Source organism: Heptranchias perlo, chromosome 16, assembly GCF_035084215.1.
Source record: "Heptranchias perlo isolate sHepPer1 chromosome 16, sHepPer1.hap1, whole genome shotgun sequence".
NCBI lineage: Eukaryota > Metazoa > Chordata > Chondrichthyes > Hexanchiformes > Hexanchidae > Heptranchias > Heptranchias perlo.
This window is the reverse complement of record NC_090340.1, coordinates 8,804,067-8,876,155: the sequence shown is the minus strand read 5'-3', so window position 1 is coordinate 8,876,155 and position 72,089 is coordinate 8,804,067. Positions and strand designations below refer to the sequence as shown.

The following is a 72,089-nucleotide window of genomic DNA, read 5'->3' as shown; positions in this document are numbered from 1 at the left end:
TCTTCCTGCAGTCTACAGCTTTCCTCCTCACTATCAACCACACGACCAATTTTTGTATCATCTGCAAACTCCTTGATCAAGCCCCCCACATTCAAGTCCAAATCATTAATATATACCACAAAAAGCAAGGGACATAGTACTGAGCCTTGCGGAACTCCACTGCAAACAGCCTTCCAGTCACAAAAACACCCATCAACCATTACCCTTTGCTTCCTGCCATTGAGCCAATTTTGGATCCAATTAGTCACTTTCCCTTGGATCCCATGGGCTTTTACTTTTTTGACCAGTCTGCCATGTCTGTCAAAAGCCTTGCTAAAATCCATGTATACTACATCAAATACGTTACCCTCATCTACCCTCCTTGTTACCTCCTCAAAAAATTCAATCAAGTTAGTCAGACACGACCTTCCCTTAACAAATCCATGTTGACTATCCTTGATTAATCCGTGCTTTTCTAAATGACGGTTTATGCTGTCTCTCAGAATTGATTCCACTAATTTGCCCAACACTGAGGTTAGACTGACTGGCATGTAATTACTCGGTCTATCCTTTTCACCCTTTTTAAACAACGGTACAATGTTAGCAGTCCTCCAATCCTCCGGCACTACGCCTGTAGCCAGGGAGGATTGAAAAATGATCGTCAGAGCCTCTGCTATTTCCTCCCTTCCTTCTCTTAACAGCCTGGGATATATTAAATCTATTTATTTATCTACTTTCAAAGATGCTAAATCCCTTAATACTTCCTCTCTCACTATGTTTATCCAATCCAATATTTCACACTCCTCCTCCTTAACTATAATCTCTGCATCGTCCCCCTCTTTTGTGAAGGCAGACGTAAAGCATTCATTAAGAACCATTCCCACATCTTCCGCCTCCACACATAGGTTACCTTTTTGATCTCTAATAGGCCCTACTCTTTCCTTAATTATCCTCTTGCACTTTATAAAACATTTTTGGGTTTTCCTTAATTTTACTTGCCAGTACTTTCTCATGCCTTCTCTTTGCTTTCCGAATTCCCTTTTTAATTTCACCCCTGCACTTTCTATACTCCTCTGGGCTTTCTGCAGGGGGCTCTAGATTTGGCAGTCCCCTTTTCTTTGTGGAAACATGTTTACTCTGAACCCTTTGAATCTCCCCCTTGAATGCCTCCCACTGCTCTGACACTGATTTACCTTCAATTAGCTGTTTCTAATCCATTTTTGCTAAATCACTTCTCAGCTTAGTAAAATTGACCTTTCCCAATTGAGAACTTTTACTCCTGTTCTTTTTCTGTCCTTTTCCATAACTATGCTCAATCTAACTGAATTATGATCACTACCACCAAAATGCTCTCCCACTGATACTCCTTCCACCTGCCCAGCTTCATTCCCTAAAATTAAATCCAGAACTGCCCCCCGTCCTGTTGGCTTGCTACGTACTGGCTAAAAAAGTTCCCCTGAATGCAGTTTAAGAATTGTATCCCAGTTAGTATTGTGGTAGTTGAAATCCTCTACTATTACTGCCCTATTGTTTTCGCACTTCTCAGAAATTTGCCTACATATTTGCTCCTCTATCTCCCTCTGACAGTTTGGGGCTCTATAATACACTCCCAGAAGTGTGACTGCCCCTTTTTTGTTCTTTAGCTCAACCTATATTGCCTCATTTGATGATCCTTCAAACATATCATCCCTCCTCACAGCCGTAATTATTTCTTTAACCAATATTGCCACCCCCCTCCTTTTTTATCCCCTCTCTATCTTGACTGGAAATCCCGTAACCAGGAACGTTGAGCTGCCATTCCTGCCCCTCTTTAAGCCATGTTTCAGTAATAGCTAAGATATCGTGCTTCCATGTGTCAACTGTGCCCTTAGCTCATCTGCCTTATTCACTATACTCTTTGCATTATTTATTAGTGGATTTATTATTAGTGATTATCTTACATTTATGGCCCCTAGTTCTAGTCTCCCCCGCAAGTGGAAACATTTTCTCGATCCACCCTATCAAACCCTTTCATAATCTTAAAAATTTCTATCAGGTCACCTCTCAGTCTTCTTTTTTCTAGAGAAAAGAGAACCAGCCTGCTCAATCTTTCCTGATAGGTATAACCTCTCAGTTCTGGTATCATCCTTTTTTGTGCCTTCTCCAGTATTTTGTAGCAGTGCTCCTCTATTTGGTGTCGTCTGCAAATTTTGAAATTGTACTTCCGATTCCAGAGTCCAAATTTTTTTTTTATTCGTTCATGGGATGTGGGCGTCGCTGGTGAGCCCAGCATTTATTGCCCATCCCTAATTGCCCTTGAGAAGGTGGTGGTGAGCCGCTTTCTTGAACCACTGCAATCCGTGTGGTGAAGGTTCTCCCACTGTGCTATTAGGAAGGGAGTTCCAGGATTTTGACCCAGCGACGATGAAGGAACAGCGATATATTTCCAAGTCGGGGTGGTGTGTGACTTGGAGGGGAACGTGCAGGTGGTGTTGTTCCCATGTGCCTGCTGCCCTTGTCCTTCTGGGTGTTAGAGGTCGCGGGTTTGGGAGGTGCTGTCGAAGATGCCTTGGCGTGATGCTGCAGTGCATCCTGTGGATGGTACACACTGCAGACACAGTGCGCCAGTGGTGAAGGGAGTGAATGTTTAGGGTGGTGGATGGGGTGCCAATCAAGCGGGCTGCTTTGTCCTGGATGGTGTCGAGCTTCTTGAGTGTTGTTGGAGCTGCACTCATCCAGGCAAGTGGAGAGTATTCCATCACACTCCTGACTTGTGTCTTGTAGATGGTGGAAAGGCTTTGGGGAGTCAGGAGGTGAGTCACTCGCCACAGAATACCCAGCCTCTGACCTGCTCTTGTAGCCACAGTATTTATGTGGCTGGTCCAGTTAAGTTTCTGGTCAATGGTGACCCCCAGGATGTTGATGGTGGGGGATTCGGCGATGGTAATGCCGTTGAATGTGAAGGGGAGGTGGTTAGACTCTCTCTTGTTGGAGATGGTCATTGCCTGGCACTTGTCTGGCGCGAATGTTGCTTGCCACTTATCAGCCCAAGCCTGGATGTCGTCCAGGTCTTGCAGCATGCGGGCATGCATTGCTTCATTATTTGAGGGGTTGTGAATGGAACTGAACACTGTGCAATCATCAGCGAACATCCCCATTTCTGACCTTATGATGGAGGGAAGGTCATTGATGAAGCAGCTGAAGATGGTTGGGCCTCAGACACTGCCCTGAGGAACTCCTGCAGTAATGTCCTGGGGCTGAGATGATTGGCCTTCAACAACCACTTCCATCTTCCTTTGTGCTAGGTATGACTCCAGCCACTGGAGAGTTTTCCCCCTGATTCCCATTGATTTCAGTTTTACTAGGGCTCCTTGGTGCCACACTCAATCAAATGCTGCCTTGATGTCAAGGGCAGTCACTGTCACCTCATCTCTGGAATTCAGCTCTTTGTCCATGTTTGGACCAACGCTGTAATGAGGTCTGGAGCCGAGTGGTCCTGGCGGAACCCAAACTGAGCATCGGTGAGCAGGTTATTGGTGAGTAAGTGCCGCTTGATAGCACTGTCGACGACACCTTCCATCACTTTGCTGATGATTGAGAGGAGACTGATGGGGCGGTAATTGGCTGGATTGGATTTGTCCTGCTTTTTGTGGACAGGACATACCTGGGCAATTTTCCACATTGTCGGGTTGATGCCAGTGTTGTAGCTGTACTGGAACAGTTTGGCTAGAGGCGCAGCTAGTTCTGGAGCACAAGTCTTCAGCACTACAGCCGGGATGTTGTCAGGGCCCATAGCCTTTGTGGTATCTAGTGCACTCAGCCGTTTCTTGATATCACGTGGAGTGAATCGAATTGGCTGAAGACTGGCGGGGATTTCGGGAGGAGACCGAGATGGATCATCCAGTTAGCACTTCTGGCTGAAGATGGTTGCAAACGCTTCAGCCTTGTCTTTTGCACTCACTCGCCATCGTTGAGGATGGGGATGTTTACAGAGCCTCCTCCTCCCGTTAGTTGTTTAATTGTCCACCACCATTCACGACTGGATGTGGCAGGACTGCAGAGCTTTGATCTGATCCATTGGTTGTGGAATCGCTTAGCTCTGTCTATAGCATGTTGCTTCCGCTGTTTAGCATGCAGTCCTGAGTTGTAGCTTCACCAGGTTGGCACCTCATTTTTAGGTACGCCTGGTGCTGCTCCTGGCATGCTCTTCTACACTCCTCATTGAACCAGGGTTGATCCCCTGGCTTATTGGTAATGGTAGAGTGAGGAATATGCCGGGCCATGAGGTTACAGATTGTGGTGGAATACAATTGTGCTGCTGCTGCTGACCCACAGCGCCTCATGGATGCCCAGTTTTGAGCTGATAGATCTGTTCTGAATCTATCCCATTTAGCACGGTGATAGTGCCACACAACACATTGGATGGTGTCCTCAGTGCGAAGAGGGACTTCATCTCCACGAGGACTGTGCGGTGGTCACTCCTACCAATACTGTCATGGACAGATACATCTGCGACAGGTAGATTGGTGAGGACGAGGTCAAGTAGGTTTTTCCCTTGTGTTGGTTCGTTCACCACCTGCCGCAGGCCCAGTCTGGCAGCTATGTCCTTCAGGACTCGGCCAGCTTGATCAGTAGTGGTGCTACCGAGTCACTCTTGGTGATGGACATTGAAATCCCCCACCCAGAGTACATTCTGTGCCCTTGCTACCCTCAGTGCTTCCTCCAAGTGGTGCTCAACATGGAGGAGGACTGATTCATCAGCTAAGGGAGGGCGGTAGGTGGTAATCAGCAGGAGTTTTCCTTGCCCATGTTTGACATGATGCCAAGAGATTTCATGGGGTCCAGAGTCAATGTTGAGGACTCCCAGGGCCACTTGCTCCTGACTGTATATCACTGTACTGCCACCTCTGGTTGGTCTGTCCCGCCAGTGGGACAGGACAGACCCAGGGATCGTGATGGAGGAGTCTGGGACGTTGGCTGAAAGGTATGATTCTGTGAGTGTGGCGATGTCAGTCTGTTGCTTGACTCGTCTGTGGGACAGCTCTCCCAATTTTGGCACGAAGTGCCCAGATGTTAGTGAGGAGTTAGTTCTGGAGCACAAGTCTTCAGCAGTCCAGCCGGGATGTTGGCGGGGGCCCATAGCCTTTGCTGTATCCAGTGCACTCAGCCGTTTTTTGATATCACGTGGAGTGAATCAAATTGGCTCTTCCCTAACTTCTTTTAATATTCCCGGATGCAATCCATATGAACCAGGGGTTTTATCCTCTGTAAGTTTGATTAATTTATCAATTATCTCCCCCCCCCTTTCTATCTTAAATGTCTTTATGTCTTTTTTGATCTCCTCTTCTAATGTCATACCCACCTTGTTAGTCTCCCTGGTAAATACTGAAGCAAAGTAACTATTCAATATTTCTGCCATTATTTGTGAGTTTATCGTGTGTATGCCTTCGTGGCTCTATTGCTATCCTGATTTTTCTTTTGGTATTCTTGTGTTTGTAGACTACTTTACTATTTCTTTTTATATTCCTTGATAATTTAATTTTGAAGATTCTCCTTGCCTTCCTAATTGATTTTTTAATATTCTCTCATAACCTTTTCGTATTGCCTTTTGTCATCCTCTCCTTCGTTGTCTGTGTACTTAATGTATGCCTTTTTCTTTAGTTTCAATTTTACCATTATTTCTTTATTCATCTATGGTGTGTCATTACTAGCTAGTTTGTTGCTTTTTAGTGGGATATATTTCTCCTGGACTCTATTGATCACCGTTTTAAATGTTTCCCACTGCTGTTCTATTTCTTTGTTTATCACTACATTTTTCCAGTTCATTTTCCCTAGATCCATGCATTCAAACCCCTAGACCTCTTTGCTGTCCTATCCTTTTAAAGTTTTACCATTTATTGTATATGTCTTTCCTTATTTATCCTTCCTGAATTTATTATCTCACATTTCCTTGCATCAAATTTCACCTGACATCTAACCTACTAACTTGTCTAAGTCCTCCTGAAGTTGCTTACCATCCTCTTCACAGTTAACTGTGCTCCATATCTTTGTGTTGTCTGCAAATTTTGATAAGGTGCCCCCTATACCCAGGTCAGATTATATATATATATATATATATATACACGAGAGAGAAAATATCTCGAGAGATTGGTCAGTGAGCCAGCTAGAGTAGCAAACATAACTCTTTAGATCTGTTGCCAAGGAGGATGTGATATTTAGTAGATCTGCATCATCAATTGCAGAATCCTTTAATATAGGGGCTCTGAGACAGATCAGAGATCTGTCAAGTTACAGATCTTAAATCTTCATTTTCCCACTGAAAGGACTTGGAAAGTGTTGTGTTTTAAATTAAAATGGGTCCAAACTTGTTTTTAAAACTCCTTATGTTGTAACTGTTGAGAGAGGAGTTCATACATTAATGAACTAGACATATGTTAATTAACTATGCATTGAAGATGTGTTTTATTAAACTGGGGATAATAGTTAATTTATTATCTCATTTCAAGATGTCCTACAAATATCCACGCCTATTATTGTTGGGATAACCCAATTCATTCAGCTTGGGGTGTCTGCTGAGAATCCACTTGGTGGGGCAGTGGGGGAAGAAAAGGCGTAGCCAGTTTTATCAACAGGCTTACTGGTAAATCACTGAACGGGGAAGAAGTCAGAAAGACAGCCTCGCCCCCATTTCCTGTGGCCAGAAGTAACAAAAAAAAATAAAATCCACGTTCAAGGTTGAGATGGTCGTCTGAAAGAAGGCAAGAGCTATGTAGTTTACTGTAAAACAAGTGATCAAGCCTGTGTAAGCCTTGGTCTGTTTCAATGGTAAGACTAACTTAAAGCAAGTGTATTTAGCCCATTATTAACCAGCACATGGCTATATGATTTATTATTTTACTTATTCACAAGGAGGGATTTGAAGTTCAGTGAAGATAGTTTTGATTATAATGGTTTCTCAGTACATTCACTTCCTGACTAATATAAAGTAGCTTAACGATTTGTACCCGGCCCTGTTTCACTAGAGTGTTATCAGCCTGCCTCCTGAAATATTGGAGAAGTAAATGTGAGGGCATGCGCAAAAGACACGATATCTAGTTCGGATCACAAGGCAGCACTATTGTTAGGCCATTGTATTATGAGATATTGGGCAGTATGGGCGCACTCCTGAATGTAAGACTATGGGACCGCTTATAGGAGTGACCAGCATTGCTGAAACCAAAAGGATTTGTAGGGCAGACTGAAATTTGTAATCACTTGTTTTTCACTTTCCTTTTTGTCATATCGCTATAAGGGATGAGGTTAATAAAGGACTTTGAGGGTTCAATCTCAAATACAACTTCTCAGCACAGATGTCTGGTCAAAATAAAAATGTTGCTACTGAGATAAACTAAGTTTACTGTTTATATTTAGCACTATTCATTTCTATTCAATGTTGAATAAATCTGACTAGTAGTTTATAGCCTATGCCACAGACTGATGGTGTTCATTCTTCCTCATACCAAAGCCAAGGAAATCAAGTAAAGGCAGGTTATATATCCTGTAGATTAGAGTGAGGGGTTCTCTGGGCTCGCTACATTTACCTCCATCTTGGGCAAGTAAAGCCACATTCTGAATTATAGAGCAGAGGCTCACTTATGGGAGTGGTCTGTGCTGCTGAACCCGAAGAAAATATCTTGTGCGCAAACATAACACCCTGCAGGGAAAGATCACATTCCCACCATGGTTTAATTCAGACACCAAACTTTTAAGAGGGGTAGGGTCAAAGGCTTCCATAATGGTTCGGTGGCTAACTGCACCAGTGTGGTACTGAATAATAGACCAGGAAGCTTTGTTCTGAGTTAGCTAACCTCAGCCGGACTGGCACACATTAAAAAAAAAATCAGGCCATTTCTGTCTGATTGCTAATGAAAAGGCTTGCATTTATATAGAGCCTTACACGAGCTCAGGACTTCCCAAAGCACTTTATAACCAATTAAGTACTTTTGAAGTGTAGTCACTGTTGTAATGTAGCAAATGAGGCAGCCAATTTGCGCACAGCAAGATCCCACAAAAAGCAATGCACCACAAAAAGCAAAGCGATGACCAGATAATCTTGCAGTGATGTTGGCTGAGGGATAAATATTGGCCAGGACACTGGAGAGAACTCCGCTGCTCTTCGAATAGTGCCATGGGATCTTTTACGTCCACCTGAGAGGGCGGACAAGGCATCAGTTTAACATCTCATCCGAAAGATGACAGGTCTGACAGTGCAGCACTCCCTCAGTACTGCACTTAAGTATCAGCCTGGATTATGTGCTCAAGTGTCTGATGTGGGACTTGAGCCCACAACCTTCAGACTCAAGAGGCGAGAATGCTACCAACTGAGCCACGGCTGACCCTTCTGACTCGTGACCTTTGCTATGAAGTGTGCATGTGTAAATATCAGGTGGACATGACTGAGCTCTGCTGTGATGCTCCTGAGAATCCCTACGTGGTCAGTTTTCGGTAAAATATTAAAATGCCTACGTGGCAAAGAAGCAGAATGCAAAATGGTTAGAAAGGGTTAATTAGTTAGTAACTGAGATTGATACAAGTGGCCTGGCCCTCCTGCTGGGCCATATGTTTGCTTAGTCAGCAGGCCTGCATTGTCTTATCAATGATAGGTCTTTGATGTGAGTCAAGGACTGGTCTGAATGTCTCCATGTTTATGGCAGATCAATATAGGGAACGAGCTTAGCCAAAGTTGAAAGACATTCCAGGTTGGGAGATAAGGAACAGAAGGAACAGGGAAGAACATTCCAAGTTGGAAGATGAGGAAGTGTCCCCTTTGATGTCTAACAGCAGCATGATCAGCACATGGACGATTTATGATTGGCCGGAAATAATGTAACCTCGCATGGCAACCTATGCCCGGCTTATGATTGGTGTTGACCCTCGTTAAGTATGTTCCAACCCTATTGATTTGTATAAAAACGTGTGGACTTCTGTATGTTGTTGTTCTTGCTCTGCCAGCATAGAGGGACTCTATCAGGAGTCCAAATCAATGCTGCAGACTAAGAACCCTGCTATTAAAGTTGTGCTGAACTTTAAAATGTATTCGACTTCAGTTATTACTGAACCAGACTGAGGGGAAAGAATCCGGATCGTCATTTGGTGTCAGAAGTGGGATCTTAACGGTCGTTCACCGAGAGTTCGCGGAGTAAGAGGCGGATTGTCTCAGACACGGAGGAAGGAAATGGCGCCCCGATGTAAGTAGTCTTAATTTACTACGTCGGTTTTCCTCCAATCCGTCAGTCTGACGACGAATCGTCCGATCGCTAACACTCGTGTGCGTCCTTACAAGATTCAGGTCAGTCTGGCGAATACACAGAAATAGCAGGTAGGTCAGTGGTTAATATCACTGAGGGAATAACTTGTAAGCGGTAGGTCAGTGGTTAATATCACTGAGGGTAGTCAGGGTTTAAGTTCCTGATGATTGGATATAAACAGGAACTATTGATAAAACTTAGATGCCGAAAAAAGGCTCAGGAATTAATTTGGAAAATAACAGAGGTACCTCAGCCAAAGAACTAATTGCTTTATGGAGACAGTACTGTAAAAAAATATGGATAGAATTAAGTGACTAGACAAATGTTTAAAAGACAGAGACCCGAAAAAGAAAGGTTTTGTTGTGTAAGTGTACTGTCCCTTTAAAAAGCCTGTCTTTGATCAGTGTTTTTTTTTTGTCGGTGTTGTGGGCTACGCCCCCTTCTTACTGTGTCTTGTGTGTTTTCTTCCTTTGTGTAATGTATCTGTCTTGTCGTGTGTTTAATTCTGATACTGCTGAATTAAAATTGGAGTTATTGAGGTTAAGTGACCTATTAAATTCTGGTTCTTATAAAGTGTGGGCATGTTAAATTCCAGACATGGGATCTTCAAAAAATTGGCATTTTGAATGTTTATTTTGTGATTGGCTGTGGTTTAAAAAGAGGTTAAAAATTAACGGGATAGATTAAAAAAACTATCTGGTATCATTGTGATAGGAAAAGTCGGAAAGCTGGAACAGCTCGGAGCGTTGATTATAATCACATCCACTAAAAGTATGTGAAAAAATAGTGTGCAAAAATATAGTATAAAGCAATCCACAAATGTGAGAAGTAAAAAATCAGTCAAACCTGTGTGAAGTGAAATTTTGAAGGTGGGAACTTAATCTCAAAAGGGAGAAGGCTCAAGTTACTCCTACCACAAGAGCAAGTTAATATTAACCCCTTCCATCCCAAGAAGCCAGACTGTCATGCCAAGACCATGATGTGGAGATGCCAAGACCAGTTCAAACAGATAGAAATGACCCAGTCGGTTGAGAACTGTCTGAGGCTAACCATTACACAGGTGAACATGAGGTAATAATTGGTATAGGTTATATTAGTAAAATTGTCCCAATCACTCGGAAATGCCAAAGGCTACAATTGACTGAGATATAAGTTTTCACGCTACAGTGAAAAATTGATAAGAAAGGAATGTAAAACAAATCATATGAAAAGGAAGCATAGGTTAGACAATTGGAAGTCCATTACTTGAGCTATGTACTGACACAGGGTACTAAACGCCTATCAGTTTTACCCTGCCACAGTATGATAAGGAAGTTTTGACAAGTTCTGGGGCTATTCAATTTTATTTGAAATTAATAGTAGAATACAAGATCTGACCAAAGAGGGGAGACCTTCCCTGACAAATTATATAACTCGCATTGAGACTGCTAAGAAAACTTAACAATTAGATCAACACCTCCTAACTCAAGTGTTAAAACAAAGAGCCACATGGAATGGAGGTGGACATCGTAAAAAGAGATAGGCAAATATGGGGACGTAAAGATCTGTGATAAGTGATATAGCAACTGCCTTTGCCTCAGTTGTTAACACCATTGATTTGACAACATTAGATCAAAAGGTCAGAGATTTAGGGTCTCGCATTAAAGATGTATTAAAAGATAAATGAAAATACAGATAAGGAATTGTTTGAGGATCAAATGCTGACCATATATTTGCAAAGGATAGCTACAGTGCTAGAAACACATGCCCAAACCATTAATAAATTAATAAAAGAGGAATATAACGTATCTTAGCAAGCGGCTGCTAATGATATCTGCTTAATGTGGTTACATCTTGAAAACACAGAGATTAGGACTTGGAGTTAGAAATTCCAGTCTGCAGCCCTGCGTACATCTGTATGTGGGAGAGACAGTGTTTATTTCAGACAGGCTGCGTGCTTCAGAGAGAGGGAGAGAGTGGAAATAGGCAAATTCTCTCTCCTGTTTTGTTTTCTAAATTTGTTTCGGGTATAGGGATTATTCCTTTGGATAAATAAATAATAAATGAAGATTTGACAAATTAATCACTTGGGCTCTCAAGAAGAGCTGCAATGGATTTTCTGTGTTTCTTTTAAAACAGGTGACCCTGGTTTTTTTTTGGACCACGTGAGTGTTGATGGTGCAGGATTACCAAGAGTAGTTACAAAGTTACGGTGCAACCTTTGCTGGAGAAATTTGGTGCAGGAAACGATCCAGTGGTGTTAAAGATTTAAGACTTTAGCTGCAGACATCAGCGGATACCAAATGTCACAGCGTGGTGATATCAACCTGATTCTCTTCTTTTGAAAACATTTTGATTTGTTTTGTTTTAGCCTATTTGTTGTCTTCTGAGACAGAATGCTCGAGGTGGGGAGATATGGGAATTTCTCTAAAGTCATTGAATTGGGCATGATAAAAAAATCAATCTGGCATAAATATACAATCTAGTGGAAGTCAGGAAAGTGTAGTTGAGAATAGTAAATTGATAGCTTTCTCGTGGAGATATTTGTGTCCTTGCCTATAATGAATAATGAGAAAAATACACTCAATAGCCTGGCCACTACCCTGACATCGGGACCATGCAGGGGGAGATAAGCACTCTAGACACCCCTGATCTTTTTGATAAGATAACCTGAAAACCTAAGAATGGCTACAGTGGACATAAAAGATACAAATGTATGTTGCCATCATCTGAAATGGAGATCAGGATGAAGAACATGATTACAAAGGCCTATGGCCTGGTGAGCTATTGCAACCACTCTTTAAACAAACCAGTTGCTTTTACAGGACTGAATCCTACAGGACATATGATGTGTGCCATGGAAAATGTTCGGAAATACCATGAGGAAGAAGAGACTGGCCAGCAGAAAGTTAATATCCAAGAACACTAAGCTCATTCCTATGAGATGCTGCTAGTATGCGGAGATACAGGAAGAAGATACAGTGAAGAATGAGTCTCAGACAGGCTCAGTTACTTGACAACAGCACAACAGGAAAATGGTTAATGTGGTCCAGGCGAGTGAGAAATCCTTTTAAACGAGGCACTGACACATGGTCCATAGAGAAACCAACTAATTAATGAAAGTCAGGAAACACTGGTATCAATCAAAAGGACTGAAATTAAAGTAAAGAGGGACACAGTAATTTGGATTTCCAAAATTCCGGGTTAGGTTCCCATCAGTTAACAATAAAATTGGGAGAAACAATATTTAGAAGATATCCGTACGATGGATACAAAATTACAAGATTATGAGGGGCCCAGATAAAGTAGACAGGAAGTACCTGTTTCCCCTAGCAGAGGGTTCAAGAACTAGAGGACGTAGATTTAAGCTGATTGGCTGGAACAAAATTAAAGGGATGTGTTACCAGACATGCTGTCACTGTGTGTCCACATAGTGTTGGACACAGCCTAGAAGCACAGTGTGGGTTTAATAATACCGGTACCAATCGGGATATTAACTGTACCATGGAGGCCCTAGAGGTGGATCTAAAACCCACTTAAGTGGTATATGCCGGAGAGGGCGAATACTGTGTTACAACTAATTTGAAAACGTTTAAATATGCCAATCTAACTTGTGATATTTTAAGTCCAGAATTCTACTCCATTTCTGAAGTCCCGGTTCGGATTGGACCCGAGGAACTGGTAGAGATACACCGGCATAACCTCACCACCTTACAAGTTTCTGAGAATGTCAGAAAGGACTTAAAAGCATATCAGGACACATTTGGGTATCTGACACCCCTGTTGCCTAAATACTTGAAAGCATTGCGAATGGAGATACGCCTCTCCTAGAAGGTTTATTATAACCTACAACAGGACAGTAACATTAAGCATGACAGTGACCAAATTAAAGTCACCACCTGGTGAAATGACCTCTGGAATTTGGGACTGAATATACAGATCCATCCTTGGATTAGATTAATTTCATATGTATTAGTCGTAGTGCAGTTTGTTGTAATGTGCTTCTTGATTTTCATTGCATGTAATAAATGTAAGTAGAGGATGAAGGGTTTGGCAAAGATAGTAAAACAGAGCCTGGGTGAGAATGTCCCCATTGTCTCTGTGGTTTCAACTAAGAACACATCTTAATGGTACCGGGAGTAGCACCCGCTGGGGTAAGGTGCATGTAAAAGGGAAGACAATTATAGTTTGATAGGATTATCAGATGCTCTGCCTCTCTTCCACCCGGACTGGTGGCCAACACGAAGGGAACCTGGTTAAGATGAGGTACAGCATCTAACGGGATACTGTAGGGAGAATTTGGATTAAGGGATATAATGGGGAGGGCACCAATTCACAGGTGTAAAATGGTCTGAAAGGTACCATTCAGTCTAGTTAGGCTGGAAACAAAATATAAAGCACCATAGGATATTTGACTATGTTAGCCTTTTCAAACTAACATGAATAGGTTTAGCTGACCAAGGACATTCGCAGCTTACTTGAGAGATGTTTAGAAGGAGTCTGTTCCTGAGAACAGATAAGAGTACAAAGGCGTATTGATGAAACATGTCTGTGTTCTATTGGGACTTCTCTAGTTCAAGGGCTAGTTATATTCATTGTTATAATTCTTATAGTTTATTGCTTACTTAAATGTTGCTGCGCTGCAGAACCTGCAGAACCAGTGAGCACCGTAATAATTGGTTATCATAAAATGATAAAAGGGGGGAATGAGAATCCCTACGTGGTCAGTTTTCGGTAAAATATTAAAATGCCTACGTGGCAAAGAAGCAGAATGCAAAATGGTTAGAAAGGGTTAATTAGTTAGTAACTGAGATTGATACAAGTGGCCTGGCCCTCCTGCTGGGCCATATGTTTGCTTAGTCAGCAGGCCTGCATTGTCTTATCAATGATAGGTCTTTGATGTGAGTCAAGGACTGGTCTGAATGTCTCCATGTTTATGGCAGATCAATATAGGGAACGAGCTTAGCCAAAGTTGAAAGACATTCCAGGTTGGGAGATAAGGAACAGAAGGAACAGGGAAGAACATTCCAAGTTGGAAGATGAGGAAGTGTCCCCTTTGATGTCTAACAGCAGCATGATCAGCACATGGACGATTTATGATTGGCCGGAAATAATGTAACCTCGCATGGCAACCTATGCCCGGCTTATGATTGGTGTTGACCCTCGTTAAGTATGTTCCAACCCTATTGATTTGTATAAAAACGTGTGGACTTCTGTATGTTGTTGTTCTTGCTCTGCCAGCATAGAGGGACTCTATCAGGAGTCCAAATCAATGCTGCAGACTAAGAACCCTGCTATTAAAGATGTGTTGGACTTTAAAATGTATTCGACTTCAGTTATTACTGAACCAGACTGAGGGGAAAGAATCCGGATCGTCACTCCTATGGTTGAGTAGCCTTGTCACTTACTGTCTAAGCGCATACATGATAATTGAGCACTTAAATGGTGTTGCAATTCAATTTCCAGTTACCTCAACTGGCTGCTCAATCCAAAAGGCCCCAGCGCTCTCTGCGAACTGGGAAAAATGACTCGATATGGAATGGTGAGTCTCTCGACTGAAAATTTGTAATTTTTCCTTGTATACTTTGGATTGAATGGGCCCTGTCCTCAACTCAGTATTGCTCCCTCTTGTTTATTTTTGTAGGATGTGGCAAAAGAGAATGCTTTAAAGAATGTGTAATGTCCTGACTTCTACTTCCATCCTTGTACACAAAACTTAATCATCAGCAGCAGGATATGGTCACAAGTAAAATGGATTATACAGAATGCAAGAAACACATGGAAGTAAAGTACAATTGTTAATTTAAGTAGACATTTTATTGAGTCATTGAGTACAGGTTTGTAAGACCCTTGGTAATAGTTTTTAACAGAATTTATCAACCAGCAGCAAACCTAAGCTTGCTACCACAGCCTCATAACATCACGGTGGAACAGCTCGAACTTCCAGTACTGTCCGTGACTGTGCTGCCTCTTGGCAAACCCGGAGTCAACCATTAAAAAAAAGTGCAATGGTGAACAAAACACTTAAGCCAATTCCCCCTCCCCCCCCCCAATACAATCAATGGACGACATAAGTAACCTGTTCTACCATGATACAAGTCTGTTGGTGAGGGGCAATTCCAGGCTACAACCCACAAAGAGCATGATCACAAAGATTTCCAGGCCAATCTTAATAACTGGTCAGAAGGAGAAACATTCAATCATTTTCCCGTAGACATATCAATATAAGAACAAATGTGAAGCCAAGCAACCAGCCACAGGACTGGACTTAAAGCATGCAATCTTTGCATCTACTTAGTATGGGACTCACTGCTGACAGCGTCTAAACTTTTCACCAATAAAGCACACTGGAGCGAAGTAAGCTGCAGGAAGGCACTACTCACTGTTGGCAGCACCTAAACGACAAGGCACAGTTTATGCAGCTTCCGGCAATGCGCAAAAAGTGGGCATAATAACAGAATTAGTGCAGGTCAAATGCAAACAGATGGATGACTGATTGAGGTCCTGTGGAAAGAAAATCAGACAAGGATAAAAACAGGGACGGTGGTCTGAAAATTCCCAGGAGTGCAGGGGCTCGGTGTAGAAAAGTAGCATGGAGAACCTTTTAACCATTCCAGCTGTACAAATCTGTGCCTTCAAGAAAGCATAAGAAGCCGATACTTTAGTCAGCCACAGTTAATTTACTTTAGACGCAGTATGAAAAATCACATTTAACAGAATGCAGTGGGAACTCTGAGCTGTAGTTACTGAGAGTGTTGATGCCCCAGTGGACCAGCCCTACTTACTCTAATTAAAACCCCACAAAAGTTGGAAGGTTTTTCCCCCCCCCCCTCATACTGGACATTTCTACAATTAACATTCATCACACAATAACAGAATACAATATCTCACTGCCATACTCTGTACAAATACTCCCGTTTCTGGCTGTGGTTGAAAGCTGAGTTTCTCTCGCCCCCAGGTCTTCCTCCTTTCTCGGGTGCTTTATTTGGAGACTTTGTGGATGCCATGTGCAAGGTACCCCACATTGGCAGAGGTGACTCCAGCAACAGAGATTCGGCCATCCTTGGTCATGTAAATGGAGAATTCCTTCGTCAGATGCTCTACCTGCAGTTAAGAAACGAGACACAACTGAGTTCCATTGACCCATGCCATGGAGTAGTGAAAAATAAACACAGAATTGTTTGTTCTACAAAATGAATTCAGTCCTAGTGGCAAAGAGTTAAATACTACATACCAGGGACTGATGATTTGGGTTTCCCCATACAGTGGGAATCACTCAAACTGCCCTCATGCCTCCCAGCAACTGAATACAGAGCACTCTGCAAAAACAGCACCCTGACCCGATTCATTTCTGCAAACACAGCAGATAGGAACACAGGAACAGGAATCAGCCATTCAGCCCCTGGGGCCTGTTCCGTCATTTAATTAGATCATGGCTGATCTGCATCTCAACTCCATTTACCCGCCTTTGCTCCATATCTCAATACCTCTGTATCTAGCGAATCCCTTTATCATTTTAAATACCCTGATTAGATCACCCCTCAACCTTCTAAACTCAAGAACTGAGCTTGGGATAAATTTAGCAATCGCTGGGAAAGTGCTCCTGAGCTCTGGGAGAATTAGGGAGGGAGTCCTTAGGGTTTGCAAGTGGTCCTGGGATCAGAGAAGAGCTGCAATGAGGCCTACGTGTTTGTGAGCACTGAGAAGGGCATGAATTTTGGAATTGGGGGCGGGCATATTATGAGGAGAGAGGCCTGTGGTCCAGCAGGACTGGGGAGGGAGTTTCAGAGCAATGAACAGCTGGCTGTATTAGAGAGGCCGGGTCTGGCAACCTTGTAGGGGTGGAGAGCTCAGGAGAATGAGGCAAACTACCCTCAGCCCCATTTCGATTAGGCACCACCCTCCTACTGTGTTCCCACCCATCAACCTTTGTTCCTAGCTAGTCTGCAGCCCCCTTTGGACCCTCGGGCATTCCCGCCACCATCGCTTTCCCCATCGTTAGCAGTCCCTGTCTAAGTTTCTGCCATAATGCATTTAAGGGTAAATTCTGCCTCTGTGCTGCTGGAGCACACCAAGAGCGATTGTTGGGGAACAGCATACTTGCACCCGATCATCAGTCCCTTTAAATGAATGGAAAATTTATCCTTTAGCACATTATTATTTTTAGCGACTTAAAAGCGTCGTCAACATAAATCTCCAGATTTTTTAAAACTAGATTTTCTACAGAAATAAAGAGGTGAGTGACCAGGAAAGAAACCCATTCTTAATGACCACTCTCTATTTTCTAACCGTCATCAAAGACAATCACAGGTGCTGTTTGTATAGAATTCATAGCAGTTGTTAATAAGTTTATATAAATGTTTCTATTTTCCTGTAATAAAGGTTTGTAAATCCAATCCCTGTTGTCTTTTAGAAAATGTAAAGAAACTCAGTTCACCACAGGTTCCAGGGGACATTAAGCCAAGCTAATGCACAGATTGCATTCTGGGAAATTCTGCACACACAGATACAGACTGCCCAATGCTCAGATTGTACAGATGTGATTGTAACCTCTGTCCCGATGCAGAGGTACAAATATCCAGTTGAAGCCCAAGTCTTGAAGTAAAATCATTAAAAGGCTCAAAAGGCAATTCAGTAGGTAAATAATCATATTGCAAAAAGTGTAATAATTTTAAATTTTATTTAAAACTTTATTTTGAATGTTAGAAATCTGAGGAAAAAAGGGTAGCTGTTTTTCAAAAAAAGCATTGAGTGATTTGATTGGTTCAACAAACCGTGACAGTGAAATGTTTACATAGGGTTTTGTCACTATAAATGTCGAATACAGATTTCTATGTATTTACAATGTTCAACGTTGACAAAAAATGTGACTTGAAATCGTGACCCAGGAAGTAAGATTTGCGCACAGGAAGTGTGCACCCTATGTAAGATTTTTAAGATGTACTGTATTGTAGTGGTTATGGTACTGGACCGAATATCAGAGGTCCTGAGTTCAAATCCCACCACAGAAAATTGTGAAATCTGAATTCAAGAAATCTAATAATTTGTGGGCTGGCATCACAAATCTACTGGATTGTCGTAAAAATCCTACCGATTCATCAATGTCCTTCAAGGAAAGGAACCTTGCCACCTCTACCCTGTCTGGTCTACACGTGACTCCAGTCCCACTTAAGTGGCTGAGCGCAAGTCACTTAGTTGTAAAGTAATCACTCGCGGCAATAAATGCGGCCTTGCCAATGTCGCCCACAGAACAAATAAAAGAACGACACATGGATATTTTCATTGACTGCATACAAAATATAAACCTAGAAATCCCAGGGGTTCTCCCCATCTCCTGTTGTTTCTCTAGGGGTTCTGAATTTAGGACAGGAGATGGGGAGAATTCCTGGTCCGTAATGCATAATTGAATAAGAATAGAGGTGCTAAATGTTACACAAAACTGGCACTCTCCCTGGGCTCTGTCCCAGCTTCAACTCTCAGTCCCAGGAATGTCTCCACTCCAGCCTCAGCCCCATTAACACTTTGACCTGCCCCAATCCCCAGTTGCCAGGTGACAGGAAACTATCACCATCCCATCTCCAATTGAACTTGGACCTCCAGCTCCCTTGTCCGACTGCTCTGCTCCCCAGCTCCATGGACCTCTCCCCACCTGTGTGGTCCGTGGATCGGCCCCATGCTGTGTTCCCTGTCTGAATGCTCCATTACCACCCCCAACCCATGCCCTGGGCAACCTGCGAGTAATGCCACAGAAGATCTATTGATATGGTTAAAGATTACTCCTCTGATTGAATAGCTGTCTTAGAATTACCTGTTCTTGTTTGAGTCCTGTGAAACAAAACATTCCAATCTGGTCGGTGATGTGCTGCCAGTTATGGATTGAGCCTTCCTTCTTCAGGTTTGACACCAGCTGCTCTCTCATACTGATGATGCGGTTTGCCATTCCTTTCACCTCCTCTAGCCTGATCAGGGGCAAAACAAAGAGAGGATAATTCACTACAAGAGCCTTTCTGCTGCTGCAGAAGAGACAGAGGTACTTCTTAAACTACTTTAAAAAAAAATTAAGCTCATCAAGATGAGGGATGGTAGTGCTGAAGAATGAAACACTTTCCATTTCAGGCACCCAGCGTCAGAATCGAGCACTCCCAAGTTAGATATAGCACGGTTAGACGTGAGGTTCCTTCAACTCTGTCTCAACAATGTGCCTTTGCCCCAGCCTCAGAAGAATGTCACCTACTGTACCAGCGTGACATTTTTCTATTTTCCATGCCAACCATCCTGTAACCTCTCTGGGTGAAATTGTCAATCAGTGCCAAGTTAGAGACAGTTCTGTGCTGTGGGCCCTCCTGCCAGTGGAAACAGTTTCTCCCTATTTACTCTATCAAAGCCCACCATAATTTTGAACACCTCTATTAAATCTCCCCTTAACCTTCTCTGCTCTGAGGACAACAATTCCAGCTTCTTCAGTCACGTTCAAGCAGAAACCTTCGAGCACCGATATCCTAACTTTTCTTCATCAATGCGGTGCCGGTCCCAGCTGGCCCCCTAACTCTGGGTTGCCTCCGATGCCAGGACTCCGGAGCTACAAAGAATCATTAAAACATCCTAAGAATCATTTGTACAGAAAGAATGGTCCTTTCCTTTCGAATTCTGCAGGAACCAAGTTTAAAGGAGCCCATATTTGGGAAGGGGAAAGGGGGGCAGTTGTAGCCAGTTTAATTGGCAACTCTAATGACCATCCCCTGGATAGGGAACAGAGTTGTAGGTCGAGCCTTCAACTTTCTGTCCACCTGGAGGTCATAAAAAGAACAAGGCCAGTTGGGCAGAGTTCTTCTGAGAAGCAAGCCTGAAAATTTAAGAATAGAGCCAGTCAGATTTCAGCTAGGGGCTGACCAGAATGAAACAGTAGCCCACAAACTGGGGCAGTTTATCATTTTCTTGATGATGCGGAGGAACTGAAATGAGTTGAAGCAAGGTGAAAATCTGTTATAACTATTCCTCTGTACATTGACTAATTGACAGTAAAATAAAGCAGGTTAACAATTTGTATCTGGCTTTGTTCCATTAAAAAGTTAATCAGCCTGTCTTTTATAAGCCTGGAGAAGTACATGTGAGGACAAGTGTGAAGATCCCGATATCCAGTTCATATATAACCCCCCACCCACCCCTCAAACAGGCTGCGTTATCGTACATCTAGAGATTGGAGAGCAAAAGTAAACTTATGATTGAACTAAGGAAGGATATACTTGCTTTAGAGGCAGTGCAACAAAGGTTCACTAGATTGATTCCTATGAAGAGAGATTGAGTAGAATGGGCCGATACCCTCTGGAGTTTAGAAGAATGAGAGGTGATCTCATTGAAACATATAAGATTCTGAGGACTTGACAGGGTAAATGCTGAGAGGCTGTGTCCCCTGGCTGGAGAGTCTAGAACTAGGGGCATAGTCTCAGGATAAGGGGTCGGCCATTTAGGACTGAGATGAGGAGGAATTTCTTCACTCAGTGGGTTGTGAATCTTTGGAATTCTCTACCCCAGAAGGCTGTAGATGCTGAGTTGTTGAGTATATTCAAAGCGGAGATCGATAGATTATTGGACTCTAAGGGAATCAAGGGATATGGGGATCGGGCAGGGAAGTGGAGTGGAGGTCAAAGATCAGCCATGATCTTATTGAATGGCGCAGCAGGCTCGAGGGGCCTTATGGCTTACTCCTGCTCCTATTTCTTAAGTTCTTATGACAATGTCAATAGATTTAAAAGGAGAGATACTAGAGAGAAATAGATTAAAACATTTTTAATATAGTAAACATTTTTGAGAAGGATCGGGACACAAACTCCGGGGGCCATGGTCAAGCCATTTCTAAGCTCAGCCACTAAATGAGACCATGTAAAAGCCTTGGTTTCACCTTATGTGAAGGATAGTGAAAGCCTGACGCTGGCCAATGCCTCATTCCGGCAGGGAGTGCAGTCGTGGGAACTGTTTGCCTTCTGGTACCTCTGCCAATGGTCATTCTCCATGTGTGAGCCTAGATGGGGAGTATTGGCACAACCTGACCATTGGAGGGAGGGATCACAGCAGAGACCTTTCCTCCCAGCCGAGGTGTTGTAGCACCCCCTACAGCCACCCCAGCTGAAATCAGCTTATGCAGCACGCACCGAGTCCTTCCTACACCACATGGCTTAGCGACTAAATAAAGAAAGAACTTGCATTTAAATAGCACATATCACAACCTCAGGATGTTACAAAGCCACTGAAGTACTTTTGAAGTGTAGTTACTGTAATGTAGGAAATGCGGCAGCCAATTTGTGCAAATCGTACAAACAGCAACATGATAACGATCAGATCATCTGTTTTAATGACGTTGGCTGAGGGATAAATATTGACCAGGACACTGGGGAGAACTCCTCTGCCCTTATGGGAGTGGTCTGTGCTGCTGAACCCAAGGAAAATATCTTGTGCACAAACATAACACACTGCAGGGAAAGATCACATACCTATATGGTTTCACTCAAGACACCAAACTTTTAAGAGGGGTAGGGTCAAAGGCTTCCATAATGGCTCGGTGGGTAACTGCACCAGTGTGGTACTGAATAATAGACCAGAAAGCTGACACTCAGTGCCTTGGGTCTTCACCATCCGAGCCTTTGCTCCCCCTCAGCAATTTTCAACAGAGTCAGGAGAGTCAGCGTCCTTTGTATAAATCGGTTGCTGCAGGCAGAGCTTGAAGACGTCAGGGTCTTTGAACCGCACTCACCATTCTTTTCTGAGCTCTGCAGTGTTCATGATGGTGGCGGCGATGCGAGCTCCGTTTAACGGCGGGTTGGAATACAAGGGGCGGATCAGGATCTTCAGCTGGGATTCCACACGCTTCGCCTCATCCGGGTCGCTGCAAATTACTGTGAATCCACCCACACGCTCACCTGAAAGGTTAAAGAAACCCCATTAATCCGCTGCAGTTGAGCAGTCGCACCCAGAAGGCAACAGAGCAGCCATTCGTCACGGAATCTATTTAGCAGTTTAGCATTAAGCTCGAGAGAAGCCTAGGGATTGCTTTCTTTCCAGTTTTCTGCTTTAACCCACCGCTTCTGAAATTTCCTCGCTGGGATTGCATGCCACGGGCACCGGCAGCATTCCCAAGTCCTTCTCGCTTGAGTCTCCTCAAGGAACACTACAGGCTATTCGACAATAGCGGGGGGTTACAGCTGAGCTTGTCCTTAGCTAACGTCCACCAGCTGGGAGCAATGGATAGTGAACAACTGGTTGATATTTTTTTTTTATTTCCCCTCCCAGCCCATAGGTCCTGAAGCCAATTATAACATTCAAACCCCCACAGCAGAAGTCTTTCAGAGAAATTTTCCTCCTTGGCTTTGTGTTGCCATTCACTCCATGGAGAAGAACAATACAGCCAATCTGCCTGGGGTCGAAACCAAACTGCCTGGGGTCACAGTCTTATCACCACAGCCAACCTGCCTGCTTTATTACCACGGGGTCACAGCTTTATTACCACAGCCAACCTGCCTGCTTTATCACCACAGCTAACCTGCCTGCTTTATTACCACGGGGTCACAGCTTTATCACCACAGCTAACCTGCCTGCTTTATTACCACGGGGTCACAGCTTTATCACCACAGCCAACCTGCCTGCTTTATTACCACGGGGTCACAGCTTTATCACCACAGCTAACCTGCCTGCTTTATTACCACGGGGTCACAGCTTTATTACCACAGCTAACCTGCCTGCTTTATTATCACGGGGTCACAGCTTTATTACCACAGCCAACCTGCCTGCTTTATTACCACGGGGTCACAGCTTTATTACCACAGCTAACCCGGCTGTGGACATAGCTTTATTGCCACAAAGCTGTACATTGGCAGTTGCTTTTAATATTCCTCCTTAAAAAAGGGGATATTCCCCCCTTCTTTAAGTTTCTCCCCAGTCTCACATCACTTCACAAAGTCACGACTTATTTTTGAGCTAAGTCCCATGCATGTGCTTTAATGGCATAAGTTAAGCTTCCAGAGCTTCTCCAGTGGCCTAAAAGAGATGTCCACACAATTTCCAGCAGGAATCACTGTGCAGTGATCAGGAGCAAGAATCCTGATCAATTTTACACCTCTCTAACCCAGGGCACTGGGACCAACTGAGAGGGTGCAACTGTTGTCCTGCTTGAGATCAGCTAACTCTGCACAGACCAACAACTAGCCCTGGGGCCTTCTGGTCTATTTAGCAGAGTACTGCACCGGGCATCACATTGAGGAGCTCACAAAGCACATTCCTGATCTCAACTAGGTCACTGTGGGGAGGTATAAAGTAAATACCAGGCACAGCCGCATGGGGAGTGAGAGATTCATGATAATCACCATCCACCCCATCTGCTCCCACACATGTTCCCAGTGTTTGGATATAGGAGCGGTACTAGCAGAGGGCTTGGGGTGCCAGTTTCCAACTCAGCCTCTCCACTAGGCAAGCTGGGAGAACGGAGAGACTGTAGGAGGAGAAAGAGTTACTTTAAAAAAAACAGCTGAACAATTAATGTGCAAGCGATTCCCTCACTGATTTGGAGTCTGTACACATTTGGGAACTGTTCAACCCCAAAATTAACTGCATTGACCAACTGAAAGGTATCCAAGGATATTTACTTACCATAGAGCCCCATGTTCTTAGCATAGGACTGTGACAGAACCAGGTTAATGCCCTGCTCAATAAAGTAGCGCATGGCCCAGGCGTCTCGGTCAGCATCTCCACTGGCAAAACCCTGATACGCCATGTCGAAGAACGGGAAGAGATTTCTTTGCTGAACACGAAAAGAAAGGAAATTTAAAAAAAATTCAGCTTCACGCTCTGATTGGTTTAATATCCTTTAATTTATCGATGTTTGAGTTATGTCATTTAATATGCTGTATCCTATATCCTATCATTGGATACAATTTTTTTTATTCATTCATGGGATATGGGCGTCGCTGACAAGGCCGGCATTTATTGCCCATCCCTAATTGCCTTGAGAAGGTGGTGGTGAGCCGCCTTCTTGAACCGCTGCAGTCCGTGTGGTGAATGTGCTGTACCGTGTCTCCTATTATACACTGGATACAATGTGCTGTACCGTGTCTCCTATTGTACACTGGATACAATGTGCTGTACCGTGTCTCCTATTGTACACTGGATACAATGTACTGTATCGTGTCTCCTATTATACACCGGATACAATGTGCTGTATCGTGTCTCCTATTATACACCGGATACAATGTGCTGTATCGTGTCTCCTATTATACACCGGATACAATGTGCTGTATCGTGTCTCCTATTATACACCGGATACAATGTGCTGTATCGTGTCTCCTATTATACACCGGATACAATGTGCTGTATCGTGTCTCCTATTGTACACCGGATACAATGTGCTGTATCGTGTCTCCTATTGTACACCGGATACAATGTGCTGTATCGTGTCTCCTATTATACACCGGATACAATGTGCTGTATCGTGTCTCCTATTGTACACCGGATACAATGTGCTGTATCGTGTCTCCTATTATACACCGGATACAATGTGCTGTATCGTGTCTCCTATTATACACCGGATACAATGTGCTGTACCGTGTCTCCTATTGTACACTGGATACAATGTGCTGTATCGTGTCTCCTATTGTACACTGGATACAATGTACTGTATCGTGTCTCCTATTGTACACTGGATACAATGTGCTGTATCGTGTCTCCTATTGTACACTGGATACAATGTGCTGTATCGTGTCTCCTATTGTACACTGGATACAATGTGCTGTATCGTGTCTCCTATTGTACACTGGATACAATGTGCTGTATCGTGTCTCCTATTATACACTGGATACAATGTGCTGTATCGTGTCTCCTATTGTACACTGGATACAATGTACTGTATCGTGTCTCCTATTATACACTGGATACAATGTGCTGTATCGTGTCTCCTATTATACACTGGATACAATGTACTGTATCGTGTCTCCTATTATACACCGGATACAATGTGCTGTATCGTGTCTCCTATTATACACCGGATACAATGTGCTGTATCGTGTCTCCTATTGTACACTGGATACAATGTACTGTATCGTGTCTCCTATTGTACACTGGATACAATGTACTGTATCGTGTCTCCTATTGTACACCGGATACAATGTACTGTATCGTGTCTCCTATTGTACACCGGATACAATGTGCTGTATCGTGTCTCCTATTATACACTGGATACAATGTGCTGTATCGTGTCTCCTATTATACACTGGATACAATGTGCTGTATCGTGTCTCCTATTATACACTGGATACAATGTGCTGTATCGTGTCTCCTATTGTACACTGGATACAATGTGCTGTATCGTGTCTCCTATTGTACACTGGATACAATGTGCTGTATCGTGTCTCCTATTGTACACTGGATACAATGTACTGTATCGTGTCTCCTATTGTACACTGGATACAATGTACTGTATCGTGTCTCCTATTGTACACTGGATACAATGTGCTGTATCGTGTCTCCTATTATACACTGGATACAATGTGCTGTATCGTGTCTCCTATTATACACTGGATACAATGTGCTGTATCGTGTCTCCTATTATACACTGGATACAATGTGCTGTATCGTGTCTCCTATTATACACTGGATACAATGTGCTGTATCGTGTCTCCTATTATACACTGGATACAATGTGCTGTATCGTGTCTCCTATTATACACTGGATACAATGTGCTGTATCGTGTCTCCTACAAGATATTTCTGAAAATTCGTTACGGGGTTTGTGTACTTTTCCACTTTTTCTTTCAGTGTTATTAACACATTAGAATACAGCCCCCTCTACTCCCAGCAACATGTTTTATTATGGTCCCACATGCACAGGAACTATTCAGAGATTACTGAACCATCAGAGGAGACTTTCAACCCATCAGTCTTGGCCAGATCCCAACCATAAATGTGCTTGAACATATTGTGCAACCCAGTCCCAAAGAAACATACTGACTGCTGAAAAAGATAAGCGTCCAACAGTGCAAATAAGCTGAAGATCAGTAAACATTCATTCAGTGCACTATTGAATCTCAACTGTTAACTTTGCTCCCTCAGCAAAGTACACAGATTACATATCAGGTCCAGTAACTCCTCCCAGCCAGCTTCCTGGTCTGTGTTGAACTTGGTTTCAGCCATATTACAAATGACCTTGACATCCCTTGACTGGGGATGGGAAAAAAGGAATGAGCCAGGGTTCCTGGTCCAAATTGGTATCCAGCATTTCCTATGGAAAAACGCACACATGGACACTGGGAGAGGATAAAATTGACTATGATGCCCCACACAATTGAATATTCCACCAATACTCCCCATATAGGTTCACATGAAAAGAATGGCCACTTGAGAGCGAGGTATTGGAGAGCACCAAGCATCTGTGGAAGTGGATGAGTCAGCATCTCTGGGAGCCAGTAGGATAGAAAATTGGGAAGAATAATAACGAGGCTTCCCCCTTTAACTAAGTATGTGAAGAGAGAGATAGAATTTGTGAATGGTGGATGGGGGGGTGTGGGGGAGGGAGGCAGGGTACACAAGTGAGGGAGACGGATGTGGATAAAGGGTTTTGGCTTCAAAATCCAACACTTAAAAATACTGCAGAGCCATCCCTCACCTTGACGACGGCAGCCAGCTCCTTCCACTGCTCAGGCTTTGGGTCTACTCCTGTGGGGTTGTGAGCGCAGGCGTGAAACAGGATGATGGCCCTCTCTGGAATTTTCTGCAAGGGATACAAGAATTATCCAAATAAAAATCCAAATATGCTTCCTTCAAAGTTGCAAAGGCCTAACAAACTTTTTAAACCCATACTTTTACAAGTTTCTGGTATTTTGTTCCCATGATTCCTAGTACAGCATAGTCTCTGTGCAGTCTCGAATCCACAGCTGCAAATCCAGTAAATAACTCCCAGAATATTCAGCACCCAGCAACACATCCATGCTTCAGTACTGAAGCTGCTACACTGTTAGTTTTAAAGCAGTGGTTGGGAGCCTTTCCTTGGCCACTGTTGAGGAACTGCAAGGAGGACAGAGCTCAGAATCTGCTAATTTTTGCTCAGAGCAGAACTAGTCCATCTACTTTTGAGTTAACTTGACACCACAGCACTTAGAAACAGATGGGATGTTTGCATCCCTGAATTCCCCCATTCATAAAACAGCTTAACTGGTCATTCGTCTCAGTTGGTGCTTGTGGGACAGTCCTGTGCTCACAATAGGCTGCAGTGTTCCCATACATAATAGTGTCCACTCTTCAAAAGTAATTAATTGGATGTAAACCCCTTTGGAACGTCCCTATAATGTGAAAAGGCATTATAAAAATGAAAGTTCTTTCTCCATTGCATGGCCTTTCATGACTGGATCTTAATCATGATCTCTCTCCCTCTTTGCCATTCTGACAGTGGCCAGTTATGGGCCAACAGTAGTAGGTTATACAAAGTAATCCCACCCCCCCCACCCCATTTTATTTTCCCCTTCTCTCTTGGCTTCTTGGGCCACACCCCATCTCTGGTCACAACAAATGGACAGGGTCAGTCCTGCCAGTAAGCCACATGGTGGGTGTAAGAAATTTTTGTGCTGTGTCCACTTGAACTATGAAAAGCATTCATCATTACAGTTATAGAATCTGTCTGTGTGTTCAGAGAGCACACTTTCGAGTTGTAGTTAGTATGAAGCATTGTTGATGGCAGTGTAATTTGAGGTCACGAACGGAGAGTTATCGCTCAGGTTAATTGCACATTAACATTTATTAAGCTTGAGTGTATTTTTCTCCCTCCTAAGCATACTGGCACCAGTACAATAAGATTATTGACAAAACTTTACCAACTCCTGGCCCAAATTAACAATAACACTTGAACTCTTACCTCGGTAATCCGAATTGCAGGCAGTCAGAAATCAACCAGTATACAAAACTTTTTAGCCAATTACAGATGTCACTAACAGTTAAGTCCATTTTTGGAATCAATACCTCTGGGTCAGATTGTAGTGACTGTTTGCACTTCACAGTAAGTAAGAACCATAAATGTTGTTGCATCGTAGTTTGGCTTATGGCCTTTCTCCTATTGCCTGCGAGAGCGGTTTTGTTTTTTGTTCATTGCATCTGTCGCTATTATAGTAGTAAACAATTTTACAACACCAAGTTATAGTCCAGCAATTTTATTTTAAATTCACAAGCTTTCGGAGGCTACCTTCTTCCTCAGGTGAACGATGTGGAAATGAAGTCCTCGAAATGAAGTCGCATTTATAATTCACAGAACAATGCTGGTGATAACAGACAGTTTTTTCAACTGCCCGTTGCCAAGGCAATCAGTGTGCAGACAGACAGGTGTTACCTGCCAGGTCTCAGAATATACAAATCACCAAAAAAAACAACAAACAAAAAAAAACAGAGATAGAGAGGTAGAAACATAGAAAAGACAGCAACTGACCTGTTATATTAAAAACAGATAACATTTGTTCGCTGGTGGGGTAACGTGTAGCGTGACATGAACCCAAGATCCCGGTTGAGGCCGTCCTCATGGGTGCGGAACTTGGCTATCAATTTCTGCTCTACGATTTTGCGTTGTCGTGTGTCTCGAAGGCCGCCTTGGAGTACGCTTACCCGAAGGTCGGTGGCTGAATGTCCTTGACTGCTGAAGTGTTCCTAGTAAGAACGGGATATGACGCTCGACTCATCGATCGACAGTTCCGACGGGCCACAGCAAAAAATCGCATAGACCTCCTCAGGAGACTAACACGGGACGCAACCAACAGAGTACCCTTTGTCGTCCAGTACTTCCCCGGAGCGGAGAAACTACGCCATGTTCTCCGCAGCCTTCAACATGTCATCAATGACGACGAACACCTCGCTATGGCCATCCCCACACCTCCACTACTCGCCTTTAAACAGCCACCCAACCTCAAACAGACCATCGTTCGCAGCAAATTACCCAGCTTTCAAGAGAACAGCGTCCACGACACCACACAACCCTGCCGCGGTAACCTCTGCAAGACATGCCAGATCATCGACACAGATACCACCATCACACGAGAGGACACCACCCACCAGGTGCATGGTTCATACTCCTGTGACTCGGCCAACGTTGTCTACCTCATACGTTGCAGGAAAGGATGCCCCGGAGCATGGTACATTGGCGAGACCATGCAGACACTGCGACAACGGATGAACGGACACCGCGCAACAATCGCCAAACAGGAGGGTTCCCTCCCAGTCGGGGAACACTTCAGCAGTCAAGGACATTCAGCCACCGACCTTCGGGTAAGCGTACTCCAAGGCGGCCTTCGAGACACACGACAACGCAAAATCGTAGAGCAGAAATTGATAGCCAAGTTCCGCACCCATGAGGACGGCCTCAACCGGGATCTTGGGTTCATGTCACGCTACACGTTACCCCACCAGCGAACAAATGTTATCTGTTTTTAATATAACGGGTCAGTTGCTGTCTTTTCTATGTTTCTACCTCTCTATCTCTGTTTTTTTTTGTTTGTTGTTTTTTTTGGTGATTTGTATATTCTGAGACCTGGCAGGTAACACCTGTCTGTCTGCACACTGATTGCCTTGGCAACGGGCAGTTGAAAAAACTGTCTGTTATCACCAGCATTGTTCTGTGAATTATAAATGCGACTTCATTTCGAGGACTTCATTTCCACATCGTTCACCTGAGGAAGGAGGTAGCCTCCGAAAGCTTGTGAATTTAAAATAAAATTGCTGGACTATAACTTGGTGTTGTAAAACAGTTTACAATTGTCAACCCCAGTCCATCACCGGCATCTCCACATCATGGCTATTATAGTAGCCTGTAGTTAGTGCTAATTAACAGCTTGCCTCTATCAAGCAAGACACACACACACACACACTCCCCCCTCCCCCGCCATCTTGGATGGCATTTTAGAAAACTATACAATTCAGACTCTCACCAGCTTGATATACAAGAACTGGCTAAAAGACACACTCACTGAAATATCCTCCAGTGCCCCTGCAAAATCAAAACCACAGGTCTTCGGATCATAATAACGGTAACTTTTGACTTCCAAGCCAGCATCTCTGAAGATAGGTGTGTGGTTGCCCCAGGATGGTTTGGGCAGATAGACCTCTCGGCTGTTCTTGTAGAACCGTTGCTGCAAGATAAAAGAAAGCGCCATTAACGTGACACATTGCTGTTGGGGGGTTATTGCAGCACTCCTGTCCTGCACCTCTCACAACCTACCCTTGCTTCGTGCCACCTGCTTCACCTTCCGCTTTACTCTGTTGTACATCGCTCCTGCTGTCTGCCCGCCACTCAATATTTTGCACGTCAAATCACAGGGGTAGGACAACATTTTGTTTTTAAAAAAAGTTTCATGAGGAGAGAAGAAAAATGAGGGCGGGGAGGGGAGAGGAAGAAATAAGTATTAAAAAAGTTCTTACTGAAGAGCCAGCCTGACTGAGTATTGCATTTCTCCAGACCTGATCTTATAACCAAAACATTGGAGCTATGTAGTTGTCATTTTACACAGTGATAAAAATACTTGACTGGTGCTTACTGGCAAATGCAAGACTTTTAAATATCGTAATAGTCACACAATTGAGATAATTAGACAGGCCAATTTTTTAAAAATAAAAAGGCTTGTTACTCAGTGGCTATTACTTCACTTCAAAACGTTCCATAAAACCAACCTACAAACGCAGAGATGTCAGATTATCCTAAGTGAGACGAATGGCTTCCTCGCACCTACTCAAATTTTACTCTTCCCTCCTGCTCCCAACTTGTATGTTTGCCAACTTCTACATTAGTTTCATCCTTCTTAGCTTGGAGCGGAGGTGGAAGAGCCCTGGAAGGCAGAGTGTTAAACACTCCCACGTCTCTCCGGAAGGCTTTAGAAAAAAAAGAGACACCAAAGTTGAAGGACCAAGGCTCATGGTTCAGGGTGCAACTAGCTTTCATAGTATCATAGTAGGCACAGCACAGGAGGCCATTCAGCCCATCATGCCTGTGCCGGCTCTTTGAAAGAGCTTTCCATTTAGTCCCATTCCCCTGCTCTTTCCCCATGGCCCTGTAAATTTTTTTCCTTCAAGTATTTATCTAATTCCCTTTTGAATGTTACTATTGAATCTGCTTTCACCACCCTTTCAGGCAGTGCATTCCAGATCATTACAACTCGCTGTGTAAAAAATGTTTCCTCACATCGCCTCTGGCTCTTTTGCCGATCACCTTAAATCTGTGTCCTCTGGTTACCGACCCTTCTGCCACTGGAAACAGTTTCTTTATCAAAACCATTCATGATCTTGAACACCTCTATCAAACCTCCCTTTAACCTTCTCTGCTCTGAGAACAATCCCAGCTTCTCCAGTCTCTCCACATAACTCAAGTCCGTCATCCCTGGTATCATTCTAGTAAATCTCTTCTGCACCCTCTCTAAGGTCTTGACATCTTTTCTAAAGTGTGGTGCCCAGAATTGAGCACAATATTCCAGCTGAGGCCTAACCAGTGTTTTGTAAAAGGTTTAGCATAACTTCCTTCCTTTTGTACTCTATGCCTCTATTAATAAAGCCCAGGATCCCATATGCTTTTTTAACAGCCTTCTCAACTTGCCCTGCCACCTTCAAAGATTTGTGTATGTGCACCCCCAGGTGTCTCTGTTCCTGCACCCCTTTTAAAAATGTACCATATAGTTTATATTGCCTCTCCTCATTCTTCCTACCAAAATGCATCACTTCACACTTCTCTGCGTTAAATTTCATCTGCCAAGTGTGAGCCCATTTCACCAGTCTGTCTATGTCCTCCTGAAGTCTGTTACTATCCTCCACATTGTTTACTGCATTTCCGAGTTTCATGTCATCTGCAAACTTTGAAATTATTCCCTCTATACACAAGTCCAGGTCATTAATATATATCAAAAAGAGCAGTGGTCCTAATACTGACCCCTGGGGAACACCAATGTATACTTCCCTCCAGTATGAAAAACAACTGTTCACCACTATTCTCTGCTTTCTGTCCCCTAGCCAATTTTGTATCCACACTGCCACTGTTCCTTTATTCCCATGGGCTTTATTTTTGCTCGGATGACTATTATGTGGTACTTTATCAAATGCCTTTTGGAAGTCCACATACACATCAACCACACTTTGAAGGTAATCAGAGAAAGGAGGTAAATTAGGATATAATCATGACAATCTTGAGTTTTAGAAGCCTGAAGACACTAGGAGGAAGGAAAGGCTAACAGAGGTAATTTCCACAGTTTAGAGGTGCTGGGGAAATATCTGTTTGCGTAAAAAATAATGCAACAAACCTTGATGTTAACAGAATGAGGAGTAAAAGTCTGTAGGATACTATATCTGCCGTTTAGGAGGTATGAGAAAGGCAAGTTCAGAGGAGTTAACACTAAAGCAGCATGAAATATATTCCAACAGACATCACTGCCACTTACCAGAAATTTGGCACCAACGGTCAGCGATCCAGTTCCTGAAATGGTCTGCACGGTGATGTACTAAAATCAAAAATAAGCCAAACATATCTTTGATTAATGATTGTGTGTTGCAAAAAATTAATTACAGCAATGTGCATTACAAGCCCATAGGTGGGGAGAAGTAGTCACTGAACAGCCAAAACAAGAGCAGTGAGATTGTAAGAAAGTAGTAGGACTTGAGGACTAAGTGATGCAGTGGGTCAAGGCAGGACCACATTTTCAACTACAGGGCCTGGGTGTGAAATGCAATCCAGACTGATGGGATGAGTAAGGGGGTACATGGTTCACACTCCTGTGACTCGGCCAACGTTGTCTACCTCATACGTTGCAGGAAAGGATGCCCCGGAGCATGGTACATTGGCGAGACCATGCAGACACTGCGACAACGGATGAACGGACACCGTGCAACAATCGCCAGACAGGAGGGTTCCCTCCCAGTCAGGGAACACTTTAGCAGTCAAGGACATTCAGCCACCGATCTCCGGTCAGCGTTCTCCAAGGCGGCCTTCGAGACACACGAACAACGCAAAATCGTCGAGCAGAAATTGATAGCCAAGTTCCGCACCCATGAGGACGGCCTCAACCGGGATCTTGGGTTCATGTCACGCTACACGTATCCCCACCTGCGGGGAAAAAAAAGCTATCTGTTTTTAATACAACTGGACATTTTCTCTCTCTCTGCCTTTTGGGTCTCATTCTCTCTCTGTCTGTGTAATCTGACCCATTGTGTATTCAGTATACTGGGATGTAATGTTTTCCGTGGCTAACCTGTCTGAACACCAACGGCACCTTTGATTGCTGTGATTGTCTCCCAGCCTAATATATGCGATGCGATTTTAAAACCCTTCACTCACTCACCTGACGAAGGAGGTAAGCTCCGAAAGCTTGTGATTTTCAAATAAAACTATTGGACTATAACCTGGTGTTGTAAGATTCCCTACATTTGTCCAACCCAGTCCATCACCGGCATCTCCACATCACGTACTTTCAGATGTTCTAGAATTCCCTCCATTAAACCCCTTTGTCTTTCCATTTCCCACTCCTCCTTGAGAACCCTTAAAACCCACCTCACATACCTATTGTCTCCTACTTTTGTTTGGTGTCCATTTTTTTCCGTTACTCCTCTGTGAAGCGCCTTGGGATGTTTTTCTATGTTGAAGGCACTATATAAATTCCAGTTATTGTTGCATCTAACCATGGTATAATTGACTTGAGAGTGCTTGATGCTGATGCTGGGTAACAAATTGATAAATGCTACATTGTTCTAGGCACTGACATTTCTCACCTTCACCATAAAATAAAAATCAAGTAAAAAGGAGAAACTGCTGCTGGGGACGTGATCCACCTTTGAGGGAATGGAAGGACCAAGTGAACTTGGCAGTGCATCCCAAGGAGAAGAGGCTTTCCAGGTCATGCTCACACGCCAGCCTATAACCTTACTGAATGGTACGAGTAGATCCTTGGGAACAGTAATGCATATGTGTGTTCAACACTAAGTTTCTTTTGGAAATACTCTTCTGAGTTTAAGGCCCATTGCTGGGGCAGAGCAGAGGGCGTTTTTACTTTGCATCCAACCTCTGCTATACTTATCTGGGAGGAATTAATGTTGATACGGGGTTCCAAATGGGAAAAAATGTTCCAAGATGTGTTGAGATTGCAATATGTACAGAACAAGTCACATCACTGAGACACAATAATGTAGTGTGAAGACAGAATGTGTAGCATCTGTCACAGACGAAGATATGCACATGGGACTCACCTGGCCCCGGCATTCACTCATGCTTTATCAGTATGTTTTAAAAAAAAAGCATCTCAGTGCTTTCCCCACTGAGGAGGGAGAGACAATTCCAAGTTGCCCAGCTGCTTTTGCACAACTCTGAGCATCATGTTACAGGGCAAAATTGGAGAGGGTAAGACGGTCTCCTACCTCTCATCCTCTATCTTCTGTAAACTTCAGCTCATCCAAAACTCTGCTGCCCATATCCTAAGCTGCACCAAGTTCCACTCACCCATCAATCCTGCCCTTGCTGACCACCTGGTGCCAAACGCTTTGAATTTAAATACTTCTCATCTGTGTGTTTGAATCCCTCCATGGCCTCATCCCTCCCTGTCTTTGTAACCTCTTTCAGTGCTACAACTCCCACACCCCCACCCCCAAACACTGTTTCTGTGATTTCCCTGTCTCTTGTGCATCTCCTCTCTGTTCACACTAGCATTGGCGGCTATGACTTCAGCTGCAGACGACCTTCCTTAAACCTTTCCACCTCCTTCTCCTGCTTTAAGACCCTCCTTAAAACGCACCTCTTTGACCAAGCTTTTGATCGCGCCTTGGCATCCATTTTCTCCTTACACCTCTGAAGAACCTTGGGATGTTACTTTAGGTTAAAGGATTGGGCTGGATAGAGATGATTGAGTGCCGTGTGCAATATGATATCTGAACTGCTGAAAGCTTGGTGATGACATTGCAAGGTCAGTATTAACTGCTTAATTAGTAATCTTCTCACATATTCGCTACTCTGTAGGGAAAATTCCTTCAATCTCAGGCCTTTTTGGCAACTTTGAACTTATATCCTCTAGTTCGTTTCTCTTGGCTTTCTTAAAACTTAGGTCATGTCATCTTTTCTCCAATGAAAACAAGCTCAATTGTGTCCTGTAATCTACCTCAACCTTTTGAAGGGACAATGTCCAAAACTGCACATAAATGTGACTGTCCCAGTGGTCTGTACAAGGTGAGAATAACTTGTTCATACTAACTGTCAAAAGGTCCCGCGGGTCATCCCAGTACCTGGATTAGTATCAACAGTTTCACATTAACTGGATAATAAATCATACCCAAATCCTTTCCCAGCTTTGATAAAGAGCATCCTTCCATGATGTACAAAAGCCACGTTTCCCCATCCAATAGGACCATTTATCTATCTTGAAATCCTCCTCGGCTGCTCCACTTATTCAGTCCAGAGCTCTAGGAGTGCTGTCACTCACCCTTCTGCTCGTCACCCAGCCCAATCTATTACAAAAAGCAGCCCCTTACCCTTCCACTCTTGATGACTTCACAGTTGTCTCCTAGAGCCAGCTCTGCACAGGCCTTGTTGAAGTCTGCCAGTCCACCGATAGGAAGATACTCTTTGTCCATTTTCTTTGCTGCAATTTGAGCCTCGGCCTGTTGAGATGGTTAAATACCAGGATACATATCAGTTCTAGTAAGGTCCATATGTTCTGACAAAACAGTTCAACTTGGAGAACGAAATGCAGAAGTAATGGATGGAGGCATCTTACATTTTATGTATAGCCCTCTGAAAATCTTGAGTAAGATTATTCACCTGCCTATGTCTTTCCTGAGAGGGACACCTGATTCAACCGGACTGTGTAAATGGACATGCTCTCGCAGAGATTTTTTTTGATGATGGTGCGGCTGTAACAGTATATTTCGCAATCTCATGTACAGCGTCCCTCTAGGATATTCCAGGCAAAATCTTTGATTTTGACAAAGGAGTTTATTATACAGGATAACACTTGGACTCTTACAGGGCAGTTATACATCAAAAGGCTGAGAAGACAACAAATTCTAAGCTTTTCTGTTGGGAGTTTGTCGGTTCAAGCACAAATTGTGTTAACTGCCTTGTGCCACCTTGCAGACTCATTCTTAAATATAAAGATTTAAGGATTTTAGTTTTTCACTTTGCCCCTGGGGGTGTCAGATAGCAATGGAAATCCTGGTGGCACAACTGAGGCATCAGGAATTGACTGAGTTAAGTCAAGGGAATATCACAGCTTCTATACAGGGGCATATGAAGTGAGTTCAGACCGTGTCAGAGAGCTATTTGTTACAGAATAGTACTTGTAATCGCAAGTGCCCAGGAACTCCCTCATGCAAACTCCCCTGAAAAACACACTCACATTCTTTATGATGGATTAACCATTCATTTGGTTGAAAAGGAAATGGTCTTTGTTAGAGAGTGTAAAACATATATGACTCAAACTGATGCGTCAAGATATTTTAGTTTGTTTGCCTTGTATATTCATTCCTCTCTCAATTCCTCCCCCCCTTCTCTGCAGGTGGTGCTGTCTCTTGTTGGGGTACAGTTGCCCAAGCGGTCACTCTATGTTTGAGCCCAGACAACAAGTGCCAGTGGGCCTATGTGAAGGACATCAAAACTGAGTCCGCTCCTGTTCCCATCCAATGTCCCACACACAGGCACTTTCTGGTGGATGGTCGCTGAGACCACTAGACCGGGCTGATTTCTGTCCCTTCCTAGCTGAGTGCCGACTGTAGCCCCACTCCCAACACCATCCACCTGTGATCAGCCAACTCAGCACAAACTGAGGGTCACATGTAAATGAGTAGCTAAACAGGAAAGAATCACTGGGATATTTTAAGGAGCTGGGTATCATCAACTATGCTTCGACAATTTCCTTCAACTCCTCCTGTACGTTGTGGTACATATTTTCAGCAGGGGTTTGGTGGTGGAGTGGTTATGATAATGGACTAGTAATCCAGAGGCTTGGATTAATAATCCAGAGAACAAGAGTTCAAATCCCATAGTCACAGTTTGGGAATTTGAATTCAGTTTAAAAAAAATAAATAAAAAGCTGGTTATCAGTAAAAGAGACCATGACGTTGTCGGATTGTCTTAAAACCCAACTGGTTCACTAATGTCCTTTAGGGAAAGGAAACCTGTCGTCTTTACCCGGTCTGGCTTATATGTGTCTCCATTCCTACACCAATGCGGTTGACTCTTAACTGCCCTGCGAAGTGGTCCAGCAGGACACTCAGTTGTATCACACTGGTACAGCGGTTCAAGGCGGCGGCCCACCACCACTTTCTCAGGGCTACTACGGTTGGGCAATAAACACCAACCCTGCCAACAACACGCACATCCCGAGAATGAAAAAAACCTCTTTTTGCCACTTTGCTCTGCTCTCTACTCAGCTGAATGACAGCCTATTCATCAGTACCTGGAGGTTGAAGGATAATCAAACTTTGGTTTAACAGGAATCTCAGCTTATAGTTCTGACCCTGCAGGTATGATCTTGATGTGAATAACAAAGTTGACAAGCAATAAGCATATTGCTTGGTGCAACATTTCAACAGACTGCACTGTAGACTCTATTAGCCAGACTCTTATCAAAAATAAGGACACTGCAAGTTCATAGTATTAAGAATCCCTCCCTTTGTTCTGTCTTGTCGAACTTACTCGTTAGGCTGGGAAGTGCAGCAATCTGGACTTAACGTTGTAAAGGATGGGACTGCTCAACCCCCAACTGATGGTCTTTCAATAACTTTATGAAGTTAACAAATCCTTTTTCTTCCCAGTTCTCTCCATGCCATGTACCAGCTTCAGCCAGCTCCCAGGTTTCTGCCAGCGCTGCTCTGTGCCAGAGTCCCTTGGATAGAGTCCGTGCGAGATATTGGATTATCACTCATTTAAAAAAAACACAAGGATGCTACATTCAACTCACCTTTCGGACACAGTTCAACACAAACGGTTTCCCGCTGTCGTCACGGTACGCACCGACCCCCAAGTTCATTTTCTTGGGATTGCTGTCACGCTTGAAAGCTTCAGTCACCCCAAGGATGGGATCGGGGGGACCCATTTCCACGTGTGACCACAAAGAGCTGGAAGATCATTAGAATACATGTTTCAGCAACAGTTTTCTGTGATGAGAGACTATTAATCTGAATTCACTTTAATATCGCATTTCTATTGCTTTTGAACAGTGACGACCTTGCATATTGGCTGGAAGGATAAATTAAGTCCGTAGTGAGATGAAGCTGAACATGCAGTTATGATAATATTATAATAACATTTATAATGATCAATATTATAAGATTTATATCAGTGTTTATAATATGTTATAAGCAGAGTTATGTTATTTTATAATAATCAGCATTTATAATGGAAACTGCCTATGTAAACTTGTCATGCTGTAATTACACCTTCCTGCCAATGGAACCACTGCAGTGCCACGACTGACAAGAGAAAAGTGTAATTACAGAGCAACAAGTTTACAATGAAGGAAAGAACAAACAAACTTGCACATATATTGCCTTTTACAATCTCTGGACGTCCCAAAGTGCTTCATAGCCAATGAAGTGCAGTCTCTAATGTTGGGAAATGCAGCAGCCAATTTGCGCACAGCAAGGTCCCAAAAACAGCAGGTTGATAAATGACCAGTTAATCTGTTTTTGGAGGTGTTGATTGAAGGTTAAATGTTGGCCAGCACAATGGGAAACCTCCTCTGCTCTTCTCTGAATAGTAAACTGGGGTCTTGTATGTCTGCCTGAGCAGGCAGATAGCGCTTCAGTTTACAGTCTAATCTAAAAGACAGCACCTCCAACAATGCAGCACTCCCTCAGTACAACAATGGTGTGTTACCCAAATTATGTGCTCAAGTCCTGAAGTAGGGCTTGAATCACTGAATTAATGGTGATACTTAGTACAGAGACATTGCTAAGCAGAGAACTCATGAAGTGGGGAAGAGACCACTTGTAGTTAGTGATGTTCCTCTGAACACAATTAAAACATTCAAAGCAAACTCAGCCCAAGAGAGCTGCGAACCACAAACATTACTTAAAGTCAGGGAAAGACTGACTGCAGGAACAGAAATGGGAATCATCTCTCAGTGTCTACACCACCGACCTCAAGCTTTGCATCAAAAGAGCATTAATCCGATATAATTAAGCCACAGTCTGACCCAATTGTGTCCTGCAGGAACACACAATGTTTGCACTAGCGAGAGGAGGCAGCTTAACAAGATCATCCCCAGTAATCGGTTTCCAAAGTCCAATATTACATCATAAAGCTAGGAGAGGGGAAAAAGGGGGCAGGGTGGAGGGGACAAGAGGTGACGCAGATGCTGGCAATCCAGGAGATCACGAAATTATGGTTAGATGCATCTTGGAGTGACTTTATGATCCGGGTAAACAATTTTAGCACTAGGGAAAGGACCATTCTCCAGCGATCAGCCAGTCCGTATCGGGTACAGCTTTGGTTGAAACGAGAGTTAAACTCCCATTACCTGGGCCAATGTGCCGTTATGTTGACCTCGGGAGAGTATCCGTTACTGAACCAGAGGGATATTTCCATTGCGCCCAGTCTTGTGACTGAGTGTGGGAGGCAGTTTACTGCGAATGAAATATTAAATTATGTTTCCTGACCCATCCCTGATCTCTCTCTCTGTCTGTGGCTGGTGATGTGCTTCCAATGATATCTACTACAAGCCCACAGACTCCCACAACTACCTGGAGTATGTTTTTCCCACCCCACATTCTGTAAAGACTCCATTCCTTTCTCCCAGTCTCTCTGTCAAACCTGCTCTCATCTCTCTAGCTTGCGCACCAGCGCTTCTGAAATGTCCTTTTCCCTCAGCCAAGGATTTCCCTCTGCAGGGCCCCTGACTGGGTTGATCCCATTTCCTTTGCTTCTGCCCCAACTCCCCTCCCCCCTCCTTTTCAAAACCATGGCAGAGTCCCATCAGTCCTCACCATCCAGCCCACCAGCCTCCACATCTGCCAGATCATCTTCCGCCATCTACAACATGATTCCACTAATCATATCACTTTCTAGAGGAACCAATTCCTCTGTGACACCCTGTTCACTCTTCCACTACCTCTACTTCCAGCTGCCTTTCCCGTGGCATCTTCCTGTGCAAACACAGGAGATGCAACACCTGCGTATTCACCTCCTCCCACACTACTGTCCAGGGCCCTAAACACTCCTTCCTTGTGATACTACCTTTAATCTAGTATACAATATTCACTGCTCACAGTGATCTCACCCCTACAATGGCGAAACTAAACGCAGATTAGGTGACCACTCTGCCAAACACTTCTGTTCTGTCTGCAAGTGTGACCCCTACGTGTGACCTGCTACTTTAACTCCATCTCCCATTCCCACTGTCATTGGCCTCATACGCTGTGCCAAGGAAGCTCATCTCAAGCTTCAAGAACAATATTCTTTTGCCTGGGCATCCTGCAACCCTCTGGTTTGAATATCTACTTCAGTAACTTCAGCTACATCCTCCTTTCAATCCTGCTTTAATTCCACAACTGATCCCCAGGTTTTCCACCTCTCCCAATTTCTTGCATTGCCCAGGTCTCCCCTTTCTGTGGCTATTTTCACACCCTTTGGGGTCGATATTAGCTCCCCACTAAGGCAGGAGAGGGTCCGGCGGGGGGGAACTAAAAATCGGGGAATGCGCCCCCAAACCACCATGTCCTGTCTTGGAGGTGGGACACTTCATTATAATATTTAAATCAGGCTCCCATGGTGCAAGTAGGAGTCTGATTTGAATTTAACAGTTGCCGGCCGAGTTTCCCAGGGCTTGGGTTGCCCGGCAGCGAAACGGAAACGGGAGCTGCCGGCTCCAGAGGTAAATACCTTTTACAGCACTCCTTGTGGGCCAGGAGGAGGAGTGCTCCCCTTGGCCCCTCAAGCAAACCTTCAGCCTCCCTTCTGCTGACGCAGCCTTTCCTTGCTGCTGCGATTGGCCAAGCCCCTCCTCCCTCCAAGCCTCAATTTTTCCCTCCCTCCCAATTGCCAGGCTCTGACCCCCCCACCCCCCCAACAACCAAGCCCCGATCTTTCCAGATGCTGGGGACCATCCCCGATCTGGCCAGCTGCTGAGCAGGCAATGGAATAAAAAAAAACGATGAGGTCCTGCTGTTAAATTCGGCAGGATTTCCACGTTGCCCCCTCCCTCCCCCCCACTACTACGCTCCCCTGCTCCCTCCCTGCAAACATCGGGATCTTTATTTCTTTAATGTCTTAACGTTTCTATCCATTACTTGGCTGAGGTTATACCATATCCACTCATGAATTCCTCTCTCGGTTTGCCTGTATTTCTTAATATATATTTTCCCCTTTTCTAATTGTAACATAGTATGATGCAGCACAGAAGGAGGCCATTCGGCCCATTGTGCCTGTGCCAGCTCTTTGGTAGAGCTATCCAATTAGTTCCACTCCCCTGCTCTTTCCCCATAGCCTATAAATTCTTTCCCTTCAAGTATTTAACCAATTGACTTTTGAAAGTTACTATTGAATCTGCTTCCACCACCCTTTCAGGCAGTGCAGTCCAGATCATAACAACTCGCTGAGTAAAAAATTTCTTCCTCATGTCACCTCCGGCTTTTTTGCCAATCACCTTAAATCTGTGTCCTCTGGTTACCGACCCGTCAGCTAAGGGAAAGTTTCTCCTTATTTACTCTTTCAAAACCTTTCATGATTTTGAACACCTCTATCAAATCTCCCCTTAACCTCTGTGCTCTAATGAGAACAACCCCAGGTTCTCCAGTCTATCCAAGTAACTGAAGTCCCTCATCCCTGGTACCATTCTAATAAATCTCTTCTACACCCTTTCTATTTCCTTGACATCCTTCCTAAAGTGTGCTGCCCAGAATTGAACACAATACTCCAGCAGAGGCCTAACAGTGTTTTATAAAGGTTTAGCATAACTTCCTTGCTTTTGTATTCTATGCCTCTATTAATAAAGCCCAGGATCCCATATGCTTTCTTAACAGCCTTCTCAACTTGTCCTGCCACCTTCAAAGATTTGTGTACATAGACTGAGTTCTTTGATGAAGTAACGGAGAGGGTTGAAGAGGGTAGTGCGGTTGATGATGTGTATATAGACTTCCAAAAGGCATTTGATAAAGTACCACATAATAGACTTGTTAACAAAATTAAAGCCCATGGGATTAAAGGGACGGTGACAACGTGGATACAAAATTGGCTAATTGACAGAAAGCAGAGAGTAGTGGTGAACGGTTGTTTTTCAGGTTGGAGGGAAATATACAGTAGTATTCGCCAGAGGTCAGTATTAGGACCGCTGCTCTTTTTGATATATATTAATGACCTGGACTTGGGTATACAGGGTTCAGTTTCAAAGTTTGCAGATGACATGAAACTCGGAAATGTAGTAAACAATGTGGAGGATAGTAACAGACTTCAGGAGGACATAGAGAGACTGGTGAAATGGGCAGTCCCAATGTAGGACCCTTACAGTCAGATGACAGGATTTGGCCTCAGGTCTCAGAGCTGAAAAGGCAGACTGCTAGCCCAGTGTACCACACAGTCTCCCTGCTGAAATCTACTCAATGTGTGCCTTATTTCACACTATTTATACAGCTCCATGTTGTACTTTAAGTAATTGGCTCCCAGTGGTGACATTTGAAAGACTGCAACTAGATACAGCACAACCAGTTGGAGACTAACCCTGATACTGGTCACCGTACAAACTGCTGAAGGATAATGGCCTGGCTTTCATCCCAGAATTGAAATCTAATTTAGGTAATTGGGATCTTTTTGGTTATGGGAAAAAAAAAAATCAGCAACTTATTTTCTCTCCATTTTAAAAGAGCCCACAAGGAAGCTTTCCCTTCAGCAAAATTCATATAATAAGAGAGAATACAGTCTCCATATTATAAAAAGGATATAGAGGCATTGGAGAATGAGCAAAAAAGATTCACAAGGATGATACCAGAACTGAGGGGATATACTTATCAGGAAAGGATGAACAGGCTGCGGCTCTTTTCTCTAGAAAAGAGACAGCTGAGGCATTACCTGATGAAGGTCTTTTAAGATAATGAAAGGGTTTGGAATGGACAGGGAAATCAAAGTCCATATTAAACACTACATGTGTGAAGACAGCTCCTAAAATAAGAGTCTGAGTTGAGTTAGTTCCGGGGCTGTGTGCCAAGTGGTGACGTCATAGTGCACAGCCTCTGATGCATGGTTGACCTTTTCAGCAAAAGGGTATGTCACATTGCAAAACACAACTGGCAGAGGTGGCACCTGGCCCTGAGGGACTAGGCATTAACCCCTTCAGGTACTGCAGTTAACAAATCCATCTGGGCTTTATGTGCTATGCTTCCAAGAACGTTTGATAGGCCACGAGTATAAATTATGGGGCCAAATTTTGCTGTGAAAATAACAGTGAGGCCAACAGTGCTCAATAATTTTTGCGCAAATCGGACAGTGACTTTTGGCGAGCGCACATGCGCAGTTAAAAAGATGAAAATCTGGAAGTTGCTGTGCGAGGTGCGCTGCCTCTCCATAAGCAGTGCGAAAACAGCATCTCGCCATCTGGCTCCCCGTTCAAACGTATTGAATGGCGTGAAGTTCCTGTACTGACGTCATATATGCAGACTAAACTCGCCAAAAAACTTGTCCATTCCAGTCTAAGTACCCTTTTAATGACCTGGAAAGTCTTTTAATTACTGCCTTACAACCTCTCTGGCTTTGAAAATTAACTTTACAAGTGCGGAGTTTCATTCCTTCAACTTTTAATTATTGTTGGAGATTTAAACAAAAACTTAAATAATTTAAAAAAAAACGTTTTCTTGCTATCTCTCTCTTTCTCAGCCCAATCTTTCTTTCCCACTCATTATTTTGCTTTCTGTACCTGATTTGACATTGAATTCACTATTCTAACTTATACTTCCTGGTTCAGATTCTGCGCGGCTCATTAACGATGCTTCAATCTGATTGGTTAAGGAGATACACAGCTGCTTGCCCTGTTCACACAGGTCCCAGATGCCCTGTTTGGACCTCTAATTTACAGGAACTTGTTGTGCAAAACCCCACAGAAAGTCTATGGGCAAGTGCAAGTCTAGTGAACAGCTAGCACCGTTCGTTCGCCACTTTACAGCCCATGGAATCCTCAACAATTGGTAACATTGGTTAACTCAAGAAAAATACATCAACAGGCCAAGAGACGCATGAAAGGCGCAAACGCAACTGGATAGCGTTCTCTGCTGGGTACCGTGCACTGGATTCCAACACAGAAATGAGTTAATTCTGCTTTAAAAATAATTCGCAAAAACGTCATAACAGCAGAAAGAGGCACTGCTCTGTCCAGAGTGCATAATTTCTCAACTCACTCCCATGCATTAGAACTGCATGGCTGTCTTGGTTCCAGAACGAGGGAGCAAGTCTAGACGAAAACAGACACTCAAAGGAAGTAAATACCCCTGCCTCCGACCTTTTATCTCAGGGAACCGATTCAAATGCAGCCCCAGATTGACAAAATTATAATCTTTTCTGCTGGCTGTAAAGATCTTACATGAAATGAGTTTGGACAGTCTCGACTTGGTTCCTAATGCGCAGGGGCTCATCCCACCAAAGTTACATTGAGTCTACAGCACAGAAACAGGCCATTCAGCCCAACCAGTCTATGCTCCACACGAGCCTCCTCCCACCCTTCTTCATCTCACCCTATCAGCGTATCCTTCTATTCCTTTCTCCCTTATATGCTTATCTAGCTTCCCCTTAAATAAATCTATGCTATTTGCCTCAACTACTTCTTGTGGGAGCACGTTCCACAATCTTACCAATCTTTGAGTAAAGAAGTTTCTCAATTCCCTATTGGATTTATTAGTGAATATCTTATATTTATGACCTCTAGTTTTGAACTCTCCCACAAGTGGAAACATTTTTTCTACGTCTACCCTATCAAACCTTTTTATTATCTTAAAGACCCCTATCAGGTCACCCCTCAACTGTCTCTTTTCTACAGAAAAGAGCTCAGCCTGTTCAGCTTTTCCTGATAAGTATATCCTCTCAGTTCTGGTATCATTGTGAATCTTTTTTGCACCTTCTCCAATGCCTCCATATCCTTTCTATAATATGGAGATCAGAACTGTGCACAGTACTCCAAGAGTGGTCTAACCAAGGTTCTTTACAAGTTTAACATAACGTCTCTGCTTTTCAATTCTATCCTTCTAGAAATGAACCCTAGTGCTTGATTTGCTTTCTTAAAAAAAATGTAAACAATTTTACAACACCAAGTTATAGTCCAGCAATTTTATTTTAAATTCACAAGCTTTCGGAGATTTCCTCCTTCCTCAAGATTTCCTCCTTCCTAAGGAGGAAATCTCCGAAAGCTTGTGAATTTAAAATAAAATTGCTGGACTATAACTTGGTGTTGTAAAATTGTTTACAATTGTCAACCCCAGTCCATCACCGGCATCTCCACATCTTAAAAAAAATGGCCTTATTAACCTGCGTCGCTACTTTAAATGATGTGTATCTGTATCCCCAGATCCCTCTGCTCCTCTACCCCATTTAGACTCTTATTATCCATCATTATGTGGCCTCCTTATTCTTCCTACCAAATTGCACCACCCCACACTTTTCTATATTGAAAGTGAGCCTAATTCAGCAATAACTAGGAATTTCATTCAGAAAGGCTGCAGGATGGCTCATGTGGCAAAAGGAAATGTCTCTGATGCAGCAGCAGACGTCTTCTGATGTTGGGGCTAAAGCAATTGGTTGCAAGTTGAATGCTTAGTCTGGAGCTGACTCATGTTGTACCTGTCCTGGGAGTGTTTGATGTGACAGTGTAGAGGGATCTTTTGCTCTGTATCTAACCCACTGGCCTTCTTTAAATAGTGCCATGGGATCTTTTATGTCTACCTGACTGGGCAGGAAAGGCTTCGATTTAAGGTCTCATCCGAAAGACAGCACATCCGATAGTGCAGCACTCCCTCAGTACTGCACTGAAGTGTCAGCTTATATTATGTCCTCAAGTCTCCGCAGTGGGACTTGAACCCACAATCTTCTGTCTCAGAAGTGACTGCTGTCACTGAGCCAAGGCTGACACCTTACACAGAAGGTGATCTAATCGAGGTATTTAAAATGATAAAGGGATTTGAATAGGGTAGATACAGAGAAACTATTTCTTCTGGTGGAGGAATCCAGAACAAGGGGCACAATCTTAAAGATAGTTAGAGGATTCAGGAGTGAAATCAAGAAGCACTTTCATACAAAGGGTAGTGGAAATCTGGAACTCTTCGGCAAAAGGTTGTGGATGCTGGGACAATTGAAATTTTCAAGACTGAGATCGATAGATTTTTGTTGGGTATGGGTATCATGGGATATGGAGCAAAGGTGACCAAATGGAGTCGAGGTACAGGATAGCCATGATCTAACTGAATGGCAGAATAGACTCGAGGGCCGAATAGCCTACTCCGGCTACTATGTTTGTATCTCCATCCATTTTGGCACAGAAGGATCTTCATATGATTTATATTGGCGTTACTTTTAAGTTAAATTTAGTTCAGAAGAGTTTAAAATCCTCACTGTGGCCAAAGGTTGATTGGGGGTGTGAGGGAGGGTGTATATTAAACTAGACTGACCATATGGAATGCTGCTACTCACACACCAATTCAAACCGAGACAACAACTATCAATTGACTTGTTCCAGACTTCTTATGTCAAGATAGTCCCATTCATTTTTCAAAAAGAAGATAGTTACTAAGGACCTACACCTAGGGAGATGGTGGCTAATTTAGCAACCTCACTAGCCAATCTACAGACAAGGAGTAAGTCAGAAGTCAAAACTGCTGATTTCCTGTCCAGCTAGGAAAGAAAATAGAGGTCAATTGCTGAAATGGGCAGTTCCAGATACTACAGCCAACACCTGCAATGTGTAAATACCAATGCCCCTCCTGGTCCATTTTCCCCTTCACTTTCCTCTAACCCCATCCCTCCCTCCAAATCACACCCTTTGTTGTGTTTTCACTATCTCCTCTGACCTTCTCCTCTGACCCCGAACGATCAGTCCTCAGCAAAGGCCTTAGCTTCATCCCCTTACGTCCCCACCTCAACGAATTTCAAGCTTGACACGATGTGAGCTCCTCTTCCGTCGCCTTCGCCAACACGCCCACTTCTTTGGCCAGGAGTTTTCCCCCCGCACAGTCTTCAGAATTCTCGTTCCACCTGGACTACTCCCTCTGGCTTCTTACCCTCTCGATCTTTTCATTGCAAACTGCCGGTGTGACATTGGCCGTCTCAATTTCTCTACTCCCCTCACTCACTCTAACCTCCCTCCCTCCCTCTGAGCTCACAGCACTCCGATATCTCAGGTCCAACCCTGTCATTGTCATTAAACCTGCTGACAGGGGTGGTGAACAGACCTCTACCTCGTGGAGGCTTAATGTTAACTCTCCGACACCTCCTCCTACCTCCTCCTGGACCATGACCCCACCGCCGAACATCAACCCATAGTTTCCCAGACAGTCACTGACCTCATCTCCTCTGGAGATCTTCCCCCACCAGGGCCTCCAACCTCATAGTCCCCCAACCCCACACAGCCCGTTTCTACCTCCTTCCCAAGATCCACAAACAGGACTGCCCTGGGAGACCCACTGTTTCAGCCTGTTCTTGCCCCACGGAACTTATTTCTTCCAATCTCTACCTTTTTTTCTCTCCTTGTCCAGTCTCTTCCGAACTACATCCACCACTCTTCCGACACCCTCAGCCACTTTAACAGTTTCCAGTTCCCCGGCCCTAACCGTCCCCTTTTCACCATGGATGTCCAGTCCCTTTACACCTCCATCCCCCACCAGGACGCCCTGCGGGCCCTCCGCTTCTTCCTTGAACGGAGGCCCAGCCAGTCCCCATCCACCACCACCCTCCTCCACCTGGCTGAACTTGTTCTTACATTGAACAACTTCTCCTTTAACTCCACTCACTTCCACCAAATAAAAGGTGTCACTATGGGAACCCGCATGGGTCCTAGCATTGCCTGTCCTTTTGTGGGATACGTGGAACATTCCTTGCTCCAGTCCTACTCAGGTCCCCTCCCTCACCTCTTTTTCCGGTACATTGATGACTGTATAGGTGTTGTTTCCTGCTCCAGCCCTGAACTGGAAAATTTCATCAACTTTGCTTCCAATTTCCACCCTTCCCTTCACATGGTCCATCTCCGACTCTTCCCTTCCTTTCCTCGACTTCTCTATCTCCCTTTCTGGGGATAGGCTGTCAACCAATATCTATTATCAGCCCACTGACTCTCAGTTACCTTGATTACACTTTCTCCCACCCCGCTTCCTGTAAGGACTCTATTCCCATCTCCCAGTTTCTCTATCTCCGTTGCATCTGTTCCGACGATGCCACCTTCCAAACCAGTGCTTCCGATATGTCTTCCTTTTTCCTCAACCGAGGATTCCCCTCCACTGTAGTTAACAGGGCCTGCGACCACGTCCATCCCATTTCCCGCACTTGTTCCCTCGCCCCTTCCCCTCCCTCCCAGAACCATGACAGGGTCCCCTTGTCCTCACCTTCCACCCCACCAGCCTCCATATTTAACGTATCATCCTCCGCCATTTCCACCACCTCCAGCATGATCCCACCACCAAGCACACCTTCCCTTCCCCTCCCCTTTCAGCATTCTGAAAGAGACGCTCCCTCCACGACACCCTGGTCCACTCTTCCATCACCCCCAACACCCGCTCTCCTCCCCACAGCACCTTCCGTGCGAGCGCAGGAGATGCAACATCTGCCCTTTCACCTTCTCCCTTCCCACCATCCAGGGCCCCAAACACTCCTTCCAGGTGAAACAATGATTTACTTGTACTTCTTTCAATTTACTATACTGTATTCACTGCTCATAATGTGATCTCCTCTAGACTGGAAGACCAAACGCAGACTGGGTGATCGCTTTGCTGAACACCACCGCTCAGTCCGCAAGTGTGACCCTGACCTGCCATTTTAATTCCCCGTCCCACTCTGACCTCTCTGTCCTCGGCCTCTTTCCCTGTTCCAAAGAAGCTCAAGGAACAGCACCTCATCTTTCGTTTAGGCATTTTACAACCTTATAGACTCAACATTGATTTCAATAACTTCAGATCGTAACCACTGCTCCCATTTTTTCAGACAGCAAGTGCTGGTAATGGTTCTGATGTTGCCATTTACAGCTCCTCTAGACCCATCTTTTGTTTCTTTACTTGTCCATTACCACCCTCCTTGGCTTGCACCATCATCTCTTTTGTCATTTAATTACTCTTGTCCTCCACCCTATCAGAGACCTTCCTTTTTGTTCTTTCCTCCCCTCCCTCCTTTCCCTGGCTCTGTACTTGCTTAAAAACTGTTTATCATTCAACTTCTTCCAGTTCTGATGAAGAGTCTTTGACCTGAAATGTTAAACTCTGTTTCTTTCTCCACAGGTGCTGCCTGACTTGCTGAATATTTCCCGCATTTTCTGTTTTTATTTCAGATTTCCAGCATCCGCAGTATTTTGTTTTTGACCTGCTATGGTGGATCCGGGGTAGTATGTGCTACATCACCATGAAGCTTTGCAATGGGGTTTCTGTGTTCAATTTCCTTTTCAGTAAAACTTCATAAGAAAGTTTTAAGAAAACAGCAGATGTAACCCTTGATGTGTCAACATGCCCTTGTACATTCCTCTGTTGATAGGACACTAACTATAATGGTGAGCCTCGAGGTGGGACTAAAGACACCAACCTTAAAATGTTTTAACTTTTAAAGTTTTGAATCAGGCTATGAAGACACGTGGAAGATATTGTAAATGGTTCCCTCTCCTCAGGTACAGTCTCGCTCCCTCTCAAATCTGCTGACACCATCCACTTCCTCAAAAAAAACACTTCTTGACCCCTCTGACCTTGCAAACTACCACCCCAGCTTTCCTCCCCAAATCCTTTGAATGTGTTGTTGCCTACCAAATCCGTGCCCATCCTCCCCGCAACTCCCATGTTTGAACCTCGCCGATTATGTTTCTGTCCCTGCCACAGCACTGATCAAAGTTAAGAGAAATAGTAGTGGTCTCAACACTAAGTCCTGAGGCACTCCGACAATTCCTGAGGAGTACTTGTTTTCTACCCTTCAACCAGTTTCTTATCCAATCCCAGGGCTTATCCTGAATCCCAACAGTTCTGAGTTTAACTATTAGCCTTTCATGTGGCACTTTGTCAAATGCCATTTGGAAGTCTAGGTACAGCACATTTGCCTGAGGAAGGAGAAAATCTCCGAAAGCTTGTGAATTTAAAATAAAATTGCTGGACTATAACTTGGTGTTGTAAAATTGTTTACAATAGGTACAGCACATCATAGGGTTTACCACAATCTACCTGGGGTGTCACATCTTCAAAAGAAGTTGCAGAGATTGGTCAGGCATGATCTTCCCCTTCTGAATGCATGTTGACTATTTACTAGGTTATTATTTTTTTTATTATTCGTTCATGGGATGTGGGCATCGCTGGCGAGGCCAGCATTTATTGCCCATCCCTGATTGCCTTCGAGAAGGTGGTGGTGAGCCGCCTTCTTGAACCGCTGCAGTCCGTGTGGTGAAGGTTCTCCCACAGAGCTGTTAGGTGGGGAGTTCCAGGATTTTGACCCAGCGACGATGAAGGAACGGCGATATATTTCCAAGTCGGGATGGTGTGCGACTTGGAGGGGAACGTGCAGGTGGTGTTGTTCCCATGTGCCTGCTGCTCTTGTCCTTCTAGGTGGTAGAGGTCGCGGGTTTGGGAGGTGCTGTCGAAGAAGCCTTGGCGAGTTGCTGCAGTGCATCCTGTGGATGGTACACATTGCAGCCACAGTGCGCCGGTGAAGGGAGTGAATGTTTAGGGTGGTGGATGGGGTGCCAATCAAGCGGGCTGCTTTGTCCTGGAGCTTCTTGAGTGTTGTTGGAGATGCACTCATCCAGGTAAGTGGAGAGTATTCCATCACACTCCTGACTTGTGCCTTGTATATGGTGGAAAGGCTTTGGGGAGTCAGGAGGTGAGTCACTCGCCGCAGAATACCCAGCCTCTGACCTGCTCTTGTAGCCACAGTTAAGTTTCTGGTCAATGGTGACCCCCAGGATGTTGATGGTGGGGGATTCGGCGATGGTAATGCCGTTGAATGTCAAGGGAGGTGGTTAGACATTCTCTTGTTGGAGACAGTCATTGCCTGGCACTTGTCTGGCACGAATGTTACTTGCCACTTATGAGCCCAAGCCTGGATGTTGTCCAGGTCTTACTGTATGCGGGCACGGACTGCTTCATTATTGTAAAGATACTCAAGTTTACTCCTGAGAATCATTATTTTACATGGAATGAAAGTACTTGCCTATGTCTGTTTCATCATCCTTTTTGAATATGAGCACCAGATTAGCCCACTAGTATCTCCCTAGTGTCTCCCTCATAATGATTGACAAAGCCTCACAAATTTTCTCCCTAGTCCCTTTCAGCACTCTAGGATCAAGACCACTATCTCTGGTGGCTTATTAGTTTTGAGTCCTTTTCAGTCAGTTTAGGACTTTCAAAGATATTGATTTCATTTTGGTTTCTGTGTTTGGGAAGGGAAATTGTTCATTTTTTCCCTTTTAAATACTTGGAATTATTCAGAGTATTTACTATGTTACACTCATCCTCGGTTTTGAATCCGTTTGCATCATTCATAGTTTTCATCTCTTCACTGACTGCCTTTTTACAATTGTAGTATATTTTACTGTTATATTTAGCCTGCTCTGCTCCTCTGATCCCTCTTTTAATGCATTTCTGCATTTTCTTATACTTACCTCAGGTGAACCCCTCCCCATTTTTCCTCTTAGTATCATTTTTGATTTGTTTGCTAATCCATTTGGGGTCAGGTTTGTTTAGTCTGACCGTGGTGATTTTCATGAACTAAGCAGATCGAGTTACCCAAGTAGGGGCCCACATTATACTGCTTCAGTGTTTGGCTACTGCATGCCTTTCCTGCTCCCTCCCAACCTAGTGCAGAAAGAACTGACTTGCAAGAAAATGTCAAAAGAGCACTGTGGGCTGCTACTATGAGGCAATGTAGATTAATGCATTTGCGTCTTGAGTCTATTCCCTGTCCCTTATGTAGTGAAAAGGATTTTCAGCATGCTACAGTGGAAACTTTATTTTTTGGATACCATTGCTGGATCAGCCCCTAGGTTAGTATGAAGTTCTGGCTCATATTAAAAATCAACAAAGCTGCATTTGAACCCACATGGACCACATGTAACAGGAGTGGCTCAGAATGAGAAACAGGAACCTGAAATAGCAGGCATCCTTAGGCCCAAAGATAGACTACAGAAACAGGCTGAACGTAGTGGAGTTAAAAAATGCCAGCTGAGCTCGTGGCTTCAGGAAGATTTTATTAAGCTCTAGAGGTGTTTGAATCGTAAGCTTCAAACCTCAATCCAAACAGCTGCAATTGCATTCCGGTTCTGATCATTTGCTAAAGGTCTGCATTCTAATGCCACTCATCGACCCTTCCAAAGATTTGTAACTCTCCCACATTCATAAAAATGCAAGGCATTAAACGCAGCAACCATTATAATGCAATATAAATAGCATGCGACCGTCAGATCTGCTACACTCCTTTAAATAGTTGAATTTCTTCTTTAACATGGAAGAAAGTGTCTTTTTACAATTATGGTTTTATTGCCACAATAACTTGCATTCTATAGCTCAGATAATGTAATAAACATCACAAGGTGCCTCACTGGGGAGAGAATAGATGCTGAGTGGTAGTAAAACAGTCAGGTGAGATGACTGAAAACAATTAATAAGGAAACTTTTAAAAGCAGGGGCAGAAGTAGCAAGGTGAAGAGATTCCAAGGAGGGTAAGGCTGAGGCCGATGATGACTCCATCACCGATGGGGAGCAGGGGCTTTTGGGGGGCGGTGGAGAAGAGAGATACATAGGGATTCAGGGGATCAAAGGGTTGGGGCTGGATGCAGTGCTGAAGGAGGTTGCAAATTTAGGGAGAGGCAAGGCAAGGGATATGCAAACATGGATTTTGAATTCAATGTGCACCGATCGACACTCACTCTGCAACCAAAAGGCATTTTTCATTTACAATTTATCCCTAGGTGAGAAGATCCAGAGTATTTACTCAAGAACAGAAGCAGCTCTTAACATCTTTCAACCCAAAGAGCCAGATGTGTATTACCAGGGATATCCTGGACATTTCAGGGAAGAGGGGAGGGAGGAATGTGTTTTGTACAGAAAGCTTTCCCGTTATCTTTCTACACAAGTGTACTTTCCAGGAAAAAAAAAACTCACATTTACATAGTGCCTTTCACGACCTCAGGACGTCCCAAAGTGCTTCACAGCTAATGAAGTACATTTGAAGTGGTCACTGTTGTAATGTAATGAAATAAATAACCAAAGTATTTTTTTGGTGGTGTTGGTTGAGGGATAAATGTCAGCCAGGACGCTGGAAGAACTCCCATCCTCTTTTTTGAATAATGCCGTGGAATAATTTAAAGTCCAGGAGAGGGCAGATATGGCCTCAGTTTAACATCTCATCTGAAAGACGGCACCTTGACAGTGCAAAGCTCCCTCAGTGCTGCACTGAACTGTCAGCCTGGATTTTGTGCTCAAGTCGGTGGGAGTGGGACTTGAACCCACCACCTCTGACTCAAGAGACTGGAATGCTGCTATGCAGTCATTGGAGTGTGGACCCTGGCTGGTTACCTCCCCTCTCTAACCCAGGGCGCTATGGAAGACTGTAGCACCTCTCTGAGATCAACTAACTCAGCACAGGTGGATCAAACAGGGATCTGTCTGCCTGGTTGGAATACCACACCAGCCGGTGCATTCGCCTGCTGAGCCAAGATGTCTGCACTCTTTAATTAATGAAAGCAGAAAGGTTCGAGTTTAACTCGCGCTGCTTTCGCTGGCTCGAGGTTGAGGACCCAGGTCCCCATGGTGACAGCGCCCGCCCTTCACCGGGGACACGTGCCCTTTAACTCTCCTCCGTCAAGGGCACGGCCGCACACGCGGCACGTCAATCAAATCAAGGGGGGGGGGCGGGGCCCCACGCGCCGCTCAGCCAATCGGCGCGCAGGTAGAGGGGCAGCGCCCGCCTCGCTGCCCGCCGAGGCGGTTCACAGCGCGGCGCTTCCGAGCGGGCGAAAACCCTCGGAATAACGGACAGCCGCACCAAATAACCTCGTGCGAATTAATCAAGATCAACGGCAACTGAACTGAATTTGTGTTATTCGATTTCAAATGAACGGGTTTTGGTCAAAAGCCCGCCCGCCCGCCCGCGGCCCTCGCGTTACCTCAGCGACCCATTTAAAACAAACCACTGTCCGTAAAATGTCTGCCGCTCTGCCTTTCTACCGCTGTTACCTGGCTCGGGCGGAGAGCGCAGCCAAGCCTGGCTGGTGCGCGGCTGCGGAGAGGATTCTGCTGCGTGAGATAAGCATCGCCATGATGGCCAGAGTTGGGAGAGAAGGGGAAGCTCAGCGCCAGCTATATGTAACCTCGGGAAAAAACAACGAGACCCTAGTGCCGCGGCAAGAGAGAACTACCCGCTTTCGAAACACGTGCACAGGCGCAGTCACAGCGACACCTCCAGGCTGGCTGACCGAATGATTTGTCTCAGTGTATCAGTAAGGAGTCTTACAACACCAGGTTATAGTGCAACAGCTTTCGGAGGCTTCAACCCGACGAAGGAGGAAGCCTCCGAAAGCTTGTGATTTTCAAATAAAACAGTTGGACTATAACCTGGTGTTGTAAGATTCCTTACATTTGGACTATAACCTGGTGTTGTAAGACTCCTTACATTTGTCCACCCCAGTCCATCACTGGCATCTCCACATCAGTGTATCAGGTTATTGGATTCAATGCAACTTTTTCCCACTCGTTCCGATCTGAAGTTGTTAAACGTCTTCTTATTGGCCGTCTGTGGGGCCGAAGAAAGGGCCAAGATTGGATTGATGGGCTTCGAACAGAGCTGGGTACTGAGACATATTTGAGGACTTGTAGGGGGTTTCTTTTTTTACTGTTTCTCGGGCTTATAATAGGTCAGCCAGTTATGTTTTCCTGAGCTGCCCTGCCCGCAGTGCGGTTGCGAATCGCTTACCCCTTCCTGATTCTGAGCTGAGGACTTATCGAGTGGTAACAAATACAGACAAACAGACCAGTGGATTGGTACAAGGAAAACCAATGTTTATTAATAAGAAAACTAAAACCACAAGGTAAACAGTATAATACAGAAGATAAAGAAATCGCTATGGATGTAATACAGTCTTACACTTATCGGGTTGAAAGAAACGGACACATCGAGGGAAAATTCTGAAATCACAAGTTTAGCAATATCCCCTTTAACCCCCACCCTTACACTTATGCTAGGTTGTCTTGTGGCGGCCAGAAAATTAATGCTCACCGGTGAAACAGATGAAAAGGCCTGGCCTCTGATGCCCTGCTGCTGCCGTCGACATGTGGTTGTGAGGTTTACTGGATGGCTTCCTTCTTAGTTGCTAGCAGACAGCAGGACCCCGAGCCAGGAGGCGAAGAGAGCAGCTACCAGAGAGAGAGAGATACTGGGCAGCCCCAGTTATACCCTCTTGGTAACAGGTTTTTTTTCATACCTTATCAGCTTGCTTCATTGTTTGATTTAAGCACGAAACGTAAGACAAAGGACCCCATCTCTGGCCCATTTACATTAATGGCCATTTCCTGTATCGATCTGTTTGCTAACTGCTTTACCATTGTTCCGAATGTACCTTGATGGTTCACCTTTTGTCCTGCGATCACTTCCTGCTCGAATTTTGATGTGTTGGCCGGCCATGTTGATAGCTTGCCTCAGGGCTAGAATGCAGCTGCATTGTTTAAAGAAACCTGTCTGAGACACGAAGCCTGCCAAGTTGTTGAGAATACAATTTCAAATCTGCCGGTCCTCGGCCATGTGTCTGACTGCAGCCATTTTGAGAGACCTTGGATTTTTTAAAACAGTCACACCAGGGTTTCTTTAATAACTCCAATAAATCTTCGGGGTGGGGGGAACATGTGAAATTTTGCGAATCCCTTCACACTTTAGAGAGGAATAGAAGGTTAGAAATAGCGCAAGAGTTGAAGAGGATGGAGTAGTCAAGGGTGGGCATTTTGAGGGGGTGGGTGCCTCAGGAAAGGGAATCGTAAAAGTTGGAAAGGAAAGGTTGTGTCAGTGAACATTGAGCTAAGGAAAGGTAATTGTGTGGTTAGTATTTGGTTGAGAGGAGGGTGGTGAGGAGGCAGGAGGTGGGTCATGTGGAAGAGGTCAGTATGAAGAGTGTTGAGCGAGAGATGGAAGAGAAGCTACTGGATGATTTGAGGTCAGGGATGGGTAAAGGGAGGCTGGGTGGATTTGGACACTGTGGAGGAGGCAGCTGATCCGACCAAATCTCGATGTTTGAGATGAAAAAAAATCCATGCACGGCTCACACTTGGGGCATGATTTTAACCCGGACGAACGGGTGGGTTGGGGGCAGGAGAGTAGTAAAAATTTTAAAAGCTTGGATTGGGAACGAGTCCAGGCTCCAACACGCCAAAAAATGAGTTTCACCTGGGTGCGCGTCCGTTTCGGAAACCTGGAAGTCCCGCCGACAATTAAAACCGATGGGATGACATTTAAAGGGGCAATTAATATCGTTGAAGTACTTAAATCAAAATTTTGTGGAGATTGAGGCAGACAAACGATTTTAATTCTGCCAGAACGTGTCTCCTGCGGCCTCTGAAACACGCCATGGAAACGGAGGTGAGTTGCAGCCAGCAGCCATTTGGACATTTAAACCAGTGGTTGACACGTGGGGATTAAAGGTGAGTTTTTCAGCAGGTCAAGCAGTTCTCTCAGACAAACCTTTGGCTGGGAGTTGTTAGTGTTTAGACTCAGATTTCTTGGTTCACACTTAGAATTCTTGTTTTCAGACATATTTGCCTCCATTTTGGATCCCCTCAAACTGACACCATCAGGATGGCGGGGGGGGGGGGGGTGCAATGGATTTATTCTACAGTAAATCTGAGGAGGAGGCACATCACCATCCGCCGCAGGCACGGTGTGCAATTCTGGGTGTTGGAGGTCCACAAGACAAGTGCGCCCCAGGGACCTGCAGAAGAGCAGAGAGGGGAACAATGGAAAGCCCGATGTCACAGCAGGCACTACTCTCGTGAGAGGGTCTACAGGCAGAGACTGAGATTGCTGGACCTCTCTGAGGAGCAGTGACTACGAAGGCTAAGATGTGGAGATGCCGGTGATGGACTGGGGTTAACAATTGTAAACAATTTTACAACACCAAGTTATAGTCCAACGATTTTATTTTTAATCCCACAAGCTTTCGGGGGCTTTCCCCTTCCTCACACCGCCTGAGGAAGGGGAAAGCCCCCGAAAGCTTGTGGGATTAAAAATAAAATCGTTGGACTATAACTTGGTGTTGTAAAATTGTTTACAATTGTGAAGGCTAAGATTGAGTGGCCAGGTGCTTGCAGATATCTGCATGCTTCTTCCTGCAGAGCTGCTCCCGACTGGGCCTGGTGGCCATGCATTGCCCGTCGCAGCTAAAGTCATTACTACCCTCAACTCCTTCGTGTCCGGATCCTTCCAGGGCGCCACCAGTGACATCACCAGGATCTCTCAACCACAGAATCATAGAAAGTTACGGCACAGAAGGAGGCCATTCAGCCCATCATGTCCATGCTGGCTGAAAAAGAGCTATCCAGCTTAATCCCACTTTCCAGCACTTGGTCCGTAGCCCTGTAGGTTACGGCACTTCAAGTGCACATCCAAGTACTTTTTAAATGAGTCGAGGGTTTCTGCCTCTACCAACCTTTCAGGCAGTGAGTTCCAGACCCCCACCACCCTCTGGGTGAAAAAATTTCTCCTCAACTCCCCTCTAATCCTTCTACCAATTACTTTAAATATATGCTCCCTAGTCACTGACCCCTCTGCTAAGGGAAATAGGTCCTCCCTATCCACTCTATCTAGTCCTATCATAATTTTATATACCTCAATTAAATCTCCCCTCAGCCTCCTTTGTTCCAAAGAAAATAACCCCAGCCTATCCAATCTTTTCTCATAGCTAAAATTCTCCAGCCCTGGCAACATCCTCATAAATCTCCTCTGTACCCTCTCCAGTGCAATCACATCTTTCCTGTAATGTGTGTCTAGAACTGTACGCTGTACTCAAGCTGGGGCCTAACCAATGTTTTACATAATTCTTGCATAACCTCCCTGCTCTTATATTCTATGCCTCGGCTAATAAACCGAAGTATCCTGTATGCCTTCTTAACCACCTTATCTACCTGCCCTGCTACCTTCAGGGATCTGTGGACATGCACTCCAAGGTCCCTTTGTTCCTCTACACCTCTCAGTATCTTCCCATTTATTGTGTATTGCCTTGCCTTGTTTGCCCTCCCCAAATGCATTACCTCACACTTAGAGTCATAGAGTCATAGAGTTATACAGCACGGATAGAGGCCCTTCGGCCCATCGTGTCCGCGCCGGCCATCAAGCCCTGTCTACTCTAATCCCATATTCCAGCATTTGGTCCGTAGCCTTGTATGCTATGGCATTTCAAGTGCTCATCCAAATGCTTCTTGAATGTTGTGAGGGTTCCTGCCTCCACAACCCTTTCAGGCAGTGAGTTCCAGACTCCAACCACCCTTTGGGTGAAAAAGTTCTTTCTCAAATCCCCTCTAAACCTCCCGCCTTTTACCTTGAATCTATGTCCCCTTGTTATAGAACCCTCAACGAAGGGAAAAAGCTCCTTAGTATCTATCAATTCTCTGGATTGAATTCCATTTGCCACTTTTCTGCCCACCTGACCAGTCCATTGATCTCTTCCTGCAGTCTACAGCTTTCCTCCTCACTATCAATTTTTGTATCATCTGCAAACTTCTTGATGAAGCCCCCCACATTCAAGTCCAAATCATTAATATATACCACAAAAAACAAGGGATCTAGTACTGAGCCTTGCAGGACCCCGCTAGAAACAGCCTTCCAGTTGCAAAAACACCCATCGACCATTACTCTGCTTCCTGTCACTGAGCCAATTTTGGATCCAACTTGCCACTTTCCCTTGGATCCCATGGCCTTTTACTTTTTTGACCAGTCTGCTCCTTCACAAGGGAAATTAGGGATGGTCAATAAATGCTGGCCTTGCCAGCGACGCCCACATCCCATGAACGAATTTTAAAAAAAGTGGGACCTTGTCAAAAGCCTTGCTAAAATCCATGTATACTACATCAAACGGGTTACCCTCATCGACCCTCCTTGTTACCTCCTCAAAAAATTCAATCAAGTTAGTCAGACACGACCTTCCTGTAACAAATTCCATGCAGACTGTCCTTGATTAATCCGTGCCTTTCTAAATGACGAATTTTGCTGTCCCTCGGAATTGATTCCAGTAATTTGCCCACCACCGAGGTTAAACTGACTGGCCTATAATTACTCGGTCTATCTCTTTCTCCCTTTTTAAACAATAGTACAACATTAGCAGTCCTCCAATCCTCCGGCACTACGCCTGTAGCCAGGGAGGATTGGAAAATGATGGTCAGAGCCTCTGCTATTTCCTTCCTTGCTTCTCTTAACAGCCTGGGATACATTTCATCCGGGCCTGGCGATTTATCTACTTTCAAAGATGCTAAACCCCTTAATACTTCCTCTCTCACTATGTTTTTTTTTATTCGTTCACGGGATGTGGGCGTCGCTGGCAAGGCCGGCATTTATTGCCCATCCCTAATTGCCCTCGAGAAGGTGGTGGTGAGCCGCCTTCTTGAACCGCTGCAGTCCGTGTGGTGACGGTTCTCCCACAGTGCTGTTAGGAAGGGAGTTCCAGGATTTTGACCCAGCGACAATGAAGGAACGGCGATATATTTCCAAGTCGGGATGGTGTGTGACTTGGAGGGGAACGTGCAGGTGGTGTTGTTCCCATGCGCCTGCTGCCCTTGTCCTTCTAGGTGGTAGAGGTCGCGGGTTTGGGAGGTGCTGTCGAAGAAGCCTTGGCGAGTTGCTGCAGTGCATCCTGTGGATGGTGCACACTGCAGCCACAGTGCGCCGGTGGTGAAGGGAGTGAATGTTTAGGGTGGTGGATGGGGTGCCAATCAAGCGGGCTGCTTTATCTTGGATGGTGTCAAGCTTCTTGAGTGTTGTTGGAGCTGCACTCATCCAGGCAAGTGGAGAGTATTCCATCACACTCCTGACTTGTGCCTTGTAGATGGTGGAAAGGCTTTGGGGAGTCAGGAGGTGAGTCACTCGCCGCAGAATACCCAGCCTCTGACCTGCTCTCCTAGCCACAGTATTTATATGGCTGGTCCAGTTAAGTTTCTGGTCAATGGTGACCCCCAGGATGTTGATGGTGGGGGATTCGGCGATGGTAATGCCGTTGAATGTCAAGGGGAGGTGGTTAGACTCTCTCTTGTTGGAGATGGTCATTGCCTGGCACTTATCTGGCGCGAATGTTACTTGCCACTTATCAGCCCAAGCCTGGATGTTGTCCAGGTCTTGCTGCATGCAGGCTCGGACTGCTTCATTATCTGAGGGGTTGCGAATGGAACTGAACACTGTGCAGTCATCAGCGAACATCCCCATTTCTGACCTTATGATGGAGGGAAGGTCATTGATGAAGCAGCTGAAGATGGTTGGGCCTCAGACACTGCCCTGAGGAACTCCTGCAGCAATGCCCTGGGGCTGAGATAATTGGCCTCCAACAACCACTACCATCTTCCTTTGTGCTAGGTATGACTCCAGCCACTGGAGAGTTTTCCCCCTGATTCCCATTGATTTCAGTTTTACTAGGGCTCCTTGGTGCCACACTCGGTCAAATGCTGCCTTGATGTCAAGGGCAGTCACTCTCACCTCACCTCTGGAATTCAGCTCTTTTGTCCATGTTTGGACCAAGGCTGTAATGAGGTCTGGAGCCGAGTGGTCCTGGCGGAACCCAAACTGAGCATCGGTGAGCAGGTTATTGGTGAGTAAGTGCCGCTTGATAGCACTGTCGACGACACCTTCCATCACTTTGCTGATGATTGAGAGCAGACTGATGGGGCGGTAATTGGCCGGATTGGATTTGTCCTGCTTTTTGTGGACAGGACATACCTGGGCAATTTTCCACATTGTCGGGTTGATGCCAGTGTTGTAGCTGTACTGGAACAGCTTGGCTAGAGGCGCAGCTAGTTCTGGAGCACAAGTCTTCAGCACTACAGCTGGGCTGTTGTCAGGGCCCATAGCCTTTGCTGTATCCAGTGCACTCAGCCGTTTCTTGATATCACGTGGAGTGAATCGAATTGGCCGAAGACTGGCTTCCGTGATGGTGGGGATATCGGGAGGAGGCTGAGATGGATTATCCACTCGGCACTTCTGGCTGAAGATGGTTGCAAACGCTTCAGCCTTGTCTTTTGCACTCACGTGCTGGACTCCGCCATCATTGAGAATGGGGATGTTTGCAGAGCCTCCTCCTCCCGTTAGTTGTTTAATTGTCCACCACCATTCACGACTGGATGTGGCAGGACTGCAGAGCTTTGATCTGATCCGTTGGTTGTGGAATCGCTTAGCTCTGTCTATAGCATGTTGCTTCTGCTGTTTAGCATGCATGTAGTCCTGAGTTGTAGCTTCACCAGGTTGGCACCTCATTTTTAGGTACGCCTGGTGCTGCTCCTGGCATGCTCTTCTACACTCCTCATTGAACCAGGGTTGATCCCCTGGCTTGTTGGTAATGGTAGAGTGAGGAATATGCCGGGCCATGAGGTTACAGATTGTGCTGGAATACAATTCTGCTGCTGCTGATGGCCCACAGCGCCTCATGGATGCCCAGTTTTGAGCTGCTAGATCTGTTCTGAATCTATCCCATTTAGCACGGTGGTAGTGCCACACAACACGTTGGATGGTGTCCTCAGTGCGAAGACGGGACTTCATCTCCACGAGGACTGTGCGGTGGTCACTCCTACCAATACTGTCATGGACAGATGCATTTGCGACAGGTAGATTGGTGAGGACGAGGTCAAGTAAGTTTTTCCCTCGTGTTGGTTCGCTCACCACCTGCCGCAGGCCCAGTCTGGCAGCTATGTCCTTCAGGACTCGGCCAGCTCGGTCATTAGTGGTGCTACCGAGCCACTCTTGGTGATGGACATTGAACTCCCCCACCCAGAGTACATTTTGTGCCCTTGCTACCCTCAGTGCTTCCTCCAAGTGGTGTTCAACATGGAGGAGGACTGATTCATCAGCTGAGGGAGGACGGTAGGTGGTAATCAGCAGGAGGTTTCCTTGCCCATGTTTGACCTGATGCCATGAGGTCCAGAGTCAATGTTGAGGACTCCCAAGGCCACTCCCTCCTGACTGTATATCACTGTACCGCCACCTCTGGTGGGTCTGTCCTGCCGGTGGGACAGGACATACCCAGGGATGGTGATGGAAGAGTCTGGGACGTTGGCTGAAAGATATGATTCTGTGAGTATGGCTATGTCAGGCTGTTGCTTGACTAGTCTGTGGGACAGCTCTCCCAATTTTGGCACAAGTCCCCAGATGTTAGTAAGGAGGACCTTGCAGGGTCGACTGGGCTTGGTGTTTTGCCGTTGTCGTGTCCGGTGCCTAGTGGTCCGATGCCGGGTGGTCCGTCCGGTTTTATTCTTATTATGACTTTTCGTAGCGAGATTTTACAACTGAGTGGCTTGCTAGGCCATTTCAGAGGGCAATTAAGAATCAACCACATTGCTGTGGGTCTGGAGTCACATATAGGCCAGACCGGGTAAGGGCGGCAGGCTTCCTTCCCTAAAGGACATTAGTGAACCAGATGGGTTTTTACGACAATCCGGTAGTTTCATGGCCATCATTACTGATACTAGTATTTTAATTCCAGATTTTTAATTAATTGAATTTAATTAATTAATTGAATTTAATTAATTAATTGAATTTAAATTCGCCAGCTGCCGTGGCGGGATTTGAATTCATGACTCTGGATTTTAGTCCAGGCCTCTCGATTACTGGCCCAGTAACATAACCACTATGTTACCGTACCCGGATGTTTATCCCATCCAATTTTTCACACTCCTCCTCCTTAACTACAATCTCTGCATCGTCTCCCTCTTTTGTGAAGTCAGGTGCAAAGTATTCATTCGGAACCATACCAACATCTTCCGCCTCCACACATAGGTTACCTCTTTGGTCTCTAATAGGCTGTACTCTTTCCTTAATTATCCTCTTGCATTTTATAAAACATCTTTGGGTTTTCCTTAATCTTACTTGCCAGTATTTTTTCATGTTCTCTGTTTGCTTTCCTAATTCCCTTTTTAATTTCACCCCTGCACTTTCTATACTCCTCTGGGCTTTCTGCAGTATTGAGCTCTTGGTGTCTGACGTAAGATTCCCTTTTTTGCCATATCTTACTCTATATGCTCCTTGTCACCCAGGGGGCTCCAGATTTGGCAGTCCCACCTTTTTCTTTGTGGGAACATGTTTACTCTGAACCTCTTGAATCTCCCCCTTGAATGCCCCCACAGCTCTGACACTGATTTACCTTCAAGTAGCTGTTTCCAGTCCATTTTTGCTAAATCACTTCTCAGCTTAGTAAAATTGGCCTTTCCCCAATTGAGAACTTTTACTCCTGTTCTATCTTTGTCCTTTTCCATAACTATGCTAAATCTAACTGAATTATGATCACTACCAGCAAAATGCTCTCCCACCGATACTCCTTCCACCTGCCCAGCTTCATTCCCTAAAATTAAATCCAGAACTGCCCCCCTCTTGTTGGGCTTGCTACATACTGGCTAAAGAAGTTCTCCTGAATGCAGTTTAAGAATTCTGCGCCCTCTACACCTTTTGCACTGATTGTATCCCAGTTAATATTAGGGTAGTTAAAATTCCCTACTATTACTGCCCTATTGTTTTTGCACTTCTCAGAAATTTGCCGACATATTTGCTTTTCTATCTTCCTCTGACTGTTTGGGGGTCTATAGTACACTCCTAGAAGTGTGACTGCCCCTTTTTTGTTCTTTAGCTCAACCCATATGGCCTCATATGATGATCCTTCAAATATATCATCCCTCCTCACAGCTGTAATTGTTTCTTTAACCAATATTGCCACCCCCCTCCTTTTTTATCCCCCTTTCTATCTCGTCTGAAAGCCCTGTACCCAGGAACGTTGAGCTGCCGTTCCTGCCCCTGTTTAAGCCATGCTTCTGTAATAGCTAAGATATCGTACTTCCACGTGTCTATCTGTGCACTTAGCTCATCTGCCTCATTCACTATACTCCTTGCATTGAGGCATATACCATTAAGCAATGCCAAACTCCTTCGTTGTCTAGTTTCTAACCTCTATCAGTTGGCTTGTTTGCCAGGGCATCCCACTACATCAACTTCCCCATCGACGACATCAGCCAAACTGAGAGGGCAGTGGGTTTCCACTGTCTGGCTGGCTTCCCACGGGTACAGGATGCAATTGATTGCACACACGTAGCAATCCGAGCACCTGCACCTGAACCAGGACTATTCATCAACCGAAAGGGAGATCACTCTATCAATGCACAGCTAGTTTGCGACCACCATAAGAGGTTTCTGCAGGTGTGTGCCAAATTCCCGGGCAGCTGCCATGGTTCCTTCATTCTGCGCAAATCCAACATCCCGGCCCTCTTCCACGCACAAAACAGACTTAAGGGCAGGCTCCTTGGAGACAAGGGATACCCTCTGCAGATGTGGCGCATGACACCTCTGAGAAACCCCACCAGCGAGACACAGAAGCGGTACGATGACAGTCACATCACCACCAGGTCTGTCATTGAACAAGCCATAGGAATGCTCAAGATGCACTTCAGGTGCCTGGATTGATCTGGGGGAGCCCTTCAGTACTCACCAGCGAGGGTGTGTAGAATAATACTCATGTGTTGTGTCCTGCACAACATTGCTCAACAGAAGAGGGTCACCGATGGATGAGGGTCACCGATGGATGAGGGTCACCGATGGATGAGGCCACACGTGCTCCAGAAGCAGCTGCACCTGCCATCAACATTGAAGAAGACGAGGAGGATGAGGATGAGGAGCAGGAGGATGACGATGGGTGAAGCATCAGAAGAGCAGCGTCTCACCTGGCTGCTCGCATGCCAGGAAGTCACTCATATTTGATAGGGAGATCTCCCTTTGAGAATCTAAGTGACTACAGCCAAGTACTCAGACCACCTGTAAGGACCACCACAACCACAAACACCCCCCCACCCCCCACCCCCCACCCACTCAGGTTGCACAAAACAGTCATGCAATGACACCCATTGTGGCTGCAGCAGAGGTAGTGGTAGGTTGCTCGGATTCATGCCCGGACTGCTTAGGTGCTTTTGGCCTATGCCCTCTGGGTTTTGGAGCCTGTGAGTGATTGCTCCACCTACCCCTGTGCTGGGGCAGACTTGACCACCTGGAGAGGAGGCAGCATTACGGGTACTGGTTGAGAGGGGGGGGGGGACAATGGGTGAGACGTGAGAGCATTTTGTTTGGTGTCCCCACTTCCATGTCCCCCTTCGCCATCATCCCTCCCCTGGGCCAGGCCCACATCACTCCTACCACTCGGCTGGACAACAGCTTGGAGGACATGTGTGATGCCTTGTAAGGCCAGTGCTAGCGTATCAGTCTGCCTGTCAAAGGCAGCAGAATGTAGTTCGCCCTGAGTCCCCACGGCCATTGCCATGGCCTGAATGGACTCATTTGTGAGCCGTGCTTGAAGCTCAATGGAGGCTGCCATTCTCTCCATCACAGACATTCTCGCACTTACCTGCGCCACCATTCCACTAGCGATGGAGTTGGACTCCTCCATCCTCTCCGCTATTGTGGAGAGTGTGCGTGGCATGTTTTCCACTCCCTCGCAAAGTTGCTCCTGTACCTCTATCATTCTCCTTCTCAAGGAGGGCCCTCAGGGTTCAGCATCTTTGCCAAGCTGAGCAGAGCTTACAGAGGAGTGCGTCCACTGATGCGGACTCCCCACAACTCTCCCTGCCACAGGTGTCTGCTCGTGCTAACCAGGTGACAACCCAACTGACTGGCTAATAGGACTCACTGTGGTCTGAGTATCTGCGCTGGTGGATGGCTCGCTAAGATGTGACGGTGCGCGCTCAGAGGCAGGGAGCTCATCTGAGCAATTGCCCTCGACCGCATCTTCAGTCCGTGACGCCCCAGAAGAGAATATACAGCAATATTAATAATAATCGCAGAAGTAATGTTGCGATGAGCATACTGAGGTGTACAACAGGTCAATCACTGATACCATCAATCCATGTTGTGTGTGAGGGATGTTAAAGTTCTGTCACCAGATGTTTGTGGGGTGCCAGTCTCGGCATCTCCTACGGCCAGGCACTCCACCGTCCGGCTTATCTCCAACGCCTCCTCCTCCACCTCTGTGAGGGCCGCTATTTGTTGTGGCCCGCTCCAGTCCTCGCCCTCTCCCTTACATTTTGCACTCTCTTCTCCTACAAGGGGAGAAAGTACAAACATGTGAGTGAGTGACGGTGATTGCTTTGGGTCAGGATGACAATGAAGCAGATGCATCAGAGGATGACGATCAGACAGATTGATCACATTGCATCAGGATTGGGGTGAATGGGAGAGGTGGGTGCACAAATTGGGGGGGGCGAAGAAGTCCACAGAAAGTAAAGGCAACTTGACATTGAGCCTTAAGTGGGTGTGAGGAGTGATGTGATGGAGTAGGCTTCACAGGGTAGTGTTGGTGTGGGTTGGGGGGGGTAATGTTCATCATAGAATGCAGATCAATCAGTAACTACGCATTTTTCCTGACCTGGTTAGGTTATTAGATCTCTTCCAGCGTTGCAGCCACGACCTCGGCACCATGCTCCTGCTGCTGACCTGTTCCCCCACCTCTAGCCTCGCCTTCTTTGTGACAGAGCCAGCTTTCTTACTCCTGTCTGGTGGATAAAGTTCTCACTGCGCCCAGCAATGTCTCCAGGGCGGTGTTGGAGAACCTAAGTGCTGCCTTGGCTCTGGAACGTTGCATATCCATTGTAGCCTCCTTTCTCCTTCAAAATGCATTGTTGGAGTGGCCCTTTAAATGGACTCAAAACCCGGAAGTTGAGTTAAGAGGCTTCAATTGAGTTGCGATCACTCAGGAAACCACACAATTTTCCCTCCCGATTATAGACCCCCACCCTGCTGAGATCCCGCCGCCATGTTAAAATCATGCCCTTGGTGTTGAGGGTGAGTGTGACAAAAATAAAGCATCTTGTTAGACTACTTATTGGATTCTTTATTGCTGGCCAACGTGTAGCGTTAAGGTCAGTTATTGCTAGCTGCTTCTGCAAGCTGTAGGGAATACAGATTACAGTCCAACTAATATTCATACATAATAGCAAGACAGAGATATGAGTTGCACAGTTTAGGATCCTGCGTCCGTTTAAAGGGCCACTCCAAGAATGCATTTTGAAGGAGAAAGGAGGCTACAATGATTATGCAGCGTTCCAGAGCCAAGGCAGGACATGGGTTCTCCCGATTCCACAAAAGCTGTTGCTTTCATAAAACGAGAATTTGGGGGGCAGAAAGAAAGCCAGCTGCAAGGGAAGCACCAGTGATCCCAACTCAGTGAAAGTTCCAGATACAGCAGCTTTGTGACAGGTTCACTCGGTTAATCCCGGGGATGAGGGGGCGGACATATGAGGAGAGGTTGAGTAGATTGGGACTCTACTCATTGGAGTTCAGAAGAATGAGAGGCGATCTTATTGAAACATATAAGATTGTGAAGGGTCTTGATCGGGTGGATGCAGTAAGGATGTTCCCAAAGATGGGTGAAACTAGAACTAGGGGGCATAATCTTAGAATAAGGGGCTGCTCTTTCAAAACTGAGATGAGGAGAAACTTCTTCACTCAGAGGGTGGTCGGTCTGTGGAATTTGCTGCCCCAGGAAGCTGTGGAAGCTACATCATTAGATAAATTTAAAACAGAAATAGACAGTTTCCTAGAAGTAAAGGGAATTAGGGGTTATGGGGAGCGGGCAGGAAATTGGACATGAAGCTGAGTTCGGATCGGTCAATGCCCTGTGGGTGGCGGAGAGGGCCCAGGGGCTATATGGCCGGGTCCTGCTCCGACTTCTTGTGTTCTTTAGATTTGTGGTTGGGATCAGATCAGCCATGATCTTATTGAATGGCGGAGCAGGCTCGAGGGGCCGATTGGCCTACTCCTGCTCCAATTTCTTATGTTCTTATGTTCTTATGTTCTTATGTCCCGTGTTTTAAGTTGTAAAACAACAACTACAACAACTTGCATTTATACAGCACCTATAATGTAGTAAAATGTCCCAAGGTGCTTCACAGGAGCGATTATCAAACAAAACTTGACACTGAGTCACATAAGGAGATATTTGGACAAGTGATGTAAAGCTTGGTCAAAGAGATAGGTTTTAAGGAACATCTTAAAGGAGGAGAGAGAGGCGGAGAGGTTTAGGGAGGGAATTCCTGGGCTTAGCGCCCAGGCAGCTGAAGGAAGGGCCGCCAATGGTGGAGCGATGAAAATCGGGGATGTGCAAGAGGCAAGAATTGGAGGAGTGCAGAGATCTCGGAGGGTTGTAGGGCTGGAGGAGGTTATAGAGCTAGGGAGGGGCAAGACCGTGGAGGGATTTGAAAACAAAGATGAGAATTTTAAAATCGAGGCATTCCCGGACTGGGAGCCAATGTAGGTCAGTGAGCACAGGGGCGATGGATGAACAGGACTTGGTGCGAGTTAGGATGTGGACAGCAGAGTATAGGATGAGCTCAAGTTTATGGAGGGTGGAAGATGGGAGGCTGGCCAGGAGAGCATTGGAATAGTCCAATCTAGAGGTAACAAAGGCATGGATGAAGGTTTCAGCAGCAGATGAGCTGAGGTGCGGCTGGAGACAGGCGATGTTACGTAGGTGGAAGTAGGCGGTCTTGGTGATGGAGTGGATATGGGGTCGGAATCCCAGCTCAGGGTCCAATAGGACACTAAGGTTGGGAACGGTCTGGTTCAGTCTCAGACAGTGGCCAGGGAGAGGGATGGAGTCAGTGGTTAGGGAACGGAATTTGTGGTGGGGACCGAAGACAATGGCTTCGGTCTTCCCAATATTTAGTTGGAGGAAATTTCTGCTCATCCAGTACTGGATGTTGGACAAGCATTGTGACAAATCAGAGAGAGTGGAGGGGTTGAGGGAGGTAGTGGTGAGGTAGAGCTGGGTGTCGTTGGCGTACATGTGTAACCTGACCTGTTTTCGGATGATGTCGCCGAGGGGCAGCACGTAGATGAGAAATAGGAGGGGGCCAAGGATAGATCTTTGGGGGAATCCAGAGGTAACAGTGCGGGAGCTGGAAGAGAAGCCATTGCAGGTGATTGACTACGACTGGATAGATAAGAATGGAACCAGGCGAGTGCAGTCCCACCCAGCTGGACAATGGAGGAGAGGCGTTGGAGGAGGATGGTGTGGTCAACCATGTAAAAGGCTGCAGACAGGTCAAGAAGGATGAGGAGGGATAGTTTACTATCGTCACAGTCATAGAGGATGTAATTTGTGACTTTGATAAGGGCCGTTTCAGTACTGTGGCAGGGGTGGAAACCTGATTGGAGGGATTCAAACATGGAATTGCGGGAAAGATGGGCATGGATTTGGGAGACGACATGTTCAAGGACTTTGGAGAGGAAAGGGAGGCTGGAGATGGGGCGTTAGTTTGCAAGGACAGAGGGATCACGGGTGGGTTTTTCGAGGGGGGGGGTGATGACGGCAGATTTGAAGGGGAGGGGAACAGTATCTGAGGAGAGGAAACCTTTAACAATATCAGCTAACAGGGAAGTTGGGTTATCAGCAGAGGCCGATCCCAAGGAGAATAATCGAACATAAAAACCCAAGAACACATTGGAGAAGGTACAAAAAAGATTTACAAGGATGACACGAGAACTGAGAGGTTATACCTATCAGGAAAGTCTGAACAGGCTGGGGCTCTTTTCTCTAGAAAAGAGAAGGCCGAGGGGTGACCTGATAGAGGTCTTTAAAATTACAAAGGGGTTTGAGAGGGTAGATGTAAACAAGATGTTTCCGCTTGTGGGGAGTCCAAAACTAGTGGTCTAAATATAAGATAATCACTAATAAATCCAATAGGGAATTCAGGAGAAACTTCTTTACCCAGAGAGTGGTTAGAATGTGGAACTCACTACCACATGGAGTAGTTGAGGTGACTAATGTAGATGCATTTAAGGAGAATCTAGATAAACACATGAGGGAGAAAGGAATAGAAGGACACGCTGATAGGGTGAAGTGGAATAGGGAGGGAGGAACCTCGTGTGGAGCATAAACACCGGCATAGAGCAGTTGGGCCGAATGGCCTGTTTCTCTGCTGAACATTCTGTGTAATTCTGTGAAATCTGGTTGCAACAATGAAGAATCCAGCAATGGAGCATTAGGTATTTGCTCCCTGATATTCCCAGATTGGGCATTGCCCATGATTGTCCAGTTTTAAATGGGCGAGCTGAGCACACTCTGTGTGTCCGCAGCGAGAGAATCAGGAAGTCACTTCATAGAGTAAATCCTCCTCATTTTGCATTAGGATCGGGACTTTCGCGAGGCTGCAGGGTCGGTACAGTGTGAAGTGACGGGGGTCTGCTGACGGGAATCACTGCCTGTTCGGCAGTGGCTGGGAAATCTACCTCAGGTTTACAGAATCCTTCTACTAGATTGTGAGAGGCCTCAGCTCCACTTGGTGGATGTGTTATAAATACAAATCCCAACAAAGACTAAAACTTTATAAAGACACAAAATAAGCCCCAAATATCAGCCGGAAAGTGGTGTGAAGTCTGCACTGGTATACACTGTCATCTGCTGGTGTAACAGGGTAATATCACAGTCACATAACTTCAGTTCATGTTATATAACCACACTGTGAATATTGACAGGGACGACACCCCAGATTGCTTTTATTTCAGTTTTTCTGCGGTTACCTCCAGTTAACATCACCATTGCTTACAGTGTTCCCCATCACAATCATTCACTTCACCCAAAAAGACTAGTTCATACGGACTGTACCAATCTGACTCGATAAGTCACTTGTTTCAATATATTAAGTGTGTAGATTTAAATTTACAAATTACTATGAACAGTGATTGAGAGAGGGCTAAACGCACAGTACAGAGAGAGAGTAAACGCACAGGACAGAGAGAGAGTAAACGCACAGTACAAAGAGAGAGTAAACGCACAGGACAGAGAGAGAGTAAACGCACAGGACAGAGAGAGAGTAAACGCACAGTACAAAGAGAGAGTAAACGCACAGGACAGAGAGAGAGTAAACGCACAGTACAGAGAGAGAGTAAACGCACAGTACAGAGAGAGAGTAAACGCACAGTACAGAGAGAGAGTAAACGCACAGTACAGAGAGAGAGTAAACGCACAGTGCAGAGAGAGAGTAAACAAACAGTACAGAGAGAGAGTAAACGCACAGTACAGAGAGAGTAAACGCACAGTACAGAGAGAGAGTAAACGCACAGTACAGAGAGAGAGTAAACGCACAGTACAGAGAGAGAGTAAACGCACAGTGCAGAGAGAGAGTAAACGCACAGTGCAGAGAGAGAGTAAACGCACAGTGCAGAGAGAGAGTAAACGCACAGTGCAGAGAGAGAGTAAACACACAGTACAGAGAGAGAGTAAACGCACAGTACAGAGAGAGAGTAAACACACAGTACAGAGAGAGAGCTAAACACACAGCACAAAGAGGGCTAAACACACAGTACAGAGAGTGAGTAAACGCATAGTACAGAGAGAGAGTAAACACACAGTACAGAGAGAGAGTAAATACACAGTACAGAGAGAGAGTAAACACAAAGTACAGAGAGAGAGCTAAACACAGTACAAAGAGGGCTAAACACACAGTACAGAGAGAGAGTAAACACACAGTACAGAGAGAGAGTAAACACACAGTACA

General features: G+C 45.1%; 1 protein-coding gene and 1 long non-coding RNA gene across 2 annotated transcripts; one reads left to right on the top strand and one right to left on the bottom strand.

Moving 5' to 3' along the window:
* Window positions 1-15,019: 15,019 nt before the first annotated feature.
* Window positions 15,020-54,703, bottom strand: LOC137333470 (aspartate aminotransferase, mitochondrial-like). The gene is made up of 10 exons (XM_067997619.1): window positions 54,567-54,703; window positions 38,153-38,309; window positions 35,724-35,852; window positions 32,654-32,713; window positions 30,203-30,364; window positions 26,869-26,973; window positions 23,862-24,012; window positions 21,973-22,138; window positions 19,033-19,183; window positions 15,020-16,328 (listed from the first exon to the last, which is right to left on the bottom strand). The coding sequence occupies exons 1-10, from the start codon at window positions 54,647-54,649 to the stop codon at window positions 16,206-16,208; spliced, it is 1,287 nt and encodes a 428-aa protein (XP_067853720.1). The 5' UTR covers window positions 54,650-54,703; the 3' UTR covers window positions 15,020-16,205.
* Window positions 54,704-56,407: 1,704 nt separating this feature from the next.
* On the top strand, window positions 56,408-67,410 carry LOC137333471 (uncharacterized). Its single transcript, XR_010965897.1, has 2 exons — window positions 56,408-56,955; window positions 66,967-67,410. It is a non-coding gene; the product is annotated as an uncharacterized lncRNA (long non-coding RNA).
* Window positions 67,411-72,089: the final 4,679 nt, after the last annotated feature.

Excerpts from the sequence above, each read along its gene's own strand:
- LOC137333470 (XM_067997619.1), bottom strand. The coding sequence starts at position 54,649 with ATGGCGATGCTTATCTCACGCAGCAGAATCCTCTCCGCAGCCGCGCAC. Across the intron at positions 30,365-32,653 it reads CCGTTGGTGCCAAATTTCTG|CAACGGTTCTACAAGAACAG; the intron begins GTAAGTGGCAGT and ends TTTATCTTGCAG. Across the intron at positions 24,013-26,868 it reads AGCTGGCTGCCGTCGTCAAG|CAAAGAAATCTCTTCCCGTT; the intron begins GTGAGGGATGGC and ends TTTCGTGTTCAG.